We start from the raw sequence: 71802 nt of genomic DNA on the forward strand, positions 1-71802 counted from the left end.
GACACTCTTAGCAAGTTGTCAATGCTTCCAGCCCGGATTGAGGAGCTGAAAAAATCCGCTGCCCGAACCGGAGCCATCAATGCCTTAATCCGGGCAAAGGCATGGGTGCCTGACTTTGATCCTGTGGAAGCAGCTCAAGGCTATCCCAGTCTGAAAGAAGATGGTTCTGAATTCAACGAAGAAGATTTAAGGGCCATAAACCGTGCAGTGCACCCTCTGGCTTGCCAGCTAGCTGAAGAAGCAGATTTGACGCATTATCAAGCACAATATAATAATAAAAACAAGCGAGTGCCTGCCCCAACTGTTGAAGCGGGGAATCTGATTCCTCCAATCCGTAAGCACACTTACGCCCCTGATATTGAACCGTCTTCCCTGATCCATGAAGAGGCTGTTTTCCAAGCTTTAATGGGAATCGACTGGACCACTGTTGATTTCCAGCCAATGGGTAGAGACGAGGAAGCTGAAGCGGCGGAGGATGAGGAGCAGGCTTGAACCGGAAGCCGGTTTGAAGAGCTGTTTGCAACATCCTTCCACAAAAACAATGATTTTGTTTGAGCACCATGCTGCCTTGTAATAGGATAGTAAAAACTTCTGCCTGGAATATGCCTTCGTGCATAAGTACTGAAGCTTTTGCTTGAAAAACTTTAATTCATATTTCCTGCAATCAGAAAAATTTGAACTTCGGTGGCGGTTATACCGTCAGCCGGGTTATGATCTTGATATGTGTATCAGTAATACAACAAATAGATGATACATAAATACCTGCCATGTTTGATCATAAAGCTGGCTTTAGCCAAGCCTGAAGCGGTGGTTTTATAAACCATTACCGTCAAAAAGGGAGAAAGTAGCTCCCGTATAGACCGTACTGACTTAATACGAGCCCCCTGGTTACTCCATGACGTTAACAGGGAAAAGGTAAACCAGGCAAACTCCTCCGGATTTAAAGGGGGATCAAAAATCATTGGCTGAACCGGAAAAAATATGCTTGTTGACATAAAAGAAATCCAACAAAAGCAAGAACGAACAAACCATGAAAACAACATGGAAGCAAAGGCAATGATAAAAACCATTTGCAAAAAATATGCTATACTGAGCTGTTCAGATGGTATTACCATGGTCGGACAGGATCAAGGCCCCCAATAGGAGTGACAATGATTCAAGTCAGCCAGGTCCCCAAATGACTCGTGGCATATATGCCAGATCAAGAGGCGTGACAATGGTTCGGGTTCGACCATGCCCCCAAGTGATTTTGTGGCCTTAGGCCGACCAAGAGGCGTGACTGGTTCAGACTTGACCATGTCCCCAAATGATCTGGTGGCTGTCGCCTATCAAAGGGTGTTCGTTGGTTCGGACACGACCAAGGCCCCCAGTGATATATAAAAAACAAATGTCAAGGGGTAAACCGGAGGCCACTTTAAACAGAACCACTCCGTGTAACCTCGCATGATGAGAAAGACAGAGACCCCGCTTTAGCTGAGGCTCCGGTTTGATATATCGAAGATAATATATACATTGTCATGATATGTACATAGATAGAGCCGATGGCTCAAGTATAGTAAGGCCGAAGATGAGCTATATTCCATGGCCTGTTGGTCTCCTCCTCTGATGTACGTGAGTCTTGATGCTCTCGAATATCAATCAGATAATACGACCTGTTGTGCAGATTCTTGCTGACCACGAAAGGTCCTTCCCAAAGCGGGGATAACTTGTGCATATCCGTCTGGTCCTGGATTAGTCGAAGCACTAAATCTCCTTCTTGAAAAGTTCTGGTTCTAACCCGGCGACTGTGATAGCGACGAAGATCTTGCTGGTAAATCGCTGAACGGGCAGCCGCTATATCACGCTCCTCGTCCAATAGGTCCAAAGCGTCTTGCCGTGCTGTCTCATTATCTGCTTCAACATAAGCTGCCACACGAGGCGAATCGTGCCGGATATCACTAGGGAGAACTGCCTCTGCTCCATAGACCATGAAAAATGGCGTGTATCCTGTGGACCGGTTTGGCGTAGTATTGATACTCCATAACACAGATGGTAGCTCTTCAACCCAACATCCTGGTGTTCTTTGCAATGGGACCAAAAGCCGGGGTTTGATGCCTCGTAAGATTTCCTGATTAGCTCGTTCTGCCTGTCCATTGGACTGGGGGTGTGCCACTGATGACACGTCAAGTCGGATGTGCTCACGTTCACAGAACTCCTTCATAGCACCTTTGGATAAATTGGTACCATTGTCAGTAATGATACTGTGTGGAAAACCAAACCGGAAAATCACCTTCTTGATGAACTGCACCGCTGTTGCTGCATCACACTTGCTGACAGGCTCCGCTTCAACCCACTTGGTAAATTTGTCAACTGCCACCAAAAGGTGGGTTTTCTTATCCTTGGATCTTTTAAAAGGCCCAACCATATCCAGCCCCCAAGTTGCAAACGGCCATGTTATTGGGATCATCCTCAATTCTTGAGCCGGCACATGAGCACGCCTTGAAAATTTCTGACATCCATCACACCGTTTAACCAAGTCCTCCGCATCAGCATGCGCTATCAACCAGTAGAACCCGTGACGAAACGCCTTTGCCACCAGAGACTTTGAACCGGCGTGGTGTCCACAATCCCCTTCATGGATTTCTCTTAAGATTTCACAGCCTTCCTCAGGAGAAACACAACGTTGAAACGCCCCTGATACACTGCAATGATGTAATTCACCATTGACAATCGTCATAGACTTGGATCACCGGACTATCTGCCTGGCCAGAATCTCATCCTCTGGTAACTCCCCCCGGTTCATGTACGCAAGATAAGGAACTGTCCAATCCGGAATAACATGCAGGGCTGCCACCAATTGAGCCTCCGGATCAGGGATAGCTAAATCCACCTCACCTGGGAGCTTGACTGACGGGTTGTGCAACACGTCCAAAAAGACGTTAGGCGGGACCGGTTTACGCTGAGAGCCCAACCGGCTTAAAGCATCCGCCGCTTCATTCTTCCGACGGTCCACATGATCCACTTGATAACCCTTGAAACAACCTGCAATATTATCCACTTCCCGACGATATGCAGCCATGAGCGGGTCCTTAGAATCCCAAGTGCTAGACACCTGTTGAGCCACTAGGTCCGAGTCACCAAAGCACTTAACCCTGCTTAAATTCATCTCTTTAGCCATCCAGAGGCCATGGAGCAAGGCTTCGTACTCAGCTGCATTATTAGTACAAGGGAACATTAAGCGGAGAACATAACAAAACTTATCACCTCGTGGGGAAGTTAATACGACTCCAGCCCCCGAGCCTTCCAATTGCCTGGATCCGTCAAAATGAATAGTCCAATATGTGTGATCCGGCTTCTCCTCTGGTGCTTGTAACTCCGTCCAATCATTGATGAAATCAATAAGTGCTTGAGACTTCACTGCCGTCCGAGGCACGTACTTCAGTCCGTGTGGCCCAAGCTCTATAGCCCACTTCAGGTCCTCAAATGCCTCATCAGCAGCTGGACTCCAGACGAAATTGTCTGTCTTCCTCAGCATTTGGTACAAAGGGATAGCCTTCTCCCCGAGGCGGCTGACAAACCGGCTCAGCGCAGCGATTCGGCCCGCCAAACGCTGAACATCGTTGATACACTTCGGTTTAGCTAGGGATGTAATAGCCGTAATCTTCTCCGGATTAGCCTCAATTCCTCTGTTAGACACCAGGAAACCCAGTAACTTGCCTGCCGGAACACCAAAAACACACTTGGCCGGATTAAGCATCATCCTGTAAGCTCGCAGGTTGTCAAAGGTCTCCTTCAAATCATCCACCAGCGTCTCCTTCTGTCTTGATTTTACTACAATGTCATCCACATAGGCGTGCACATTGCGGCCGATCTGCTCATGCAGGCAATTCTGTACACACTGTTGATAGGTGGCTTGGGCACTCTTGAGCCCGAAGGGCATAGATACATAGCAGAAGGCTCCAAAGGGAGTAATAAATGATGTTTTCTCCTGGTCCTTAACCGCCATCTTGATCTGATGATATCCAGAGTATGCATCCAAAAAACTCAAATGCTCACAACCCGCCGTGGCATCAATGATCTGGTCAATACGGGGGAGGGCAAAAGGATCTGCCGGACAGGCTTTGTTAAGATCTGTGTAATCCACACATATACGCCAAGTGCCGTTTTTCTTAAGAACCAGCACCGGATTAGCAGCCACTCTGGATGGAACACCTCAATAATAAAACTAGCTGCTAAAAGCCTGGCCACTTCCTCTCCAATGGCTTTGCGTCTTTCTTCGTTAAACCGGCGGAGGAACTGTTTCACCGGTTTATACTTAGGATCCACATTAAGAGTGTGCTCAGCGAGTTCCCTCAGTACACCTGGCATGTCAGACGGCTTCCATGCAAAAATGTCCCGATTCTCACGGATGAACTCGATGAGCGCGCTTTCCTATTTGGGATCCAGGTTGGCACTGATAGTGAACTTCTTGGACAAATCGCCGGGCACGAAGTCAACAAGCTTGGTCTCAGCTGCCGATTTGAACTTCAGATCTGAATCATGCTCTATAGTTGGCTTCTTTAAAGGGGTCATATCCGCCGGATCAACATTGTCCTTATAATACTTCAACTCCTCCGTGGCACAGACTGACTCCGCATAAGCCGCATCACCTTCCTCACATTCCAAAGCGACCCTACGGCTCCCATGAACCGTTATGGTCCCCTTGTAACCCGGCATCTTGAGCTGCAAGTAGATATAACAAGGCCGCGCCATGAACTTGGCATAAGCCGGCCAGCCAAATAAGGCGTGATACGGGCTCCGGATCTTCACCACCTCAAATGTTAGCTTTTCCGACCGGGAGTCGTGCTCGTCCCCAAAGGCCACATCCAGGGCTATCTTACCAACAGGATATGCAAATTTGCCAGGCACCACACCATGGAACACCGTATTCGACGGTCTGAGATCTTTGTCTGTTAAACCCATGCGGCGAAATGTCTCATAGTACAATATGTTAATACTGCTTCCTCCATCCATGAGTACTTTGGTGAATTTATAACCCCCCACCTGATGGTCTACCACTAATTCTAGCTGGCCCGGATTATCAATCCGGGGCGGGTGATCCTCTCTGCTCCACACGATAGGCTGCTCCGACCAGCGCAAGTAACGTGGTAAGGCCGGTTCAACAGAATTCACCGCTCGCCTGTGGAGCTTTCGGTCGCGTTTATCCAAACTAGTTGTGAAAACATGATATTACCCATTGCTCAACTGCTTTGGCTGGCTCTGATAACCTGACTGCTGCTGCTGCTGCTGCTGGCCGTTCTGATTATTCTGGCTATTGTGACCGCCCTGATTGAAACCTGAACCGGAAGCTCCATCGTGACCCGGACCATGTAAACCGGATCCTGAACCGCCCTCTGACCCATGGTCATACCGGAAGGCATTATAGTTTTTAAACTCCTGCATGATATAACAATCTTTCCAAAGATGGTTAGCCGACGCCTCCTTCGTCTCGTGCTTCGGGCAAGGCTGATTCAACAAATAGTTCAAACGGCTTGCGTTAGGATTGGGAGCCCCATTACGATTTGCCGCTTTACCTCTGCGCCGCTGCCCCCTGTCCTGTGCATTAGTGTTGGCCACAAAGTCCACGCTGCCATCCGCCTTGCGCTTGCCTCCGTTTCCATGACCCGCTAGTTTGTACTGCTGCTGTTTGGAGTTGCTATTCTTCTTTCCCTTCCCTGCTTCATCATCATCAGGCTCGGGATCCTTGGTACTGTCCGAATCAGCATACTTCACTAAAGCGGCCATGAGGGTTCCCATGTCATTACAGAACCGCTTCATGCGTCCCAACTTCAGTTTTAGAGGCTCAAACCGGCAGTTGCCTTCCAGAGTTAAGACCGCAGAGTCAGCATTAATCCTGTCAGATGAGTGCAAAATTTCCGAAACGCGGCGCACCCAACGGGTCGTTGATTCTCCTTCCTCCTGGACACAAGCCGCCAGGTCTACTATGGACTTGGGCTGCTTACATGTATCCTTAAAATTCTGTATAAACCGGGCCCGCAACTGGGCCCATGAGCTGGTAGAATTGGGTGGTAGGCTCTTTAACCAGGTACGAGCCGTGCTCTCAAGCATCATGGTGAAGTATTTTGCACATGCGGCCTCATCCACGTCCAGCATTTCCATGGCCATCTCGTAACTCTCTACCCATGCTTCAGGGGGTAAATCAGCGGTGTAATTCGGCACCTTGCGTGGACCCTTGAAATCTTTGGGCAGGCGTACATTGCGTAAAGCGGGGATTAAACAAGGCACTCCCAAAGCGGATGCAACTCCTGGTCCGGCAAAGGTGGCAGGGCGAACCGGTGTAAGTTGATCCGCATCATCCTGCGCTGCTAACCCGGCTTCCCTCTGTGCCCGGGCCCGGTCCACCACATCCTGAGCCTCGCGAACATCGCCTGCCGGGCTATTGCCATGTGCTGCTTCACGGCCTCGCGCATTGCTCGATATAGCCGGTTCATCCATGCGCCTGCTATAGCTCCGGCTTGGACGGGGCATAGAGTGAATTCGATCACGGCTGTACGAGTATGCTTCCTGCTGAATCAGCGCGGTCCGGAGAAGCTCCTTAACCCGGCGTGTCTCTATCGCCTGCGGAGAGTCCCCTTCAACTGGGATAGCCTCTAATCGCGCGGCAGCTGCAACAAGGTTGTCCATAGGATTAGAATAATGACCTGGGGGCGTCTGGACCGGTGGAGGAACCACAATGTTTTGGTAATGAGGTTCCATCAGGCGAGGTTGGACCGGCGCCCCTGGTCCTGGTGCCTCAATCCGGTTTGTCTTCGGGTACTGCGGCAGATTACTGGGTCCAGCTCCTGGAGTGTGAAAGATATTTCGGGGGTCAAACCCTAACGGCAGGCGTGATCTGTGCTTCCGCTTCAAAACCTCCTGTGACGCGTTCTGGTCAAGCATGAGTTTATAGGCCTGGGCGTCCAGAGCGGCCCGCTCTGCAGCCATCCTATCTTTTTCTGCTGCCAGATCCGCTTTGGCTTGCACGATCTGCTCTCTCACCTTCGCAATTTCTGCATTATGGGCCTCCTGATCCGCCGGATTGTCCTCTGCCATAAGCACGGCTAGTGTATCAAACAGATCAGATAGAACTTGAACCGGCGGGCGCACAAGGCCTCCTGCCCCTGCTGCCACCGCCGCTGCTGATCCGGAGAGCATTGCTGCGGCGGTCGAAGAGTGATTCACCGCCTGTGTACCGGCCATGAATATTCCAACCCGGTTGACCTAGCCCGGGGGGTCCAGAATACTGTCGCCATCGGAACAGCCCCTAATCTGGTCGTCTTGCAACTGGTATAGCGATTCGGTCTCTCCGGTCGAGGACTCGTCATCGGAATAGACGACGGTCTCACTACCGTGCTCTGATTCGTCCTCACGCTCTCCTTCGTGGATGACTCCAACGAAGACACGCTTCACGGCCGGTTTAGCCCAGGCAGATCTCGCACGCTGAGCCGTCTCGAAGAGGTTGGTGCAGATGTCCGGCTCAGGCCCAGGCTCACCGATTTTGCCAATGAAAACGTGTATGCCACCAAAGGGGACCCGGTACCCATACTCGATAGAATCGGCCTCGGGACCCCATCCTGCGTCGTCGATGTAGATTCTGCCCCGACGACTCTTGGTCATCCGGCCCATAACATAGCCTTCGAGTCCCTTGAGCTTGCCCTCCAAGATCGTCAAACCATCATGCGATAGCCCCATGGTGGGCGCCAACTGTCGTGGATTTGTCACGGCAGATGCCCTAGCGAAAGGACTTAGTCGTGGAGCCATCGCTATGAGTTTACTTGAAGGGGTTAAAGCGGACACAAAGACACGAGGGTTTTATACTAGTTCGGCCCCTTCGAGGAAGGTAAAAGCCTACGTCTAGTTGTGATGGAATTGATATGATGTCGATGGCTAGGGAGCAAACAAGCTTCGCCTAGGCTCGAGTTGTGGTTGTCTATCCTGAACCGCCACCGGGTCGTCCCCTTATATACACGGGTGACGCCCGTCGGTCCATAGAGTCCTAACCGGTTCATACTCGTATTCCGGTTGGTATCTCTCTATTCCTTACTTACAATACAAGTCATACATCAGGCCGGTTTACGGCTACATGTTCTAACCGACTACAGGCCTTGGGCCTTCATCTGTTTACGCCACTAATGAAGTTAACCCGGCCCAAGTAGGCCGGTTTGCGCCTAGTGGTAATGTCCCCAACAGGGCCCACGAGGGTGGAGGGCGCGCCTGGGGGGGTAGGCGCACCCCCCTACCTCGTGGCCTCCTCTTTTGTGTCTTGACGTAGGGTCCAAGTCTCCTGGGTCTTGTCCGTTGAGAAAATCATGTTCCCAAAGGTTTCATCCGTTTGGACTCCGTTTGATATTCCTTTTCTTTGAAACCCTAAAACAGGAAAAAAAATAGCAATTCTGGGTTGGGCCTCCGGTTAATAGATTAGTCCCAAAAATAATATAAAAGTTGATAATAAAGCCCAATAATGTCCAAAACAGTAGATAATATAGCATGGAGCAATCAAAAATTATAGATACGTTGGAGACGTATCAAGCATCCCCAAGCTTAATTCTTGCTCGTCCTCGAGTAGGTAAATGATAAAAACAGAATTTTTGATGCGGAGTGCTACTTGGCATAATTTTAATGTAATTCTTCTTAATTGTGGTATGAATATTCAGATCCGAAAGATTCAAGACTAAAGTTCATATTGACATAAAAATAATAATACTTCAAGCATACTAACAAAGCAATTATGTCTTCTCAAAATAACATGGCCAAAGAAAGTTCATCCCTACAAAATCATATAGTTTAGTCATGCTCCATTTTCGTCACACAAGAATGCTCTCATCATGCACAACCCCGATGACAAGCCAAGCAATTGTTTCATACTTTAGTAATCTCAAACCTATAAACTTTCACGCAATATATGAGCGCGAGCGATGGACATAACACTATGGGTGGAATAGAATATAATGTGAGGGGGTTTATGTGGAGAAGACAAAAAGGAGAAAGTCTCACATCAACGAGGCTAATCAATGGGCTATGGAGGTGCCCACCGATTGATGTTAATGCAAGGAGTAGGGATTGCCATGCAACGGATGCACTAGAGCTATAAATGTATGAAAGCTCAACAAAAGAAACTAAGTGGGTGTGCATCCAACTTGCTTGCTCACAAAGACCTAGGGCACTTGAGGAGGCACATTTTTGGAATATACAAGCCAAGTTCTATAATGAAAATTCCCACTAGTATATGAAAGTGACAAAACAAGAGACTCTCTATCATGAAGATTACGGTGCTACTTTGAAGCACAAGTGTGGCAAAGGATGGTAACATTGTCCCTTCTCTCTTTTTCTCTCATTTTTTATTTGGCCTTTTCTCTTTTTTTATATGGCCTTTCTCTCTTTTTTTATAATTCCTCACTTGGGACAATGTTCTAGAAAATGATGATCATCACACTTCTATTTATTTTACAACTCAATACTAGAACAAAAGATGGCTCTATATGAATGCCTCCGGCGGTGTACCGGGATATGCAATGGACCAAGAGTGACATGTATGAAAGAATTATGAATGGTGGCTTTGCCACAAATACTATGTCAACTACATGATCATGCTAAGCAATATGACAATAATGAATGTGTCATGATAAATGGAATGGTGGAAAGTTGCATGGAAATATATCTTGGATGGCTATGGAAATGCCATAATAGGTAGGTATGGTGGCTGTTTTGAGGAAGATATAAGGAGGTTTATGTGTGAAAAAGCGTATCATATCACGGGGTTTGGATGCACCGGCGAAGTTTGCGCCAACTCTCAATGTGAGAAAGGGCAATGCACGGTACCGAAGAGGCTAGCAAGTATGGAAGGGTGAGAGTGCGTATAATCCATGGACTCAACATTAGTCATAAAGAACTCAGATACTTATTGCAAAAATCTACAAGTCATCAAAAACCTCGGCACTACGCGCATGCTCCTAGGGGGATAGATTGGTAGGAAAAGACCATCACTCATCCCCGACCGCCACTCATAAGAAGGACAATCAAATAACACCTCATGTTTCAAATTTGTTACATAACTTTACCATATGTGCATGCTACGGGACTTGCAAACTTCAACACAAGAATTTCTCAATTTCACAACTACTCAACTAGCACAACTTTGATATTATTACCTCCATATCTCAAAACAATCATCAAGCATCAAACTTCTCTTAGTATTCAAAACACTCATAAGAAAATTTTACTAATCTTGAATACCTAGCATATTTGGATTTTAAGAAAATTACCATGCTATTTAAGACTCTCAAAATAATCTAAGTGAAGCATGAGATATCAATAGTTTCTATAAAACAAATCCACCACCGTGATCCAAAAGATATAAGTGAAGTACTAGAGCAAAACTATATAACTCAAAAGATATAAGCGAAGCACATAGAGTATTCTAACAAATTCCAAATCATGTATGGCTCTCTCAAAAGGTGTGTACAGCAAGGATGATTGTGGTAAACTAAAAAGTAAAGACTCAAATCGTACAAGACGCTCCAAGCAAAACACATATCATGTGGTGAATAAAAATATAGCTCCAAGTAAAGTTACCGATAGAAGTAGACGAAAGAGGGGATGCCTTCCGGGGCATCCCCAAGCTTTGGCTTTTAGGTGTCCTTAGATTATCTTGGGGGTGCCATGGTCATCCCCAAGCTTAGGCTCTTTCCCCTCCTTGTTCCATAATCCATCAAATCTTTACCCAAAACTTGAAAACTTCACAACACAAAACTCAAAGTAGAAAATCTCGTGAGCTCCGTTAGCGAAAGAAAACAAAAGACCACTTCAAGGTACTGTAATTAACTCATTATTTATTTATATTGGTGTTAAACCTACTGTATTACAACTTCTCTATGGTTTATAAACTATTTTACTAGCCATAGATTCATCAAAATAAGCAAACAACACACGAAAAACAGAATCTGTCAAAAACAGAACAGTCTGTAGTAATCTGTAGCTACCGCAAGATCTGGAACCCCAAAAATTCTAAAATAAATTTCTGGACGGGAGGAATTTATCTATTAATCATCTTCAAAAATAATTAACTAAATATCACTTCCCAAATAAAAATGGGAGCAGTTCTCGTGAGCGCTAAAGTTTCTGTTTTTTACAGCAAGTTTAACAAGACTTTCCCCAAGTCTTCCCAACGGTTCTACTTGGCACAAACACTAATTAAACACAAAAAACACAACCTAAACATAGGTTATATAAATAATTTATTACTAAACAGGAGCAAAAAGCAAGGAATAAAAATAAAATTGGGTTGCCTCCCAACAAGCGCTATCGTTTAACGCCCCTAGCTAGGCATAACAAGCAAGGATAGATCTAGGTATTGCCATAATAATAAGATAGATCATTAAAACTCATTTTATATTCTCTACGTTCGGCAGAAAGTTTTCTTTGAGGCAAGCAAAAGTAATCAAAAGGGCTAAATTTAATGAGGCAAAAGTCCCCAAGATCAACCTTAGGAGGTATAGGTTCCTCCTTTGGTCCTTTGTATTGCACAACCAATTCATCGTTGTAAGCATTCTTTTGACAGAACTTTGTGAGCCTATATTCAAGAGAATATCCTAGTTCATTATTTTGAATAGACAAATCATCATTAAGTTTAGAAATTCTATCAACTAAAACATTGGTAGGAACCTTTTTTCTAAGATTTTCATTGAAAGCAACATAGTCTAGAGATTGGAAACGCATTATTTCTTCTTGATCAAAAAGGATAGCCTCTATGGGAGGACGGCAAGCGTCCACCCTATAATGCGCAAAGATTTCTTTGGTCTCTTTTATTATGAATCTAAACTCATGATCCAAAAATATAGTAGCGGCACGCTTAACAGAAGAATGCTCAATATTAGAAAATTCTAGGAAAATCCTTTGTATGCAAGGATGCATGTGCATGAATTGTCTTTCAAGTTCAACTACAAGCATGGCAATAGCGTCCGCAAGACTACTAGTTCTGTGAAGGATAGAACTACCCATAGAAGGTAAAGCACCGGCACAAGTAAAGAAATCTTGAATAACTCCTTTTCCAATAATATTACCACTACCAACACGGAATTTTTTGTATTAAGATGGGTGGTTCTTTAGTAGGAGCATCAGAATTTTCATGATATTATTATTTTCCATATCGACAATAATTTCCCCAATTTCAGACATAACGTCAGAAGGTAAGGGACTAGCCATTACGACAAGCAAACGAACTAACGCACAAGCAAACAAAAAGCAAGCGGGCAAAAAGAGGCAAACGGGAAAGAGAAGGAGGATAGAGAGAGAGGGTGAATAAACGGCTAGGGTGAAGTGGGGGAGAGGAAAATGAGAGGCAAATGGCAAATAATGTAATGCGGGAGATAAGGTTATGTGATGGGTACTTGGTATATTGACTTTTGCGTAGACTCCCCGGCAACGGCGCCAGAAATCCTTCTTGCTACCTCTTGAGCACTGCGTTGGTTTTCCCCGAAGAGGAAGGGATGATGCAGCAAAGTAGCGTAAGTATTTCCCTTAGTTTTTGAGAACCAAGGTATCAATCCAGTAGGAGGCTATGCGCCAGTCGCTCGTACCTACACAAAACAAATAAATCCTCGCAACCAATGCGATAAGGGGTTGTCAATCCCTACACGGCCACTTACGAGAGTGAGATCTGATAGATATGATAAGATAATATATATTTTTTTATTTTTGTGATAAAGATGCAAAGTAAAATAAAATCAAAGTAAAAGCAAAGGAAATAACTAAGTATTGGGAGATTAATATGATGAAGATAGACCCGGGGGCCATAGGTTTCACTAGTGGCTTCTCTCGAGAGCATAAATATACTACGGTGGGTGAACAAATTACTGTTGAGCAATTGACAGAATTGAGCATAGTTATGAGAATATCTAGGTATGATCACGTATATAGGCATCACGTCCGAGAAAAGTAGACTGACTCCTGCCGCGTCTACTACTATTACTCCACTCATCGACCGCTATCCAGCGTGCATCTAGAGTATTAAGTTAATGAAAACAGAGTAACGCCTTAAGCAAGATGACATGATGTAGAGGGATAAACTCATGCAATATGATGAACACCCCATCTTGTTATCCTCGATGGAAACAATACAATACGTGCCTTGTTGCCCCTACTGTCACTGGGAAAGGACACCGCAAGATTGAACCCAAAGCTAAGCACTTCTCCCATTGCAAGAAAGATCAATCTAGTAGGCCAAACCAAACTGATATTTCGAAGAGACTTGCAAAGATAACCAATCATACATAAAAGAATTCAGAGAAGATTCAAATATTGTTCATACATAGACTTGATCATAAACCCACAATTCATCGCTCTCAACAAACACACCGCAAAAAGAAGATTACATCGAATAGATCTCCACAAGAGAGGGGGAGAACATTGTATTGAGATCCAAAAAGAGAGAAGAAGCTATCTAGCTACTAACTATGGACCCATAGGTCTGAGGTGAACTACTCACACTTCATCGGAGGGGCTATGGTGTTGATGTAGAAGCCCTCCGTGATCGATGCCCCCTCCGGCAAAGCTCCGGAATAGGCCCCAAGATGGGATCTCGTGGATACAGAAAGTTGCGGCGGTGGAATTAGGGTTTTGGCTCCATATCTGATCGTTTGGGGGTACGTAGGTATATATAGGAGGAAGGAGTACGTCGGTGGAGCAACAGGGGGCCCACGAGGGTGGAGGGCGTGCCTGGGGGGTAGGTGCGCCCCCCTACCTCATGGCCTCCTCTTTTGTGTCTTGACGTAGGGTCCAAGTCTCCTGGGTCTTGTTCGTTGAGAAAATCATGGTCCCGAAGGTTTCATTCCGTTTGGACTCCGTTTGATATTCCTTTTCTTCGAAACCCTAAAACAGGCAAAAAACAACAATTCTGGGCTGGGCCTCTGGTTAATAGGTTAGTCCCAAAAATAATATAAAAGTGGATAATAAAGCCCAATAATGTCCAAAGCAGTAGATAATATAGCATGGAGCAATCAAAAATTATAGATACGTTGGAGACGTATCACCTTCCCATTTAGAGAGAAGTTTTCCTGCAAAAAATCTTAAACGAGAGTTGTATAGAAATACATAATCACCTACATTAAACTCACGCTTTTGTATCCTTTTATCATGCCATCTTTTAACTTTTTCTTTAAACAACTTGGCATTTTCGTCGGCTTGGGTTCTCCATTCATCGAGTGAGCTAATATCAAATAACCTCTTCTCACCGGCAAGTTTAAAATCATAATTGAGCTCTTTAATAGCCCAATATGCCTTGTGTTCTAGTTCGAGAGGTAAGTGACATGCTTTTCCATAAACCATTTTATACGGAGACATACCCATAGGATATTTATATGCAGTTCTATAGGCCCATAATGCATCATCAAGTTTCTTGGACCAATTCTTTCTAGATCTATTAACAGTCTTTTGCAAAATTAATTTGAGCTCTTTATTACTCAATTCTACTTGACCACTAGACTGAGGGTGATAAGGGGATGCAATTCTATGATTAATATCATACTTAGCAAGCATTTTACGAAAAGCACCATGAATAAAATGTGAACCACCATCAGTCATTAAATATCTTGGGACTCCAAATCTTGGAAAATTAACTTCTTTAAGCATTTTAATAGAAGTGTTATGATCAGCACTACTAGTTGGAATAGCTTCTACACACTTAGTAACGTAATCAACAGCAACTAAAATACGTGTATATCCATTAGAGGAAGGAAAAGGTCCCATATAGTCAAAGCCCCAAACATCAAATGGTTCAATAACAAGTGAATAATTCATAGGCATTTCTTGATGTCTACTAATATTACCAATTCTTTGACATTCATCACAAGATAAGACAAACTTACGGGCATCCTTGAAGAGAGTAGGCCAATAAAAACCAGATTGCAATACCTTATGTGTAGTCCTACCTCCAGCATGGTGTCCTCCATAAGCTTCAGAGTGACACTTGCGTAGGATCTGTTCCTGTTCATGCTCAGGTACACAACGTCTAATAACACCATCTACTCCTTCTTTATAAAGATGTGGGTCATCCCAAAAGTAATGCCTCAAATCATAGAAGAACTTTTTCTTTTGCTGGTATGTGAAACTAGGTGGTATAAACTTAGCAACAATGTAATTATCATAATCAGCATACCATGGAGTAGTATGAGAAGCATTTATGACATTTAATTGCTCATCGGGAAAGCTATCATCAATAGGTAGTGGGTCATCAAGCACATTTTCTAACCTAGACAAGTTGTCTGCAACGGGGTTCTCAGCTCCCTTTCTATCAACAATATGTAAGTCAAATTCTTGTAGCAAGAGAACCCATCTAATAAGTCTAGGTTTAGCATCTTTCTTTTCCATAAGATATTTAATAGCAACATGATCAGTGAAAATAGTTACTTTAGAATCAACAATATAAGGTTTGAACTTATCACAAGCAAATACAACTGCTAAGAATTCTTTTTCAGTAGTAGCAAAATTTCTTTGAGCATTGTCTAGGGTTTTACTAGCATATTGAATAACATTTAATTTCTTATCAAGTCTTTGTCCTAGAACAACACCTATAGCATAATCACTAGCATCACACATAATTTCAAAGGGTAAATTCCAATCGGGTGGCTGAACAATAGGTGCAGAGATTAATGCTTTCTTAAGTATTTAAAATGCTTCTACACAATCATCATCAAAGACAAATGGTATATCTTTTTCTAATAAATTGGTCAGAGGCCGAGAAATTTTTGAGAAGTCCTTAATGAACCTCCTATAAAATCCAGCATGACCAAGGAAACTTCTTATACCTTTGATGTCCTTGGGACATGGCATCTTTTCAATAGCATCAACCTTGGCTTTATCAACCTCAATACCTCTTTCATAAACTTTGTGCCCCAAGACAATACCTTCATTAACCATAAAGTGGCACTTTTCCCAATTCAAGACAAGATTAGTTTCTTTACATCTCTGTAAAACTCGATCAAGGTTGCTCAAGCAATCATCAAAAGAAGATCCATAGACGGAGAAATCGTCCATGAAAACCTCACAAATCTTTTCACAAAAGTCAGAGAATATAGCCATCATGCATCTCTGAAAGGTAGCAGGTGCATTACATAAAACAAAAGGCATACGCCTATAAGCAAAAGTACCAAAAGGACAAGTAAAAGTAGTCTTTGATTGATCTTTGGCTGACACAGGTATTTGAGAGAAACCAGAATAACCATCTAGAAAGCAAAAATGTGTATGTTTGGATAATCTTTCTAGCATTTGATCGATAAAAGGTAAGGGGTAATGATCCTTTTTAGTGGCCTTATTTAATTTGCGAAAATCAATTACCATACTATAACGTGTAATAATTCTTTGAGGAATCAATTCATCTTTATCATTAGGAACGACAGTGATACCTCCCTTCTTAGGGACACAATGGACAGGACTTGCCCACTGACTATCAGCAACGGGATAGATTATACCTGCCTCAAGGAGCTTTAGTATTTCCTTTCTTACCACTTCTTTCATTTTAGGATTTAGCCGTCGTTGATGATCACGAAGTGGTTTAGCATCTTCTTCCAAATTTATTTTATGTTGACATAGAGTGGGACTAATGCCCTTAAGATCATCAAGAGTATACCCAATAGAAGCACGGTGCTTCTTCAGAGTTTTCAATAATCTCTCTTCCTCATGCTCTCAAAGGTTAGCACTAATAATAACATGATATATCTTTTTCTCATCAAGATAAGAATATTTAAGAGTATCAGGTAACGGTTTAAGCTCAAACACGGGATCACCCTTGGGTGGAGGAGGATCCCCTAGGATTTCAACAGGCAAATTGTGTTTCAGAATAGGTTCCTGTTTAAAGAATACTTCATCTATTTCCCTTCTTTCATTCATAAACATATCATTTTCATGGTCTAGCAAATATTGTTCTAAAGGATCACTAGGAGGTACGGCAATAGAAGCAAGACCAATAATTTCATCCTTACTAGGTAATTCTTCTTCATGGTGTTGTCTACTAAATTTAGAGAAATTAAATTCATGAGACATATCATCTAAACCGATAGTAACAACATCCCTTTTGCAATCTATGGTAGCATTAACAGTGTTTAAGAAGGGTCTACCAAATATAATGGGACAAAAGCTATCTTGTGGGGAATGAAGAACAAGAAAATCAACAGGATATTTAGTTTTCCCACACAAGACTTCAACATCTCTAACAATTCCCATTGGTGAAATAGTATCTCTATTGGCAAGTTTAATTGTGACATCAATATCTTCTAACTCAACAGGTGCACTATCATGCATAATTTCTCTATATAGGCTAATAGGTATTGCACTAGCACTGGCGACCATATCACATAAGCCATGATAACAATGGTCTCCTATTTTAACAGAAATAACATGCATGCCTACCACAGGTCTAGGTTTATCTTTAGCACAAGGTTTAGCAATTCTAGCAGTTTCATCACAGAAATAAATAACATGCCCATCAATATTATTAGACAAGAGATCTTTAACAATAGCAGTATTAGTTTCAACTTTAATTTGCTCAGGAGGTGTATAAGTTTTAATATTGCGTTTACGAACCACGGTTGAAGCTTTAGCATGATCCTTTATCCTGACAGGGAAAGGTGGTTTCTCAACATAAGAAGTAGGAACAATTGGATCATTATAAGTGACAATCTTTTCTTCAACTTTGATAGGTGCAGCTACTTTTACTTCTATGGGAGGATGATATTTAAACCACTTCTCCTTCGGGAGATCAACATGAGTAGCAAAAGATTCACAAAAAGAAGCTACTATCTCAGAGTCAAGTCCATATTTAGTGCTAAATTTATGGAAAACATCGGTATCCATAAAAGATTTAACACAATCAAACCTAGGTGTCATACCTGACTCCTTACCTTTGTCGAGGTCCCAATCTTCAGAGTTGCGTTTAATTCTTTCCAATAAATCCCATTTGAATTCAATAGTCTTCATCATAAAAGAGCCAGCACAAGAAGTATCAAGCATGGTGCGATTGCTATCAGAAAGCCGAGCATAAAAATTTTGAATAATCATTTCTCTTGAGAGCTCATGATTGGGGCATGAATATAACATTGATTTAAGCCTCCCCCAAGCTTGAGCGATGCTTTCTCCTTCGCAAGGCCAAAAATTATATATATAATTGCGATCATGATGAACAAGATGCATAGGATAAAACTTCTGATGAAATTCCAATTTCAATCGTTTGTAGTTCCATGACCCCATATCATCATATAGCCTATACCATGTCGATGCATCTCCCTTCAAAGATAAAGGGAAGACCTTCTTCTTAACAACATCTTCGGGTACACTTGCAAGCTTAAATAATCCACAAACTTCATCCACATATATTAGATGCTCATCAGGATGCTTTGTTCCATCTCCTACAAAAGGGTTAGCTAGCAGTTTTTCTATCATACCCGAAGGAATTTCAAAGCAGACATTTTCATTTTCAGTAGGTTCAGTAGGTTGAGGAGCAACTCTTTGCTCTACTGGTCGGGGTGAAGATACCCCGAACAAGCCCCTTAGAGGATTACTTTCCATAGTAACAAGTGATAGTAAATTGCAGCACACTATATAAATTTTTTCCTTACCAAATTCCACCTACCAAAGGCGCTTCACTCCCCGGCAACGGCGCCAGAAAAAAGTCTTGATGACCCACAAGTATAGGGGATTTACCGTAGTCCTTTCGATAAGTAAGAGTGTTGAACCCAACGAGGAGCACAAGGAAATGATAAGCGGTTTCCAGCAAGGTATTCTCTGCAAGTACTGAAATAAGTGGTAACAGATAGTTTTGTGATAGGATAATTTGTAACGAGCAACAAGTAACAAAAGTAAATAAAGTGCAGCAAGATGGCCCAATCCTTTTTGTAGCAAAGGACAAGCCTGGACAAACTCTTATATAGAGAAAAGCGCTCCCGAGGACACATGGGAATGTCGTCAAGCTAGCTTTCATCATGATCAAATGATTCGCATTCGGTACTTTGATAATTTTGTATGTGGGTGGACCGGTGCTTGGGTACTGTCCTTACTTGGACAAGCATCACACTTATATTTAACCTCTATTGCAAGCATCCGCAACTATAACAAAAGTATTAAGGTAAACCTAACCATAACATGAAACATATAGATCCAAATCAGGCCCTTACGAAGCAACGCATAAACTAGGGTTTAAGTTTCTGTCACTCTAGCAACCCATCATCTACTTATTACTTCCCAATGCCTTCCTCTAGGCCCAAATAATGGTGAAGTGTCATGTAGTCGACGTTCACATAACACCACTAGAGGAAAGACAACATACATCTCATCAAAATATCGAACGAATACCAAATTCACATGACTACTAATAGCAAGACTTCTCCCATGTCCTCAGGAACAAACGTAACTACTCACAAAGCATATTCATGTTCATAATCAGAGGGGTATTAATATGCATATAGGATCTGAACATATGATCTTCCACCAAATAAACCAACTAGCATCAACTACAAGGAGTAATTAAAACTACTAGCACCAATACCAGACTTGAAGACAAGAATTGGATACAAGAGATGAACTAGGGTTTTGAGAGGAGATGGTGCCGATGAATATGTTGATGGAGATTGCCCTCTCCCGATGAGAGGAGCGTTGGTGATGACGATGGCGATGATTTCCCTCTCCTGGAGGGAAGTTTCCCCGGCATAACAGCTCCGCCAAAGCCCTAGATTGGTTCCGCCAAGATTCCGCCTCATGGCGGCGGAGTTTCGTCCAAGAAGATGGCTTATGATTTTTTTCTCATCGAAAGACTTCATATAGCAGAAGATGGCCACCGGAGGGCCACCAGGGGGCCCACGAGGTAGGGGCGCGCCTAGGGGGTAGGGTGCGCCCCCCACCCTCATGGGCAGGGTGTGCCCCCCTGGTGAATTTCTTCCGCTGAGTATTTTTTATATATTCTGAAAACGTCTTCCGTGAAGTTTCAGGACTTTTGGAGTTGTGCATAATAGGTCTCTAATATTTGCTCTTTTTCCAGACCAGAATCCCAGCTGCTGGCATTCTCCCTCTTTATGTAAACCTTGTAAAATAAGAGAAAATAGGCATAAGTATTGTGACATAATGTGTCATAACAGCCCATAATGCAATAAATTTCGATATAAAAGCATGATGCAAAATGGACGTATCAGCTACATGCCTCCCCCTCCAACACCCTCGTCGCCCTCCCCCTGCGCGCTGCATCCCCAACGATCGTCTACACACGTCGCAGCGCGCGCATCTCCAAGGTGGAGCCTCCCAACCGCATGACCATGCTGGAAAAGGCTACCATCCGTAAGAAGCTCAAGCTCGAGGGCAAGCTCGTGCCATCTAAGTCCAAGCTTCTGCTGCCGGCCGCAGAGCTCATGGAACTCGCTGCTGAGGGCGCTCCACCGTTGCCTCGCAAAGATGTTGTTCAGCTGGCTTCTACGTGTGGTGTAGTCTCCGAGATCGACCTCAACCTGGTGCCCGCAGGTGACGATGTGTGACGGCCTCCTCAACCTTGCACCACGGCGGTGCTCGATCCTACTGGCCTTGTATTGCACCTGCGGCTCCACCACCATTTTTAGCTGTAGTTTAGTTTTCAGGGTGCGTCGACCTTGCCTCCCCTATGTATCTGTCCTTTTTCTGCACTTGTACCGCCGCCTCTGTTATGTTTTCGACTACCCCATCATCATGTGTGTGTAACCCAGGCTATGTTGCCTCTGTTGTCCCTTATGTTTCCAATGATTAAGAACCTTTCGATTATCTCGTGGAACGTCCGTGGTCTTGGACGTCACAAAAAATGCACCGACGTCAAATCTGCCATCTCCTCCTCCCCCTGCTCGGTTCTTTGTCTCCAAGAAACCAAGCTGCAGGAAATTCCTCATTTCAAAGCCATTTCCTTTCTGCCGCCACACCTTAGAAATTTCCACTCTATTCCCTCCATCGGTGCTTTCGGAGGTATAGATATTTCTTGGGACGATGATCCCCTACTATGCTCACGAACCCTTCGCGGCCCCTACTCCTTAACTTGCTGGTTCGAAGCAAGGGCGGATGAACTCATTTTTGCTATCACAAATGTTTACGGTCCATGCGATGCTTCTGCCAAACCCTCCTTCTTGCAGTCCTTGATGGACTTGTTACCAGATATCTCTTGTCCTTGGGCCATCATTGGCGACTTCAATCTCACCCTAAGGCCGGCGGATAAATCGTCTCCAAATTTTAACATACATGAGGCAAACCTTTTTGCCTCCACAATCAACTCTCTCCAGCTTCAGGATCTTCCGCTCCTAGACAGGAGATTCACTTGGTCAAATCAGCAGGACGCGCCCGTCCTTGTGCGTCTCGATCGGGCACCTGCTAACGTGGCTTGGGCGTCAAAATTTCCGGACACCTCGCTCTCCTCGGTGACCAGAACCACCTCCGACCACATCCCCATTCTTTTAACGGCGGCAACCTCTATCCCTAAATCCTCTGTGTTTCGCCTAGATCGCTCCCTGCTAGACATTCCCCAATTCAAAGACAAGGTTGCTGTTAACTGGAACAGCGTGGGTACCAGGCACCTGCACCTTGGATCTGCTGGTCTCATCTCCCTTAAGATCAAGCGCACGAGAAATATGGCCAAAAATGGGTTTCCAGTCGTAGATCGCCCAAGATTCTAGCACTAAACTGCCATACTACTATTAATCTCATGGATGAGCTAGAAGAAGCTAGGCCGCTTTCCTCGATCGAAGCTCAACTTAGGACGGCAGTCAAACTATCCCTCCACCGTCACAATGCGGTCATCGCTGCCTACTGGAGGCAGTGGGCAAAGATCAAAGACTGTGTCCTTGGGGACGAAAACTCAGCATACTTACATATTTGCGCTTCGGTACGCCACCGCAAAAACCAGATTAGGACCCTCTCTAGCAATGGCTCAACCTTTACTGCTCATTCCGACAAAGAGGTTGTCCTCCTCAATTTGTTCAAAAATCTCGTGGGGATTCAACCTGCCGTATCCACATCTATTGACCTCTCCAATCTCTTGCTGCCAAACTCTCTTACCACAACCCAGGCCTTAGATATCTCACGGCCGTTCACCATGGACGAGCCCAAGGACGCCCTCTGGGCCATGAATGATAACGCTAGCTCGGGTCTAGACGGGCTTGGCCCGGCTTTTTATAAGGCTAACTGGGACCTCGTTAAGTCAGATCTATTCAATTTGCTCACCGATTTCCATTCGGGCAGGGTAGCTCTTAAGCGTATTAATCAAGCTCACATTGTGCTGCTTCCCAAAAAGGCCGATGCGGTTGGCCCTGAGAACTACCGTCTGGTCTCTCTGCAAAATTGCTCCATCAAACTTGCGTCTAAATGTCTATCTATTTGGGCCCAGCCCCTGATCGATCACCTCATTCACTATGACCAGACTGGGTTTATCAAGGGCCGCGGGATTGCCTCCAATTTCCTCCATGCTGCAGATATCGTTCAAACTTGTTTCAAACGGAAATGTCCGGCTATTATCCTCAAATTAGACTTCCACAAAGCTTTTGATTCAGTTTCATGGACAGCCTTGTCCCTGATTATGCGCGCCAAAGGGTTCCCACCTCTCTGGTGCTCCTGGATTGAAAACTTGAACCGTACGACCAGCTCTTCTGTGCTTTTAAATGGGAAACCTGGACCCTGGTTTCAATGCCGCTGAGGTTTTAGACAGGGGGACTCCCTTTCCCCTTATCTCTTTATCATTGTCACAGATGTCCTTAAGAGACTTATCATCCAGGCTGCTGCCAACGAGCAACTCTCTCACCCTCTCAACGCTTCTCTCCCTTGCACGGTCCTTCAATATGCCGACGACACTCTTATCGTCCTCCCGCCAGACGCGGCTCAGCTTCACACCCTCAAACATATCCTGACACAGTTCTCTGAGGCAACGGGGCTCACCATTAATTTTCAAAAAAGCACCTTTGCCCCCATTCACGTAGATCACGACCTTTCCACGGAACTCGCAGCAATTTTTGGCTGTCCGGTAGCCTCCTTCCCCCAATCTTACTTGGGACTGCCACTCTCGACCCATAAACTAAACTTTGCAAACTTCTTCTTCATCACCGACAAGGTTGACCGACGTTTGGCTGGGTGGAGAGGCCTCTTGCTGGCAGGGTTGTTCTTCTCCGGGCGGTCCTTCGCGCTCTCCCGATCTATGCTATGAGCGTTCTTCGACTTCCAGTGGGCACCCTGCAAGAGATTGACAAACGGTGTCGTGCTTTCTTCTGGGCCGGGCAAGATTCTGTTACGGGTGGCCAATGCAAAGTTGCTTGGGACCTGGTCTGCGCCCCCTTCTCTCATGGAGGACTGGGCTTCACGAACTTAGACCATATGAACCAATGTCTCCTCCTCCACCACTTATCAAAAATTCATACCTCCGAGTCAACCCAGGACTCTCCTTACCTCCGCTCCAAATATGGCTGGTCTCCCTCCAATGATCTTGGGATATCCCATTCTTCGCACTCCCCAATTTGGCGTGATATTTTAAAAGGGCTCGATTTCTTCTGCTCCATTACTAAGGTTCACCTTGGGAACGGTTCAACGACGTCTTTCTGGTTCGACCTTTGGATTCCCCACTCCACCACCACCCTCGCCCAGCAATTCCCTGCCCTCTTCTCCCACTCCACCAGACCGCACACCTCGGTGGCTAGGGTTTTGGCTTCGAACGACCTAACCTTAGACCTCGCTCCTCGATTGTCGCATGCGGCAACTTGCGATCTGATTACCTTGCATGCTACCTTGGCTAATGTTAACTTGAATTTGCAGGCTGCTGACAGAAGAATTATGAGAGACGGAGGGAAACCTTTCACCAATAAGCTTGCATACAAAGCAGTGTGGAAGGAACGTCCTAGGGACCAGCTGGCACCGGCGATTTGGAGGAATTATGCCCCGAACAAGTGCCGCATCTTCATTTGGCTTGCTCACAAGGACCGCCTTTTCACCAATGAACGCCGCTTCCACCGGGGCATTGCTACTATCGACACATGCCCATTCTGTAACCACTGTGAATTTATCACTCACCTGCTGTTCCAATGCCACCTGCTAGCACCCATTTGGGAAGAACTAAACAGTCTATGTCAAGGTACTCCTCAAGATCTACTTCACGCCTGGGAGGGGGATATAAACAACAAGTGTCAGTCAACTGTCCTGATAGCCGTGCTTTGGAATATCTTGAAAAGACGGAATGCCAAGGTCTTCAGGAATGACCATCAAAGTCTGCACCTGGTAGCTCGCTCAGCCGCAGAAGACCTTCACCTCTGGTCTCATCGCTGCTCCAACCCGGCCAACCAGATTTTGCTTCGCGACTGGGGCTCCATGTTGTTTCACCTAGCTGCGAGATTATAGTTTAAGCTCTCACTGTAACCTTCCCCCGTTTCCCCTCCCACCCGCCTGTATCTCTGGTTCTCTATGTAATTTTGTCTGATCATTTTGGTAATAAAGGTTCAGGCAGGCGTAAGCCCGCCGTTGACGCGTCAAAAAAAATACAAGGGGAAATCAGATTAGATTACAAGGTAACTGTTGTGCAAGGTGATGATTTTATTCCGGCCGTATGTTTTTCCCAAGCTGCCAAACGTATGATTTAGGTCCGCAGTTTAATCAGGTAGAGAAATACACAGATAGAGGATAGAATTGAAACAATGGCTTGAACTAGGAAGAATGTTAGCATTGCTATGCTAAAATGAAATCACACCGAAATCCTCCCCTGGGACTGGGAGTACCCAAAAGGCCAGGTCATGCAGCTCTGTAGGCTCTCCCGGACGGCCGCAGCTCGCCGCCGTTGAGGAAGCCGGAGTACCAGCGGGCAGAGCTCCTCACGTATCTTGGCCTCTCCTTGATGTTCATGTCGACGCCGCACAGACCAAAGCGTGAACGGTAGCCAAACAGCAACTCAAACACGTCGAGGAAAGACCACACGAAGTATCCCCGCGCGTCCGATCCGTTCCTGCAACCGGTACACAGCCCTCTCTCCATATCAGAAGCTACTGGCGTCCAGAACTCCAGATTAGCTAGGAATCACTTGATTGTAATTGAATTCCTTGTCTTGGACCCCAAAAGTTCCGAATGAATTTGTGCTAGTACATTATTTTTCTGAAACAGGATAAATAAACACGATAATATATGTAGGAAGATGAACCGAACCTTATGGACAGATAGAGAACTTCCAGATAATCTTGCAGGAACTCTGATCTGTTGTCGTCCTCGTATACGATCTTTCCTGAGATTCTGGGCGCGTCTGCGTAGCCTGAATCATTAAAAAAAATCCGTGTCGTTGATTTTGTTTTCCAGAGGTCAATATGTTTTGCTTAATATTTACAGTGTCAGCATCAGTGAGTAGGTTTTTTTTAGCTTACCGTTTTCATGGATCAAGATTGGAGGATTTCCGTACTTGAGTTTCAGGTGGTCCAGTAGCTTCCCTAGAGCCCAAGGAGCATACTCAAGACGTCCCTGCATGTTATATCAATAAAAATTTACACACCTTATGATTCAGAAAAAAAAAGGAAGAAAACTTCACAGATGTATATATACATACCGCTTGCATATCTTCGAATGGATCTGAATCCAGGCAAGAAAATGTTGCATGTTAGTTGCATTAATGATGATGCTAGGCTCAAGTTCATTTGTGGAACATAGTTAGATCGGAACGGCTAACAATCAATTTACTTACTTGCAATGGCAGATGCGTCAGCATAGTAGTCTCTCTGCTCCAGATTGAAAGTGCTGTCGTGGGCTCGCGTGCGAACAACGAGGTAGTGATTGATGCCGATGAAGTCGAATGCTCCACGCAAATTCTTAGACTGCTCCACTGTTAAATACGGCAGCCGTGCTCCTGCCCTGCTCCTCATCAGAGTAGGGTAGTCCCCATACACCAAAGGATGCATAAACCTGTCCAGAGAAGGCCTGAGTTGGTGCTGCTTGCATCCACATAGTTATCAGCTAAATTCAATCGAAACAAAAGCCAAGTACTCACCATCCAATGTGGAAGTCGTTCATCCTCGTTGCAGCCGCTGCATCCTGCGATGAGTTGGTAGCAGGCTCATGCCACCAGCCCAAGAGAGTGATCCCTATCTGTCCTCTTTGAGTTGCCTATACAGTGAGCATTGCATTGCATGGTCAGGTTAGGAAGATATTGATAAATGATGGTTTTGATACGGGACTTACCTGGTAGTTGTCTCTATACAGGCGCACTGCCGAGGCATGTGCGAGCAGGAGGTGGTGGGCGGCTACATACGGCTCCGTCGTAGAATCCCCTCTGGTGCAGTTCTCGCCGAAGGGATGGGAGCAGCGCTGCGGTGGAAGCCGGCCGTTGTCGAAGCCTCCGATGGTCTCTATGTTGGGCTCGTTGACGGTGACCCAGTGCTTCACCCTGTCACCGAAGCTCTTGAAGCAGGCTTCAGCATACGCTGTGTAATCGTCTCTGCAACAAGGCACATTCAGTTTTATGCAGAGCATCTGAAAACTCACATGAATCTTTTTTGCAGGTGTCGGAGATGGTGGCACAAAGGTTGCGGCACTCACATGAATCTGGGGCTGAGCAGTCCATTGTATTCGTCCTGAAGGGACTGAGGGAGGTCTAAATGGTAGATTGTGACATGAGGTTGTATGCCTGCAACACATGAACCAACATGTTGGCTGGTCTAGATCAGAAAGGAGGACATGTCCATGCATGTGTGATCTCTTATGCCACTACTACAGCATGTTTTATGCCATGTTCAGGTAGAGAAACCAATCTTTACCGTGACGTATCAATTCATCTATTAAGTTACTGTAGTACTCCAGGCCCTTCAGATTGATCTCTCCTCTTCCATCTATACACAGGTGGCATTCAGTATAAAAAAGTCAGAGATGTGCTAAGAGACACTGACTACAGAACTACTATATGGTTACCTGGTATAAGCCGGGGCCATGCAATGGAGAACCTGTACGCGTCTAAACCCATCTCATGCATAAGTCTTACATCATCCTAATGTCAAAAATGGATTGAAATAGTTTGATTGGTTAGCATCTGTCCCATTTGTGTTTTGCAGCTATTGAATTGTTAATGAATGATTGGGGCTGGTGATGATGAGTACTCCCTCCGCCCCATAATATAATAGTGTCAAAAAAACATCTTACATTATGAGACAGAGGAAGTAGTTTTTTTTCCCCAAAAAAGGGGGGAATACCCCGGCCTCTTACTTACTCAGTTACTCGTCATCACAGATGGCTGTGTGCATCACGTGATGCACACAACCATCTGTGATGACGAGTAACTGAGTAAGTAAATACATATGGTAATCTGAATTGACCTTGATGGGTGAAGGTGTCCCAGATGCTGGGCTTCCTTCCATCCTCTGCGGCCGCGCCTTCCACCTGACGTCGTCAAGGGTTTCAGCTCCTCACACGGCGCAGAACCAGGCGTACGTGTGATACGGATGAATATACAGTTCACCGCAAGACAGTACCTGGTAGGCCGAGGTGCCTGCGCCCAAGACGAACCCCTCAGGGAAGTCATGGCGGGTGAGCGCCGAGGCGTGTCTCGGCGCCAAGGCTGCGGCGGCGAAGAGGACGACGGCGACAACAACGGAGAAGGGAAAGACCATCGGCGTGAGCACCGCCATGGCTTTGGCGCCTCTGCACCGCCGTGTTGTTGACGCGGCCTTGTTGGGCGAGCTGCCGAGTGAGCTGGAGTGATACTGTCTACTACTCGGGCCACTCCTTTCTCTCCCCGCTTTCACGCAGACCACGCGGTTGGTGCATGCGGCGCTTTCGCGAGCCCTGTTCCTGCACGACCTGACGGCCCAACCTGAGGTGCCATGCCAGGGAGCAGATGATTCTCAAAATTGCCTCAAAAGAAAACAGATGATTCTCAAAAAACAAATGCCAGGGAGCAGACTCAAGGTGGCACTGCTGCAGATGTTACACCAATGAAATTTACACACCTTTTTTTCTTTAATTAATTTACACCCCTTATGATTCATCATAAATGAAGGAACTGTACCACTCTACTAGTGCCTGCTGAAACTGCTACCTCTTGCAATTGCATGGGCACCTTTGAATGGATCCGATGAATCCAGGCAGCAAAACATTGCATTTTATTTTATTTTTTGCGAGAAAAAGCAAAACATTGCATGTTAGCGAGGCTGAATTGCATTAATGATGACGCATGTTGACAACTGCAAATCACTGTTCTTTTTTTTAGATCAAATCTCTGTTCATTCATAATGAGCACTCGCCCCTTTGCAGTTTACAAGGCTGCGCGTTCGAATACATGTTGACAGCTAAACGTTTCACGTAGAAATATACAGATAGAGCAGAGAATAAGAACAACAAAGCGGCACTAGCGCCATAGCCTGAACAACAACGAAAACCTGCGCAGGCCATGCTAAAAATGGAACAACACCGAATCCTCCTCCGGCAGTGTCCAGGAAGCCCACAGGTCATGCGGCGGCGTAGGCTTTCCCCGGCGATGACGCCGGCCGCAGCTCGCCGCCTTTGAGAAAGCCAGAGTACCAGTGGGCAGAGTTCCTCACGTATCTTGTCCTCCCCTCGCTGTTCATGTCGACGCCGCACAGACCGTAACGCGAACGGTAGCCGAAGAGGAACTCAAACACGTCGAGGAAAGACCACACAAAGTATCCCCGCACGTCCGATCCGTTCCTGCAGCCAGTACACAGCCCCTCTCTCTGTCAGAAGCTACTCCAGATCACAGTTGAACTCCATGTATATTTCAAAGAACCCATGAGTTTGACATTTCGTTCAGGAAATCTAAAAACACGATAATATCTGTAGGAAGATGAAGTGAGCTCACCTTATGGACAGATAGAGAACTTCCAGATAATCTTGCAGGAACTCTGATCTGCTGTCGTCCTCGTACTCGACCTTCCGCGGGAGTTCGGAGGCGTCTGCGTATCCTGCAACATCAAACAAAAGATTTTTCCATGCTGTTGATTTTGATTTTACAGAGGTCAGTATGTTTTGCATTTCAGTTCAAACCACCCTAACAGGTATTCATGGTGTCTGCTTATCTTCTGAAAGAAGGATAGCATATGCAGCGAGCAGTTTTTTTCTTTTTCTTTTCAGCTTACCGTTTTCATGGATCATGACTGGTGGATTCCCGTACTTGATTTTCAGGTGGTCCAGTAACTTCCCTAGAGCCCAAGGAGCATACTCAAGGCGGCCCTGCATGTTTTATCAATATACAAATTACACACCTTATGGTTCAGAAGGAAAGGAAGAAAACTTCACTCATTTATGTATAAATACCTCTTGGATATCATCGAATGGATCTGACACAGGCAAGAAAATGGTGCATGTTAGTGAGGTTGAATTGCATCAGTGATGACGCATTTCTCAAACAAAGATAGATGGGAACATCTAATAGTTATTAATCTACTTACTTGCGATGGCGTATGCGTCAGCATAGTAGTCTCTCTGCTCCAGATTGAAAGTGCTGCCGTCGGCTCGCGCCCGAACAACGAGGTAGTGATTGAGGCCGATGAAGTCGAATGCTCCGCGCAATTTATTAGACTGCTCCACTGTTAAATCCGGCAGCTGTGCTCCTGCCCTGCTCCTCATCACAGCAGGGTAGTCCCCATACACCAAAGGATGCATAAACCTGTCCAGAGATGGCATGAGTTCTTGCTGCTTGTACCCACAAAATTAGCATTTAAAATTCAATTATGATGCATTTCAACATAACCTAAGTACAAACCATCCAATGTGGAAGTCATTCATCCTCGTTGCAGCAGCTGCGTCCTGTGATGAATTGGTAGCCGGCTCATGCCACCAGCCCAAGAGAGTAATTCCTATCTGTCCTCTTTGAGTTGCCTATAGAGTGAGGATTGCATTGCATGGTCATGCTAATTACTAGTATCAGTCAACTACTGCATCTACTGATATGAGAGCTAGTACCTGGTACTTGGCTCTATAGAGGGACACTGCTGAGGCATGTGCAAGCAGGAGGTGGTGGGCGGCTATGTACGGCTCTGTCGTGGAATTCCCTCCAGTGCAGTTCACACCGAAGGGATGGGAGCAGCGCTGCGGTGGCAACACGCCACCGTCGAAGCCTCCAATGGTCTCTATGTTGGGCTCGTTGACGGTGACCCAGTGTTTCACCCTGTCCCCGAAGCTCTTGAAGCAGGCTTCAGCATACGCGGTGTAATCGTCTCTGCAACATAACACATTCAGTTTTATGCAGAGCGTCTGAAAACTCTGGATCTTCGTCTTAATTCAGCCGACTTGATTTGCGGGTGTCCGAGATGGTGCCCCAAAGGTTGTTGCACTCACATGAATCTGGGGCTGAGCAGTCCGTTGTATTCGTCCTGAAGGGATTGAGGGAGATCGAAATGGTAGATTGTGACATGAGGTTGTATGCCTGCAACACATGCCAGGAAATGTTGGTTGATCGAGATCAGACATCAGACTGAATTTCTCAAGCTTGCAACAAGGAAAAGAAAGGTTGCTGCTACTGCAACATGGTTACGTCAGTTTTAGATAGAGAAATCAATCTTTACCATGCCGTATCAATTCATCTATTAAGTTGTTGTAGTACTCCAAGCCCTTCGGATTGATCTCTCCTCTTCCATCTACATAAAGGTGGCTTCAGTATCAACAAAATACAGAGGTGCACTACTCAAGTACTCCCTCTGTAAACTAATATAAGAGTGTTTAGATTACTACTTTAGTATTCTAAACGCTCTTATATTAGTTTACGGAGGTAGTACTATATGGTTATCCCCTTTTCCATCTACACAAGTGGCATTCAGTATAAAAAAATTCAGAGATGTACTACTCAACTACTACAAGGTTACCTGGTATAAGCCGGGGCCATGCGATGGAGAATCTGTACGCGTCTAAACCCATCTCATACATAAGTTTTACATCATCCTAATGTCAAAAAAGAAATTTAAATTGTTTGATTAGTCAGCATTCGCCCGCGTCCCATTTGCGTTTTATTTTCAAGTAAGTGGTGCTAGATCTTGACAATGACCTTATAATGGTGATACTGATTTGCTGAAATATCTGCGGTAGATTTATCATAGGAGTAACCTGCCATGCTCATCAGCACAATAATTCCAGAAATTAGATCCTGGAGGCCCCATCGCAAGATATATTTTGCAGGTGTTGAGTGAATTGCAAATGAATGAGCGATACTGGTATGATGAGTAATAGCACAAATCATATTTTGAAAATTGACCTTGATGGGTGAAGGTGTCCCAGATGCTGGGCTTCCTCCCATCTTCTGCAGCAGCCCCTTCCACCTAAAGCGTCAAAAATGTTACACACTTCCTTGTCCACACCGTTATTTATGTTTTGAACCATGAAACTTTGCTCAACTTGCAACATAGAGACAGAGTGAAAGGTGGAAGCACGAGTACCTGGAAGGCCGAGGTGCCCGCGCCGAAGATGAACCCGTCAGGGAAGTCACGGCGGGTTAGCGCAGCGGTGTCTCTCGGCAAGGCAGCAATGCAGAGGAGGAGGAGAACGAATAGCGGCGGCGCCATGATCACGGCGTGGAGCTGCAATGCCAGCCGCAGGTCGGCGCGCCATTTAAAAGGGGCGAGAGGGAGATGCAAAGGGAGGAAGAAGACTTGTGCGCCCAATTTAAAAGAGCTGCACCGCCGCACGAGTTGCTTGCAGGGATTTATCTAAGTTGTGGATGCCGCTTGGGTCGTTGAACTTCTTCAGGGACGTGGGTGCCTGATCCAGATTGTGCATAGTATATAAAATACAAAAACAATTAAGCAGCGAGATATTCAGAGTTGACGAAAGTATGATCGCATATATATTCACATGGATCATCGTCATTTTAAAATATACTACTGCGTAGTAATGAGCACGACAACTCCGCCTATGTTGTCTCAACATAGCCGGTCCCAAGCCCGGGTAAAGGAGGAGGGTTGTGATAGGCTTGGCGAGCCAACGTAAAAACTCAGCCACTCTTATGGAGATGAAACCCAAAAGATAGTATGGCGCTGAGTGTTGGCCGACTAAAAGGCGACATGTTCAACAGTTAGGTGTGGCGGAGATGCGTATGTTGAGATGGATGTGTGGCCACACGAGGAAGGATCGAGTCCGGAATGATGATATACGAGATAGAGTTGGGGTAGCACCAATTGAAGAGAAGCTTGTCCAACATCGTCTGAGATGGTTTGGGCATATCCAGCGCAGGCCTCCAGAAGCTCCAGTGCATAGCGGATGGCTAAAGCGTGCGGAGAATGTCAAGAGAGGGCGGGGTAGACCGAATTTGACATGGGAGGAGTCAGTTAAGAGAGACCTGAAGGATTGGGGTATCACCAAAGAGCTAGCTATGGACAGGGGTGCATGGAAGCTTGCTATCCATGTGCCAGAGCCATGAGTTGGTTGCGAGATCTTATGGGTTTCACCTCTAGCCTACCCCAACTTGCTTGGGACTAAAGGCTTTGTTGTTGTTGTTGTTGTTGTTGTAGTAATGAGCACGACACTATCAATTCCTATTCATTTTCAAATGCTCGCATGAAACGAGGGAGATGGATGCTAATGGTTGGTTAGTAGTACTTGGTAGTACGGGGGATTTGTTTAAGTTATTATCAATGTCAAATGTCAATTACCATGTGAAACAACATGGATCTTGCTGTATGCTGGTTGTAACCCCTGGAAACCAGCTCCAAAACCCTCTGATCTGGCCTAACTGTAGCTCTAATGCACTTTGTATTCCTCTCTCTGATCTATCAATGAAATATGGCCCTAGGGCTATCTTTTCGTCAACAAAAAAAACCACCTGTGCGCCAGTGGGATCGGCGGCGACCCTGACCTTGCGAATAGATCTACGGCGGCGGCGGCCATCACCGCGACCGCGGCGACGACGCCCGGCGGGCGGCGGAGGTAGACCCCAGTACTCCTGTGGATCACTGATCGAGCCCGATCGCGGCGACTCGGTTCTGCCGGAGCTCGCCGTCGGCTCGGTGATTTGGGGGTTGAGGAGGATGTTGGGGGTTCGGGAGGGGAAAACTGGGATGGGCATGTTTGCCACTCGCGAGTTCCCGCCAGCCACGGCCGTGAGCTAATTCACCAGCGCTAGCTGGTTGCCACATTGCTCGCCGTAGAAGAATTAGAATTTCTCGAGGAAAGAGGGAGAGGGGATTATGTTAAGTACTGTATGATAAAGCCGGTTTATAGGAATTTCACATGTATTTTGTAGGTCAATTCATAGAAACTTTTTCTGTGAAAACCCTTTGGATCCTAGTAATGGGTTCAGAAAAGTTATCAAAATGTCTAGACGAGTAATTACTAATTAGTGTTATTTCTACTCACTTCGTCCCACAATACAATATGTGTTTGCAAGTTGTTTTACCTTGCAAAAACGACTTATATTATGGGATGGAGGGTCATTGCTGGTAGCCCTGTGTCATTTTTTTATAAATTCTTAGACCGATGGTTTCTACAAATCTAGCCTTTAATGTGGTGATTTTCTGCAATTAGCTCTCCATGTGTAGATGTTTTTAGTCGGAAATCAACTACCGTTGGTCTTTCTATTCTCCAAGTTGAGCTGGCAAACTATATGTGAGTGAGTGTCATCACTCATGACTAGTTTCTGCACCTAATGGCAACTCCAACGCACAGGGCAGGCGACACAAGGCGGAGGCAGCCGATCAGTTGCGCTGCGAGCATGTTGCGACGACTGGATAACAATGTCGTGATGCTGGTAGGCCTTTTGCCATTGTAAGGAAGACGACTTCGACGACTACGACGACGACAAAGAGTGTGGCTGGAAGATTGAGCGAACGATGACTCAGATTCCTGTGGTCAAGGAGGCCATGCCTACGAGGTCACCATCTGGTACCTCGTTTAATTTAGTTAGGTTAAAAATGTTGGAGAACGTAGCATGCAATTTAAAAAAAATTCCTACGACCACGCAAGATCTATCTAGTAGATGCATAGCAACGAGAGGGGGAGAGTGTGATCACGTACCTTCATAGACCGAAAGCAGAAGCGTTAGGTTAACGCGGTTGATGTAGTTGAACGTCTTCACGATCCAATCGATCTAGTACCGAACGTACGGCACCTCCGTGTTCAGCACACGTTCAGCTCGATGACATCCCTCGAACTCTTCATCCAGCAGAGGGTCGAGGGAGAGTTCCGTCAGCACGACGGCGTGGTGACGGTAATGGTCATGTGATCCACACAGGGCTTCGCCTAAGCACTACGACGCTATGACCGGAGAAGTAAACTGTGAAGGGGGGCACCGCACACGGCTAAGAAAACAATTGATATGTCTTTGGGATGCCCCCGCCCCTGTATATAAAGGAGGGGAGGAGGGGGTGGCCGGCCAAGAGAGGCGCGCCATATGGGGGGAGTCCTACTAGGACTCCTAGTCCTAGTAGGATTCGCCTCCCCCCTTCTTCCTTTCTTCACCGGAGGGAAAAGGAATGAGAGGGAGTAGGAGAAGGAAAGGGGGGTGCGCCCCTCCCTTGTGGGGGGCGCACCAGCCCCTTGTAGGCTGGTTAGCCTCCCTCCTATGGCCCATATGGCCCATATCTTCCACCGGGGGTTTCGGTAACCCCTCCGGTACTCCGGTATGTACCCGATACACTTCGAAACTTTTTCGATGTCCGAATACTAACTTTCAATATATCAATCTTTACCTCTCGACCATTTCGAGACTCCTCATCATGTCTGTGATCTTATCTGGGACTCCGAACAAACTCCAGTCACCAAATCACATAACTCATAAATATAAATCGTCATCGAATGTTAAGCGTGCAGATCCTACGGGTTCGAGAACTATGTAGACATGACCGAGACACATCTCCGGTCAATAACCAATAGCGGAACCTGGATGCTTATATTGGTTCCTACATATTCTATGAAGATCTTTATCGGTCAAACCGCAATAACATCATACGTTATTCTCTTTGTCATCGGTATGTTACTTGCCCGAGATTCGATCGTCGTTATCATCATACCTAGTTCAATCTCGGTACCAACAAGTCTCTTTACTCGTTCCGTAATACACCATCCCGCAACTAACTCATTAATCACATTGCTTGCAAGGCTTATAGTGATGTGCATTACCGAGAGGGCCCAGAGATACCTCTCCGATACTCGGAGTGACAAATCCTAATCTCGATCTATGCCAACCCAACAAACACCTTCGGAGACACCTGTAGAGCATCTTTATAATCACCAAGTTACATTGTGACATTTGATAGCACACAAGGTGTTCCTCCGGTATTCGGGAGTTGCATAATCTCATAGTCAAAGGAATATGTATAAGTCATGAAGAAAGCAATAGCAATAAAACTGAACGATCAACATGCTAACTAACAGATGGGTCTTGTCCATCACATCATTCTCCTAATGATGTGATCCCGTTCATCATATGACAACACATTTCTATGGTCAGGAGACTTAACCATCTTTGATTAACGAGCTAGTCAAGTAGAGGCATACTAAGGACACTTTGTTTTGTCTATGTATTCACACATGTATCAAGTTTTCGGTTAATACAATTCTAATATGAATAATAATCATTTATCATGATATAAGGAAATATAAATAACATCTTTATTATTGCATTTAGGGCATATTTCCTTCAAAAATAGTATGAACTTGTTAAATATTTGTCTTTTTTATTATAAATATATCAACATTTGTTAATTTTCGTCTGTGTTTGCGTTTCAAACTTTTCAACAGAATCAGACATCTGGTGTCTACGATTAGATGACGTTCGCCCCCATCTCGATCGGCGAACAAGTTTCCGGATATATCCACAAACAAATTGGTGATGATGTTCGTTTTTGATGATCAATGTTGGACTCTCATTTCTTTTCTCCTCTTTCTCTCTCTTCCTCCTCCTCCCCATTGAGAATCCCCTTGGTTTCCTCGGCTCCTCTCTCTTTCTCCTCCGGCGGCGCCGTTGCTTGGAGTGGGGATGAGAGGGGAGCTTGGGATGCTCCTGTCTATAGTAGTAGCAGGTGTAGGTTTGCCGTTTTAGTGGTGTTTGCCCTTGTGCCGTGGAATGGCGTCATGCCGTCGGGGAGTTGGTCACCGGAACTTGCAAGCAGCTTCTGGTGATCGCCGCTGGAGCCTTCTGCTTTGCCTCCATGGTGGAGGCCTAAGGAAGGAGCCAGATCGGGCGAATCCCCCCATAATAAGCTTGTTGGGGCACTGGATCAAACCTCTTTGGTTATTCTCTCGTTTCCTACCGGCTGTCGCGGTGGCGGACGGGATTTAGGGAGAGGATCCCAGGGTAGTTTGCCCCCCTAGTGCCTTGCCTCGTCGGATCCTAGCTTCCGACGAGGGTGGTGTCGTTCCCTGATCGAGAGAAGGGCTTCCGGTGTGAATCCGGAGGCAGACGATGGGGATCCTGAGCACAATCAGCAGTGGATTCAGAGAAGCTACGGCGCCCTCCATGGCTGGCCGGCCTTCTCTAACGATCTGCTGAATCTTCAGGCTGAATGGCGGCCAGTTTTATTCCTCCAGGGCTTGATGCCAATAAGGGAGGCAGTGCTGCTTGAAGTGGAGTCTGTGGTGCAGCCGCAGAGGTCTTGCCGGACCAAGTGGTTCGTCCCCGGCGCCGGCGATGATTGGATCCACTGGAGAGCAGTTTGGACCCGATCGCTTTTTCCTTCCAGTTTTAGGGTTCTTTTCATAAGTATCAGGGACTTGCCTGTTATTTTCAGTTTCTTTGGAGTCCTGTTTGTAAGATGTGCTGCACACCGCTTTGAATAATGAAGTTCTGGGTCCTTCGGGGCCCTTCACTGTTCAAAAAAAAGACTTGCCCTAAGATCCCATGCCTCGAAACATGGTCCTTAGCTTTCAAGATCGCGAAGGGTGGCCGGCTTGTAGGAGTACGACTAGCGGCAACAAGGCTGGTCTCTCCAACTAATTGACCGACTGCATTCTCCTTTTAAAAAAAGACTAACTCCATTTTTGAGAACAACAACAATAATAAAGACCAACTGCTGAGAGATGGGAGGAGGCAACTCTCGATCAAATGGGCACCACCTCGCAGACGTTTTTTTATTTTCTTTTTTCATTTTCATCTTCATTTTTTTTTCCTTTCCATGTTTCTTTTTTTTCTTTTCATTTTGTGACCATTTTTCAAATTCATGAACATTTGATTGAAATCATGAACAATTTCAAATTTGCAAAGTTATTTGAATGTGTGAACATTTTTTATCTGTGAACATTTTTGAATTCATGCATAATTTTTAAAATCATGAACATTTTTACAAGTCAGGAACATTTTTTGAAATTTGCGAACAGTTTTAGAAATTTGTGAACATTTTTTCGAAATTCACGAATATTTTTTGAAATCCTGAACATTTGTTTTACAATTTTGCGACATTTTACGAAACCATAAACATTTTTTTAGAAATTTGTGAACATTTTTTTGAAATCATGAACATTTTTTAAATTCACGAATATTTTGACAAGGCATGAACATTTTACGAAATCATGATTTTTTTTTAAATCGTGAACATTTTTCAGAATCATGAACATTTTTCAAAACTCACGAATATTTTTTGATTTCACTGTCATTTTTTAAACCCAAGGACATTTTTTTGGAACTCATAATAATTTTTTGAATTATTTGAATTCAAGAATATTTTTGAATTTCGATTTTTGTTTAAATCCTGAATATTTTCTAATGAAGCAAAAAAAGGGCCTCCTATGGAAATATCCGCCCACAGTGATGATGGGCTAGACGGCCTGGTTCACGATAGGCTCATGCGATATCGAGGCCCAGTACGCTCGACCGTTATCGGTTTGCCAGTTTCAACTATTCACCCATTTGTTGCTCAAAAAAAAAATATTCACTCATTTCCTAGATCTGCCTCTCTTCCCTCCACACCCCCACCCTCGACAGCGAGCGACTCGAGCGCCGCCGTCCGCCGCGCCTCCGGCCTCCTCCCGCCCCACCGCCAGCCGCTCCCCCCTCCACCCCCTGCCCCGCCACCCTCGCCGCTCCCCAGTGCTTCCCCGTCGCCCCCGCCGCGCGCTCCTCTCCTTTTCGCCCATCCCTCCTCACCTACAATTCTTCGATCTGGCACTGCCCGAGTGGTGAAATGGACTAGAGACTGCTCGGAATTTTGTAGGTAAGAACTACTCGCCCCGCGGAATAGACCGGAAACGCGCAGATCATGCCTGCATATGTGTCCGTGTCCGTCATATTTGCCGGATTCCGATCCTCCGTGGACTGCTCCAGGAGCGATCCTGTACATGGCTAGGGCAAAATTGGCTTGTTTCTATTTTTCCTTTTCATTTTACTGCATCCATGCTCTGTTACTGTCGCCTGGATGTATATATCCAGCGGCAGAACAGGTGATGATGAATGTGGACATGGGAGTGCCTATGAGTTTGCTGCTAAGGTTTTGTTTCTAGCAAGCAGGCCGTCCAGCAGCAAACTGGATGGTGGAGCCAACAGTTGAACTACCAGGGCTGAATTCAGCATCCAAAACTACTCTGCCATCCGCAGATTTTTTTTCTCTCTTCTGAAATATAAAACCCCGAAACAGCACGCAGGAAAATATGCCGCATGGTTAAAAGCGCCATGAAAGACAGGCTGTACGCTGTGGAGCATGGTGCATCGGCGTTGTGTTTGCAGCGATCAGCTTCTGCGATACACTCGTCAAGCACTCAGTCATGTGGCTTGTGGCTCTACTAACCATATGGGGGTTTTGTTTCTCTTCATCATCCTGTTTTTTCTTAAACAATCGTTTGATGCCAAAGTAATTCTGAATACTGAATTACTTGGTATTTATTTTAGTGTTTGCTTCGGTTTGCTGCTCAACAGTCAGTTGGTTGAAAATTCCGTCTGCTTTTAGTTTCACACTCAAGCATTATCGGCACAAGTTTAGAGATTGTACATGCCATGTCTGGCCCCTAGGATAGCTGCATTTCCTCACTGCTGAAATCTGCACATTTTTATGCTGTTCTGACTTACTCGTTGGCCTATGTTGGAAGGATGGCTCAGATGTCAACTTGGTTACCAAGTTAAAATATTATGTGCAATTTGTCCTTTAATTTACAAGCTACTAACGGATGTGTCCATTCCTGTTTCAGATTGGAAGGAATCACTGGTTCAGGCATTTTGGTGGACAATCTTCATTTGATCCTGAGTGCTGACTCGCTCTTCTGTTGTCATCAATGTCTAGCTTGCTGAATGTACTTGCTTATCCTTGTAACTGTACTAGCATGCATTAAATATATATACTTTTCAATTCCTTCTGTTTACCATGTTTTGTTATTATTTGTCTTGATAACTTGATGTTTTCTTCCTTGGCAGTCAAATCTTAACAGTTCCGCATCAAATCTTCCAGACTCAACCGGACGACCATTTGCAACATCCTTTTCTGGTCAATCTGGATCAGTTCAAGGTCTCCATCACTCTGGTGAGCATATGGTACACTAGCTAGGTTAGCTCATTGACATAGTGCAATATCCATTGAGTACACACCTTTTTATCTCATCATTTTCTGCATTTTTCAGGTCTGCGCAACATTCATGGAAATTTCAGTCTTCCAAGTATGCCTGGATCACTTGCACAAAGGAATGCTGTGATGAGCGGCCTTCCATCCTCCGGGGTTCAACAACCTGGAGGGAGCATTTCTGGCAGATTTGCTTCAAACAACCTTCCAGTTGCCATGTCTCAGGTTCGAATGCCCACCTTTATGGAGGTTTGCAATATATTATTGTTTTTATACTTTAAACAGCATGAACATGCATGTTAATGCGCTTGCAATCTAAGGAACAATTCTGTTGGCTTAAAGTATAACATATTCTTGCTGTGGTTTCATGTGGAGGATGATGGTTTTTACTGTTTTGGTATTACGGTTTCTTTTGCAGATTCCTCATGCACATTCAGGTGTCAGTGGTAGAGGAATGAATGTTGGTGGAGGTCAAGCATTTAGTAGTGGCATGAATATGGGTGGTACCATTCAAGGTTTATACTCAAATTTGGGCACCAGTGGTAATCGAAATTCTGTTCCTGGCATGTCAGTGTCTCCAGCTTTAGGAAACTTGGGTCCACGTATTACAAGCTCCGCAGGAAACATCGTGGGTGGAAGTAACATTGGAAGAAGCATAAGCTCTGGTGGATTGTCGGTGCCGAGTATCTCATCACGCATCGATTTTAGTAGCAATGCTGGAAGTGGAAGACTAAATGTGCAAGGATCCAACAGGATAATGAACGGCCTTAATCCTCAAGGTAGTTTATTTAACCATCGGTTGATTTTTTTTCTTCATAGATTTATGTTCAGCTTTATGTTTTAGCTCGAAAAAAATATTTTAAGCATGTTTAACCATTGCTATGTTAATGCTCTATTCAGAGTTTACTTATCATATCCTTTGCTTTGAGCTGTGTCCTCACCCCTTGACTTTATCGTACCAAAAAAGGGTTGGGCATATGAAATAAGTGGTCGACATCCAATACGACATAGGTTTCGTTGGACCTTTTTTTGGAAAGCACAGTAGGTAGCATTGGTGTTCATGCTTCATAAATTATTAACCATGTGATGCTATAGTGTATTGCAGAATTCATTTTTGGAAGTGCGACACTATCTGGAAACAGGCATTTTGTTACCTCTGTACATTAGGAGCCAACTGTTAGAATTTAAGACCTTAAATAGTTAAGTCCATTAGTCCAACGTTGTTGGAATTCCTGTCATCGATATTCTTTCTTTTGCAGGCGTGTATGTTGGTTGTTGGAATATATCTGTTCTTGCTTTTCTTAGGGATGGTTACTGTACCTATTTCTTAATGTTGTTATATTTTGTGATACCAATTTAAATTTATGAAATTAGCTGGGCTATGATAAAAGCTTGTTTATATTTTATCAATCGTGATAGTCTCGTGAGGGTGAATGATAAAGAAGCATACAGTGTGTTATTTTCTTTTGTTGAACTCCATGTTCTCACTCAGCTTGTTGTTTGTTTTTATTTATCTCTAACACCAGGATCATCACAACTGATCAATATGATTGGTAATTCATACCCAACGTCTGGAGGTTCATTATCCCAGAACCAAATGCAACCAGGAAATAATTCTCTAGGTTCTATGGGGATGCTACATGACGCCAGTGACAGCACTCCATTCGACATCAATGATTTCCCCCAATTGACTGGTCGACCTAATTCAGCTGGTGGTCCGCAAGGACAATATGGTAAAATTGCTGGAAAACCATAAATATTTCTCCCTATTTTTGGAGGATTCGCTGCCAATCTCTCTAAATTGCAGGATCACTACGGAAGCAAGGAGTTGGTGTTAACTCCATTGTTCAACAAAACCAGGAGTTCAGTATTCAGAACGAAGATTTCCCGGCTTTGCCAGGATTTAAAGGTTGTTACAGTTGAATTAATTCTAGAACCTGTCTGTTGAGATTGTTCTCATTATACTTTCGGTTCAGTGGTGCATGATTATTTAATTGTGTTACTTTGTGATCTGGAAGTTCTAATATCGGCTGCATGCCTGTTATTATACAGCCCCGCTACTCTGTACTTATTGAACCACAGTATTTGAACAGCTTAGTTACCAACAAAATTGCCCTGCCAAAATCTTCTATCTGTTATAAAGCCCATTCTTTTTTAGTCGTGTAGTATGAATGCCGTGATCTTCTCCTCAAGTCAGCAAATGGTGCCGTGCTCGTTGTAGCGAAATTATAGCACACCATTTTTGGGAATACAATCATAGAGGTGAGAAGACAAGGATGCAGAAATTTCATGAGAGGGCCAGCGGGGCAAGACCTAATGTGGCCTTGTGGGAATGTAGAAAAATATCTTACAAATACTAATTTGGTATTGCTTTATAAGATATACATATGACAAATCGAGTATGCATATATGCACCTTCTATTATTATGTGATGCTCGAACTGGAATTACCATGAACTGTCATTAGAATATATATGGTGGCAACCTAGAAAAAATGCGCCAAACGACATTTAGATAAAAGGGTCTCACTGCAGCATGCTTACATGCGCCGCAATTCGGATGCCTATAAGTAACAAGTAAACCTAATTTTTGGCGAGAAATGGGAGTATGTATTATTTGTGACATATGCAGGACAATGTTAATAAATGAGATGGATATAGAGCTCTTAAGTTAGTTACTTTAGTGAAAGATAATCAATTTGTCTCCCCTAATGAAAACTATAGAGAATTTATTGTAAACTTCTCATATCATGACTTATGGTTATAGATGGAAGGGCATCTTAACCCTTCGTGTTTTCCATAGGTCCTATATACTCGTATTAACATTGTCCTACATATGTCATAAAGAATACATACTCCCATTAGGTATGATTTGAGGCATAGCAGCTAAGCCATTGGGAGGTGGTTAAGCCAATTTAGTTCTGGTGCTTACTATGGTTATAATTCATTTAAACTTACCATGTCAGTAAGTTAACTATGAGCCTCATGACCAACCGCGTGGACCAGTATGGATCAAAAGAACGTCCTGAAAATTAGCTCCAGCATTTAACAGAGATTACTGCTGAAGTTACAAATTTGGCCATCCACGCGCATACTTTCAGTCCTCAAGTTTATTAAGCATCTCAGACTGTTTGTTTTCTTGTGCCCGCTTCGCAGCATCAAGACACCCATACGGATGAATACAAATAGTTGCACTTATGCCTTTAGGCCCAAATGTAACTATAATGTATTTTCTTTTTAATATCTTAGTACTATTATTACAGTTTAGGCCGACGAACCATCTTCCCCAAAATGTAATTTGTCATTTGTTGGTCAACTCTGGTGCCAATCCCCTTTAATGGCGCCACATGTTTTGCATGGTTTTAATCTTTAGATTTTTGGACCTATTCTTTCCACGTGCGACATGCTCATGCTTTAATGCTCCATAAACGTGCACGGAACAAAATAAACGTGCATGGAGCAAAATAAACGTGCACGGAACAAAATAAGACCTTGGCAGTGTTTCTTGAGGCTTTAAAATTCTTTCCTGAAGTAGATCTTTTGGCTGATCATTGCACTACCTTAATACATTCCCTTTTCCCCCCTTTTGCCAAGTTATACTGAATATTGACATTTTGAATTATCAGGTAGCAGTTCAGATTATGCTATGGAGTTAAATCACACGGAACAACTTCACGAGAATGTACCTGTAATGCAAGGACAACAATATCCCGTGGGTTCATGTCTCTGAATTTTGAATCTTTGTTTCTCCGAGCATTTCTTTTGACATGTTATGAACACTTACACAGATGGCAAGGTCCGTTGGGTTTAATTTAGGAAATAGCTACCAACCAAATCGTCAGCAACATCTGCAGGGTGCTAATTCAGTAAGTTATATCAGAAATCCTTTGAAATAATCATCAAACAAAACATCTGTTGCATTGTCATGGTTCTGATAGGTTTCTATTTTGGCACGTCATATTCAGGTTTACTGCTCATATTTACCCATTAATACATAGAATAATCTTCATTATGTTTTGTCAGATTCAGAGCGCCGGACCTCAAAATATTGGACTAAGACCACTAAACTCTTCGAGTCAAACTTCTAATTTGGGATCATACGAGCAACTGCTCCAGCAATACCAGCAGCCGAAGGCTCAGAGTCCTTTCGGGTTGCAGCAGATGTCTTCAGCCACACAGCCATATGGGGATCATGGTCTAAAGCCCATTCTGGGAGGCCGAACACCACCTGATCCATACGGCTTGTTGGGATTGCTGGGAGTTATAAGGACGAATGATCCTGATTTGTCATCTCTTGCTTTGGGAATAGATTTGACAACGTTGGGTTTGAATTTGAACTCACCAGACAATCTGTACAAGACATTTGGCTCTCCATTTTCAAATGAGCCAGCAAAAGGAGATCCAGAATATCCTACTCCAGCTTGTTATGTGGCTGAGCAACCCCCAGCACTACAGGTAGCTGCCAATAACTGGCTATTTCTGTCTAATGAGATGTTCTAAACCCATTTTCAAGAAAGGCCGAGAATCTTTCTTTGATGCAGCCAGTTCATTTTATAATAAATATATTGTAACAAGTTCTGTCTTTGCAGCCTATGCATTTTCAGAAATTTCAGACACTCATACTGTTTTACATATTCTACAGGTACTTTCGCTACTTGAATGTATTAGGTTCGGCCATTAGTTTTGGTAAAATTTAAGGTTATGTTCTTTTGTCTTTGGTTTTCAGCATGCCGAAGGATGAAGCTCAAATATGTGCTGCCAATGAACTGTGAGTACATTGTTTCACTAGTTATCTCATTTAAATTTCTTGTTGTTAGATGTAATAATTGGATCGTCATGCATGCGCCTTGTTCATGTTCTGAATCTTTTACCAAAAAATGTGATCTTATTGCAGTAACATTTGATAAGGGGACATACTGCTATGTCCTGATCAAATGTACAACACTAAAAAAATATTAACTTATAACCTGTCAGATACTGGATCAGGCCCATTGACTGTCTTGGATCTATCACAAAAATTTAGTAACCTTTTGGGTTTATACATCTTCCTGGATGAATACTGTTTAGCTACCTGAAGCTGCGTGAATGTTTCCATTTCCATTTTCTTTGTTTTCTATATCAAATTATCAACATTTTCTATTATTTATTTTTGATGACTTTTTTTTGCTAAGTTGCACAAGTTATTTTTAGCATTGCTGCGCATCCTTCAAACTTCCTTGTAACCTATCCATTTTTAGCAGTACATCACAACTGAGCAGAGCTTCAGCCAGTTTATTTTTTGGTATATACTAATTCTTAGATATGTAATGCATGTGTATTGTTTTTGTCAGACATAATCGTGGATGGTTTTACCATAAAGAAGCGCAGCAATGGTTCACAAGAATTCCCAACATGGAGCCTATTGTCAAAACTCCTACATATGAACAGGGGTCTTTTGCCTTCTTTCATCAAGGCAATTGGGAAACAGTCCGTAAGGTACTTACATTGGCTGAATATCCAGCCTCTCTTGAGCACTTTTGCATATGATAGTTGAGCATGTGTGTTGCTGCAGGATAACTTTGTTCTCCATTATGAGCTAGTAGAGAAAAGGCCTAGTCTCCCTTCCGCGTCCCAAATTGTTAGGTGAAAATTTTCTGGGTAAGGACTTCCTGGCTACAAATATATTTTGGTTTTTGTTTCTGTGTATCGAGAAATCATCTCACTGTTGTATGCAATGCAATATAATTTTGTTTTTCAGGTACCTCCTGACTCTAGCTTTCTTGTACATGAATGGAGAGCCTTCTTTATAAACATAGTGAAGCGATATTGCCCTAACTTGTCAAGATAGGTACTGTCTTCTGCAGTGGAATACTTATATTGATGTCGGCAACTATTGGGTAGGAAGAAATGTTCCATGTGGCCATTTTAGGAAAGAAAATGTTTTTATTTAACTTAATAAAGGAAGCAAGCAGCTGCGGAGGGGGTCCTTGAACGCGTGTGGGTGAGCATGTGACACACACACATGCTGCTAGCCAACCGAGCAACTGCTGTGCTCGGTTCTCATTAGGAAAATAATATGTTAACGTTTTTCTATTAAACTTGCTACTGAAAAGTGAAACCTCCAGGGTTCCCTGTTGGCATGTACTTGACAATCCCTGATACCCATAGCTCATTAAATCAATTGGATGCATCTTAAGTTGACGTGCTAATTTGGCAGATCCAAATATTTCCGCTTCCGCTAAGAAAAAGTGGGTGCTGTCTTTTGCAATGAAATGTGTACATTCATGAAGGTTGAACATCAGTTTGATTTATTCATTTACTTATTGGCAACCTACTTTATTAGGTAGGAAGACACGTTCTGTCTGGCCATTTTAGGGGAGATTTATTTTTTCTCAAACACAAAAAACTTGACCCATGGACAATAGCACCAGCGCATTTATTAATTTGTTTCAAAAAGAAGTGAGCACCTGCCGAGCCGGGGCCTCGAACACAGGTGGACGAGTGCTCGACTCGTGCTGCCAGCCAGCCGAGCACTTCTGGTTTCCGTTTGGAAAAGATAGTATGTTATTACGTTGTAGTTTCTATTAAACTCATAGCTGAAAAGTGAGAAACCTCGAGGGTCCCTGTTGCATTTATGTACTTGACAATCCCTTATACCTGTGGCTCATTTCATCAGCATGTTGTTTCTTTCAAACATGGCATGTTAATTTGGCAAAACCATTTATTTCCACTTATGTTCTGAGTAATGTAATGATTAAATGAGCTGGCTTGTTATATTGAGGCAAAATTGTTGTTGTTTACTGTTGAGTTTGGGATGCGATTCGATTTATTGACTTGGTTGACAGTCTATGTAGTGAATCAGAGAGCACCATGTCATGTCAGAGACGCGGAGAGGAGGAGGCTGCAGAAGGAGGAGAAAATGCCTTTGTAATTACAGTATATAGTTAGAAAAAGGATGGCACTGTCGTTAAACATTACCTAGCTTCTTCGTACATCATGGGGAGTTTGTCTGTAATGCTCCTTGACAAACAGTTTCGGAGTAGCCAGTCAGTCTGCAACTTAAATAGACCACAACGGAACAAAACAAAACAAATTGGTTTATCTTCTCTGGCAGTGGTAGAATTTTGTTGCTCGTTCGCTGTGAAATTCTGCTTACTTTTGATCAGCACTGCCACCTTGCTCAGCCGTAATTCTACTGAAAGGAATTTTTGGAAAAAGGTAGGTTCCAGCGAGGGTCCATTGCTACGTTTGGTCAGCAGGGTCGATGGGGCTTGCTCTAGCGGATTTGCTGTACCACAGGTGCTTGTAGTTTCTGATCTCCAAAAAAGATTGCAGCACCCGAAATTTAACCCGGCAATTGTCTTAATTAATCAATGATGCAAATATTTTTGCCTCCGAGTTTGAAAAAGAAAAGATTGCAGCACTGGGGAACCATCAACCATGTCACCTGCAACGTAGCTCACCTTCTACCCGGAACCGGATCCTCTAACTCACTCTAACTCAGAGAAGGAATGTCACGGTGCTACAGTGCTAGTCTAATGTAAAATAAAGAAGAAATGTTAGAGCCTATTAACATGTTGTTTACTATTGGTATTCAATGTAGGTATAAATAATATAAGATTAATTTTATTTCACCATCGGTTTATTTGTATGTAATTACTATAGATGTACACGGTAGATATGTAATTTGCAAATTAATTTAAGTTATTTTAACCTTAACCATATGGATTGAAAGAGACAAGTTAGGGTATTGTAGCTTCTCTAACATTTCTTGTGTATGTTAGAGTATCAAGTTCCGATGTGGTGATGCTCGTGGGGTCAGGGTCAGGTGAGAGGAAACAAGAGAGACGGAGGTTGCGTGTTCCTGCTGAGGATAAAAAAAAGAGGGGACACGTTATCTCTTTTTTTTTAGGGTAGGGGAGGCATTATCTGATGTAGACGAGCGGCACAACCAATTCCTATGGCGCGGAAGATGGACCAATCGATCTAAATCTAAACAACCAACACCGCAGAGTCTAGTCTAGAAAGGAAAAGAAACAACCAACGCTGCCGAATCGGATCACGTGCTTTCTTCTCTCGTCTACTGCTCCACTCGTGCCATAACCCTCGGCGAAACCATAATCCTCGCGCCACTTGTACGTACGGAACGCGGTGGTGCATGATGGGAAAGCAACCCAACCGCTTCCCAGATCGGGCAAATGACCCACGTTTTCGTCTACCGCCAGGAGCAGTGCGCCCTCGTGGCCTGTACGCATGCATGCCCGATCGACCCACGAGCCGCGGTGCATGACAGTGGTGCGGCGCGAGAGGCGTTGCCGGAAAGCCTCTTCAAGCCGTAACCTTCCTCCCAATTCCCGTTCCTCCGGCTCAAGTACGGCCGATTCAGATATGCTGCTTCGTCAGGTGAGCGGGAGTTTCTCTCCACCTCCTCCCTTTTTTCTTCTACTTTTGTGAAGCATGGCAAGAGCCTCTCCACCTCCTCCATTTTCCCTATTTCCCCTCGTAATAAAATTTTGTAGTAGGAGTCTCTCCTGGTGTCTCTGCTAAAGAAAATTCGAGTCAGATTCGAGGTGGGTTCGCAGCGCCCAAACTTTGGATTCTGGTGCATTGGGGTTGGGGAGGGTAGCTCCCCTAATTCAAAAAGAAAAAAAAAACCAGCATTAGATTAGTTTGTCCAACAAATTCAGTATCACACACTTATGTTAGGCTTGAGGATAAAATCCTGGGATGGAAACAAAGACTAGGGCCATGGAAAAAGTCAAGCTCACACAAGAACCTCGCAGCATTGGAGAAGGCTTAATGATAAACTCGTAAACATTTTTTGCTCTGTTTTCTTATGCTTCCATTATCCCCAATTATGGAATGTTAACTCTATGTTTCCTCCTTTCACAGTCGAAAAAGGAACAAAAAATGGCGAAGATGGTAGCTCCTCTGAATGGCAAGCAAAACCATGGGAAGCATTACTACACGATGGACCAGACGATGTTTGAGATCGACACCAAGTACGTGCCGATCAAGCCCATCGGAAGTGGATCTTATGGGGTAGTTTTCTCATTCATGAACAAGGATACGAACGAGAAGGTCGCGATAAAAAAGATAAACAACGTATTTGATAGCCGTGAGGATGCACTGAGGACGCTGCGCGAGATGAAGCTCCTCCGGCACTTGACTCATGAGAATGTCATTGCTTTGAAGGATGTAATGATGCCAATACGGAGGAGGAGCTTCAAGGATGTCTACTTGGTGTCTGAACTCATGGACACCGATCTACAACATATCATCAACTCGTCTCAAACGCTTTCCAATGACCACTGCCAATATTTCCTTTTTCAGGTATGTGGCAGTCACCTTTGTTTTCATTCCTTCTTTTTGCTTGACACTTGTCCAGTAATATTTCATATGTTCCCCATTCTGTCATAAGTTAGTTTATTCACATAGTCCATACCATGAGTTATTTGGATGTAATGCCTATGGCTATGCCTTCATCTAACCGCTAATAAGCTATGCCTAATTATTTAATTGGACATATATCCCATTCCAGATGCCTAGGTGGCGGTGCTGTCGTTGGCGTGATCTTTTTTAGTCAAGCTATGATGTTTGATTGTTACAGAAAAGATTCTTGTATAACAATATAATGTTTTTATACTTCTATATATACTAATTTGTAGTTAGTTCATGGTGCATGTAAAGTTGTCAAGTTCCAACTTGTTAGGTTATGAGAGAATGATCAAATAATTTCTAGAAGAAGCAATTGTCAATTTCAATATCTGTAAGTGCTATTGTGAGCTCGAGCTCACAGGCACCCTTTGCTACAGTACAAACGAAAAAAATATTTAAAAAGTTTAAAAAAATCTGACTTTTTTTGGCAACAAACATTGATATATTTTTCACATGCGTGCAAATTTTCATGACAAAATGACATTCATGCAGGTCTCGGCAAAAAAAACAAAATCGATGCTCCAAAATGCTTCCAAAAACAGTTTTTTTGGAGCATGATTTTGTTTTTTTTGCTGACACCTCCACAAATGTCATTTCATCACGAAAATTGGCACGCATGTAGAAAAAACATCAAAGTTTCTTGACAACAAATGTCAGATTTTTTTGAATTTTTTTACTATTTTTTCGGATTTTACTGTTCATCCGGGATCACTGGTGCCCGGGATCAATTCCTCCGCGTCCGTACTATAGTAGCTTCTATAGCTGCTCGCGGATAGTGGTTGTGCGCTTAGGAATGATGTGTCTTAAAAACAAAACGACTTAATACAAATCTTATTTGCTCATGGGTATTTGCATGAACATATATGGTGTAAGCCTCTGTAAATAATTTAAGGAAAGCTAAATTTATACACCTAGACATGAGCATTTTAATCGATACCTACCTGCTCGACTTGTCTTACAAATTACATTACTTTGTAATTATTATGATATCTTTAGTTTATTGCCGACCATTTTACGATTTCTCTAATATTTGTCAATCAATTAATAGTCTAAGATGCCACCTTATATTGACTGTAGCTGCTTCGAGGGCTGAAGTATCTTCATTCAGCGAGAATACTGCATAGAGACCTGAAACCAGGAAACCTTCTGGTTAATGGAAACTGTGACTTGAAGATCTGTGACTTTGGTCTTGCTCGCACAAATAACACAAAAGGCCAGCTTATGACTGAATATGTTGGCACGCGCTGGTATAGAGCTCCTGAGCTGCTGCTCAGCTGCAACAACTATGGCAACTCCATAGATGTCTGGTCTGTTGGCTGCATCTTTGCTGAGCTACTTGGCCGCAAGTCGATCTTTCCAGGAACCGATTGCCTAAATCAGCTTAAGCTTATAGTCAATGTTCTTGGCACCATGAGCGGTGCTGACCTTAAGTTCATTGAGAACAAGAAAACTCGCAAGTACATCAAATCCCTTCCATACACCATCGGCATTCCCCTCACTGGAATGTACCCACAAGCACACCCTCTTGCCACGATCTATTGCAGAAGATGTTAGTCTTCGATCCTTCCAAAAGGATCAGTGTCACTGAGGCTCTGGAGCACCCCTATATGTCTACGCTATATGATCACAATGCAAACCATCCTGCTCAGGTGCCCATCGATATCGATATAGATGAAAAACTTAGCGTGGAGATGATCCGAGAAATGTTGTGGCGGGAGATGCTCCAGTACCCCTGAGGCTGCCAGGATGGTGAATATGTGTCAAGCTGGAATGAACACATGCCCACACCAGGATCTTCACATGTTCTTTTCTATATAAAGCTTACTGCGATTATTGCACCTATCAAGTTATCACAATGAACTTGGTAAACTACTATGTAAATAGGTGCACATATAAGGCCGCCTATGGATTCTTTTTGGTTGTGGATCACTAGTTGTAGTATATATGGATTGTTGTGTTGTAAAAGTGTTGTTTGATTAATAAGGATTCAATTATGAAGACGCTTGTAGAAGTGTTGCTTGATTAATAAGGATTCAATTATGAAGACACTTGTAAAAGTGTTGTTTGATTAATAAGGATTCAATTATGAAGACGCTTGTGTAAATTTTAGTCCTCATTTTTGTACATGATTTCAAGGTGAAATCTTAGAGGTTTCTCTATATATGGAGGTCTCAACTTTCAAGTGGCCTTGGTTTTTGTCTGTTTGCTTCAGAGTGATTACCTTCAAATCTGTCTTGTTTCTTCAAGAAATAGAAATTACAGTGTGTATGGTGCTTTCTGTTCGGTTAAAAATGTATATTCTATGAAGCTCTCTATAATTTGCAATTTAGAATCTTCATGTTGATGTAACACTGGTCCAAGTTATTAGTCATATTCCCCGAGAAAACAACTTCTGTAGAGAATTCCGATCTCTCATGCTCCCATTGGAGTAATAAATATGCCGTCACAACTTGTCGGAATAAAGAAACAGGCAATAAGCAAGCAAAAGCAGATCATGTAGTCCATTTAGTTAGACCACGGTACCATTTCACATATGTGTGAAACATTAGCTGACGAAAATATAAGATGTAGATGATACACAATGGACACTTGCAAGCATTGATTGAGGACATATTACCAACGAAAAGCACACCACTATCCCAGAAACATCTACCTTCCGACGGGCCCATGTTAAAGCAACTCTAGCAGATGCGTCATATGTGGCAGATCGCCATAATAACTGCTAGTATGGCGATCGACACACAAAATGTTGCCTCCTCCATAATACTAGCAAATAATTCATTTCAATAGGTTGAGAACATCGGTCGTGATCAGCATTTGTTGTAGCTAAGGTTCTTTTTGTCACTATTTTGATGCATATTTTATTCACAAAAACCATCTATCAGTTGTTGTAGCGCTTCCAATAACCATAGAGCAAATAATGAAAGATGCCCAATATGCTTGACTGAATCCAAGCAAGACTTTAGAGTTTAAACTTAGTTGCTTGCAACATTTAAGATTTTCAGCATATCAACGTAAGATGAGAACTATGCATACCTTCAGTTTAGATCCCTGTGTTTTTTTTATGCAACATTTAAGAATTGAGTTTAGATCCCTGTGTGCTAAGTTTATCAATAGGTATACCATCATCATATGCTTGTACCAATTTAAGAAGTTCCCCATTTTTTTTAACATGACACAGATGAAGAATCATCGTCCACCTGCATCCCTATTAGGATCAGGAGACGGTCCCCATTTAAAGACCTGGCGAATACGCCTATTCATGTGTATGCAAATCAAGCCGGTGAACAATAGCGAGAATAAAAACCAAAGAGTGATCAAATTTGGTTTGCCTAAACGTCCGATGAGAAGAAAGTGGAAATAGAAGCACACAACCCACGCAGAAAAGAAATTACGTCTCTGATTAGTATTCACCATGAGCAAGTTCTTTGAGCTCTGGCGCACGCACGGAAGGACCACACTATTCTGCTCCGGCGCGCCGGTCTCGCCAGCGAGCATGTGCCTAAACATGCGCAGGGCCAGGGACGCCGAGCCCCGCACGATGTGCGCCCACATCATCGAGCGAGGTCGAGGATGTAATGTCTTTTTTTTATCATAGTACAGACGCAGACCCTCATATATAAGCGTACGTTCACCCCTATGAGCATTTTCGAGAGACTGAGCCGACATATCATATTGAGATTGACGAAGTCACCGCAGATGCCTCGTAGTCGAAAAGAACGTCTCCTCCCACTAAACGTTGATACGTCTCCAATGTATCTATAATTTTTCATTGTTCCATGCTGTTATATTATCAATCTTGAATGTTTTATAATCATTTTATAGTCATGTTATATCATTTTTGGTATTAATCTATTGACATAGTGCCAAGTGCCAATTACTGTTCTTTTAATATTTTTTACATATCAGAAAACCAATATCAGACGGAGTCCAAATGCCACGAAACTTTACGAAGAATTTTTATGGGCTAGAAGGAACACAACGGGCCCTGGCTGCGCCTGGGGGTGCCCCGAGGGGGGCACAACCCACCAGGGCGCGCCAAGAGGCCCAGGCACGCCCTGGTGGGTTGTGCCCACCTCGGGTGCCCCCCGGACCGCCTCTTTGCTCTATATATACTCCAAAAATCCCAGAACCCTAGGGGAGTCGATGAAATATTCATCCAACCGCCGCAGAGTCCACAACCACCAGATCCAATCTAGACACCATCTCGGATGGGGTTCACCACCTCCATTGGTGCCTCTCCGATGATGCGTGAGTAGTTCTTTGTAGACCTTCGGGTCCGTAGTTAGTAGCTAGATGGCTTCATCTCTCTTTCTTGATTGTCAATGCAATGGTCTCTTGGAGATCCATATGATGTAACTCTTTTTGCGGTGTGTTTGTTGGGATCGATTAACTTTGAGTTTATGATCAGATCTATCTTTTCATATCCATGAAAGTATTTGAGTTTCTTTGATCTCTTTTATGCATGATCTCTTATAGCCTCGTATTTCTTCTTCGATATTTGGGTTTTGTTTGGTCAATTTGATCTATTTATCTTACAATGGGAAGAGGTGCTTTGTAGTGGGTTCGATCTTACGGGGCTTGATACTAGTGACAGAAAGGGAAACGACACGTATATATCGTTGCTACTAAGGATAAAACGATGGGGTCTATCTCTACATAGATAGATCTTGTCTACATCATGTCATCGTTCTTATTGCATTACTCCATTTCTCCATGAACTTAATACACTAGATGCATGCTGGATAGCAGTCAATGTGTGGAGTAATAGTAGTAGATGCATGCAGGAGTCGGTCTACTAATCTTGGACGTGATGCCTATATAACGATCGTTGCCTGGATATCGTCATAATTATTTAAAGTTTTATCAATTGCCCAACAGTAATTTGTTCACCCACCGTTTGCTATTTTTCTTGAGAGAAGCCACTAGTGAAACCTACGGCCCCCGGGTTTTTCTTTCTCATATATTAGCCTTTCCGATCTACTTTTCTCTTGCATTTATTTTCAGATCTATTAAACCAAAAATACAAAAAATACCTTGCTGCACTTTTTTTATTTGCGATCTATTTATTCAATCTATTACAACTTTCTCCCGTCCACGCACCAATTTCTGGCGCCGTTACCCGAAAGGGATTGCCAACCCCTTTAACACGTTGGGTTGTGAGTGGTTGTTATTTGTGTGCAGGGGATGTTTACATTGTGTTGCTTGGTTCTCCTACTGGTTCGATAACCTTGGTTTCATATCTAAGGGATATACCTACCGCCACTATGCTGCATCATCCCTTCCTCTTTGGGGAAATACCGACGTAGCTTCAAGCGACATCAAAAGGAATTTCCTGCGTGTTGCCGGGGAGGATCTTCAACATATACCAGGTTTCTAATCACAAATCTCGTCTCCTCACAATTTACATTATTTTCCATTTGCCTCTTGTTTCCTCTCCCCCACTTCACAAAAATTTGCCGTTTTATTCGCCCTCTTTTTCATTTGCCTTTTTCTCGTCAGATCTCTTGTTTGCTATGTTTGCTTGTGTTGCCATGTGTCTTCTATTTGCTTGCATCTTCGCTTGCTAAAGATCTATTGATATGGATCCACATCCACTTGCTAATCTTTTTAAGAGATTCAATTATGATGAACCAATTGCTTGTGAGTTGAGTGCACTAGATTTTTTTTGAAGTTTTGCTTGAGATTCGTGAATCTAAAAATTATGATAAAGAAATTTATGAAGTGATTCATGATAGCTTATTGAATGAAAAGTATGATTGCAATGATTTTACTATAAATTCTATTAATGTCAATTGTGCTAATAATATGCAAAACCCCAAGCTTGGGGATGCTATTTTTCTATGACCACTATTTGTTGCAATGATCATGATTGGGGTGATTCTTATGATCTTGAAAATTTATTTAAGCCTCATGATGACTATGTTATTTGCAATAATTTTGAAAGTGGGTTTGGAAGAGTGTCAACTTTAGGTAAAAATAATCCCATATATTTGGTGAGTGTTCAATCTTATGAAATTTTTCATGAAAGTGGGTTTGGAGAGGTCATGACTTTAGTTGATGTTAATCCCACTATCTTGGAAGATCATAAAACTTTTATGCATGGATCGTGAAGATAAAATTTTATATGATAGCTATATTATTGAATTTTATCATGATCCTACATATAATTATTATGAGAGAGGAAAATGTGGTTGTAGAAATTTTTATGTTATTAAATTTCCTCTCGTTATATTGAGACTGTCAATGTTTTATTCCTCTCCTTTGCATATGCTAGATATTTCTTGTCTTGACAATTTGTTTTCCTATAAAATTCCTATGCATAGAAAGTATGTTAGACTTAAATGTGGTTGTCATATGTTTCATGATGCTCTCTTTGTGTTTCAATTATTATCTTTCGTGTGAGCATCGTTGAAATCTTATGCCTAGCTAGGGGCATAAAACAATATCGCTTGTTGGGAGGCAACCCAATGAATAAAATTAATTTTTGCTTTTTGCTTCCCGTTTTTGAGTGTTAACACAATTATGCTAATGTTATGATTGTGTTTTTTATGTTTTAATTAGTGTTTGTGCCAAGTAAAGCCTTTAGGATCTTTTTGGGTGATAGTTGTTTGATCTTGCTGAAAAAACAAAAACCTTTACGCTCATGAAATTAATTTTCATTTTTTACCAGAGAGCGATAAAATACCCATTCCGCTTGCATTAGATCAATATAAGAATTTCTCAGGTCTTCCTAATTTTTCAGATTTTTTGGAGTTATAGAAGTATTTTAAATAGTCAAATTGCTACAGACTGTTCTGCTTTGACATATTCTGTTTTCTTTGTGATGTGTGCTTATTTTGATGGCTCTATGGTTTTCTTTGATGAGTTTTTGCCATAGAAAAGTTGGAATATAGTAGATATAATACAAAAACAAAAAATTAATTGGTTTAATACAATACTTATAGTAGTGGTTTGCTTTCTTATACTAACGGATCTCACGAGGGTTTTGTTGAGTTTTGTGTGATTGAAGTTTTCAAGTTTTGGGTTATCCTACGATGGATGAAGGAAGGATGGAAGAGCCTAAACTTGGGGATGCCCCGACATCCCAAGCTATTATCCAAAAATGGGCAACCAACTAAGCTTGGGGATGCCCCCGCGTGGCATCCCCGCTTTCTTCAAACGATCATCGGTGTTTTACTCGAAACTATATTTTTATTCGTCACATGATATGTGTTTTACTTGGAGCGTCTTGTATGATATGAGTCTTTGCTTGTTTTATTTTGTGTTTTAAGTCATCAATCCTTGTTGGACACACATATTTGGGAGAGCCAAAATTATGTCATGACTTGTTAAATTTTCTCTCTATGATTCACTTAAATTTTTATAAGCAATGGACTTGCTCTAGTGCTTCACTTATATCTTTTGAGCACGGTGTGCTTAGTATTTTTGAAGAAATGATCTCTTGCTTCACTTAGATTTATTTGAGAGTTAGTAAAATTTTCAAGAAATTCTCTCTTGCTTCACTTAAATTATTTTGAGAGAAAGAAGAAAAATTATGCTCATGATCTTCACTTATATCTGTTTGAGCTTATGAAAAGCAACACCTGGAAATTAGTCCCAAAGTGATAGATATCCAAAAAGGATATAATAAAAACTTTCATGAAGATCATTGGACAAAATAAACTTGATTCTTAGTAATAGTTTTGAGATATGATGATGTGATATGTGAGTTATGTTGATGAGTAATTATGCTTTAGTAAGAATATTGGTGTTAAGGTTTGTGATTCCCTATGCAAGTACGAAAGTCAATAGTCATGCAATCAAATTATATCCTACTTGTGGTGCATTATTCGGTGTTAATTGTGCTTAATGCTTGCTTATGAGATCATCCGTTTCTTGGTTGGTCGCTTCTCAATCTTTTGCTACCCTTCATTTTGCACCAAGTATGATCACTACTTGTGCATCCAAAATCCTTTAAACCAGTTTTACCACATGAGTCCACTATATCTACCTATATGCGGTATTATTTTGCCGTTCTAAGCAAATTTGCATGTGCCATCTCCAATTTTCAAAATAAACTTCTGTTTTGTGTGTTTGTTTCGCTCGCGGCGCGGTGAGGGGTGGCTAATATTTTCTATGCTAGATGTGTTATTCTCACGATGAATGTTTATTCACTTGTCATTGCACGAGAGTAAGGCAAAGAAATTAGGGATGCCCAGTCCCCGAATGCAAAAAAATGAATTTACTTTATGTTGTCAAATAATAAATTCTTTGGAAAGTGTTGGTATGGAGGGCACCCGTGGAGATGGTTAACCATGGAAAGTGAAAGTATGGTGGAAAAAGGAATAAACTTTATTTTCTGTTTAGGAACCGCCTATGATATATCTAAGCATGGAAAGTATTGGGAACTCTAAGTCATTTTCATTGGTGGGATGGATACACCTCCCAAAATGTTTTTATCTCTAAGTTTTTCGCTTTGAGCTCTGGCACCTCTACAAATCCCTACTTCCCTCTGCGAAGGGCCTTTATTTTACTTTATGCAATTTTTATTTTTGAATTTGAGTCTCCATCTTCTCTTATAAAAGCACCAACTAGGAGGCAATATGATCGTACTTATGTATTGGGTGTAGCTAATATTCGAGTGTGTTTCATGAATGGATCAAATGTTTGAGCATGATGGGCTAGGGATAACTCATTTTAGCATTGATATTTTAAAAGACATGGTTGCTTGTTGATATGCTTGAATATCTAAATTATTATGTCAAAACTAGACTATTGCTTTGAACAATATACAAGTCCAAATGTCCATGCTATAAAGAAAATAAATATGATATGACATGTTAGGCAGCATTCCACATCGAAAATTTGGTTTTTATTACTTACCTACTCGAGGACGAGCAGGAGTTAAGCTTGGGGATGCTGATACGTCTCCAACGTATCTATTTTTGATTGTTCCATGCTATTATATTATCAATCTTGGATGTTTTATAATCATTTTTTGGAACTAACCTATTGATATAGTGCCAGTTGCTGTTTTTTCCATGTTTTTTACATCGCAGAAAATCAATATCAAATGGAGTCCAAATGCCACGAAACTTTTTATGGAGAATTTTTGTGGGCCAGAAGGAACACAACGGGCACTAGCTGAGCCTGGGGGGGGGGGTGCCCCGAGGGGGGCACAACCCAACAGAGCGCGCCAGGAGGAGTTGGCGAATTTTTTGTTGCCATGGCCTTGGTTGCGCTCTTGCAGAATTTGCATGATCAGCTGCGTGTTTGCATTGGTAGCGGCCATCACATCTTGCCATGCCTCCGGAGGTGGAGGTGGTGGTGGCAGATCCTGATTCTGATTGTTGCCCTTAGAAGGAGCCATCCTGAAGAGGGTGACATCCATTAGCATATTGACAGAAAAAAATTATTCAAGCTGAATCAAACGGGTTGAAATTGCAACATAAAGTCTTCACATCCGAACAAAATGAATGAATGCATTCCAATTGAAATGGTCACATTTCCATAAATTGAGAAGCCACTTAGAATTGAGGTAGAAGAATAAAACAACAAGGTACGGACAAGAGCAAATACTTGGTGAGGATTACCCAATCCCAAACCAAATATCCGCGAAAGAAGAACTAGAGCTACATGAATTCCCACATGTGAAACTCCCGAACCGTTCCGGTTATGCAATCAGGTGTTGGGGATACAGGGGAAGCATAATATCTCACCCAAAGCTAGCAAATCCTACATCCAGTTGTGTCCATCCTTCAACACATAACCAAGAAAAACTTCGGAAATCATTTACCTCAACCTTCGAAAAGCATCTGTTATACAAGTTATGGCAATACTCCCGAACTCCCACCCCAGTACTGGGTGGCATCGAGGTTATCTCACCAACAACTGCATAAAAGAGATTTTCGATGATGGTGAAACTCAGGTATTCCAGAATCTCAACGATAAAATTGTGACGACAGCACCTCGGAGCTCAACTTCCCGGGACACTGCCACAACCCCTAAATGTCAGGAGGCACCAAGAACAATGTTCTCGTCACAAAACCATCGAAACGATTCCAAGATACCCGCGTGATCCTAAATTTTTTTTAGTGAAATTTGAGAAGCGAAGAGTCAAAGCTCCACGTCAGGATGCCTCACCAGAGCGACAAAGGGACTGGGGAGTAAAAATAATTCCTAACTCTCCGATATATAATTCCTAAATGACTCAAAACATTTTTCTAGACTCAACAACGCCAATGATTCGATGAAGCAGGGGGCTCCTAAGGCCGGGGAAGGCTCTGATTACCAACTTGTAACACCCTCGATGCGGCTATATCTCCTACGTGTCGAAGCACGACTTAGAGGCATAACCGCATTGAAAGCAATGTCGCAAGTGAGGTAATCTTCGCAAACAACCCATGTACATAATTAAAGGGAAAGGATACATAGTTGGCTTACACTCGCCACATCACACAAATATCATAAATAGCATTACATTCATCCAATACAATCAGGGTCCGACTACGGTACCAAAATAAAGATCAACCCCCAAATGCGACAAAGTCTCCGATCGCCCCAACTGGGCACCACTACTGATCATCTGGGAAAGACACATAGTAACAGCGAGAGTCTTCATCGAACTCCCACTTGAGCTCGGTCATATCATCTGGAACGGTATCATCGGTCCCTGCATCTGGTTTTGGAAGGAATCTGTGAGTCACGGGGACTCAGCAATCTCACACCCTCGCGATCAAGACTATTTAAGCTTATAGGTAAGGTAAATGTATGATGTGGAGCTGCAGTAAGCGACTATCATTTATGGTGGCTAACATATTCGCAAAAGAGAGCGAGAAGAGGAGGCAAAAGCACGGTCGAACAACTATGATCAAGAAGTGATCCTAGAACAACCTACGTCAAGCATTACTCCAACACCGTGTTCACTTCCCGGACTCCGCCGAGAAGATACCATCACGGTAACACACGCGGTTGGTGCATTTTAATTAAGTTAAGTTTCATGTTATCTACAACCGGACATTAACAAATTCCCATCTGCCCATAACCGCGGGTACGGCTTTCGAAAGTTCAAATCCCTGTAGGGGTGTCCCAACTTAGCCCATCACAAGCTCTCACGGTCAACGAAGGATATTCCTTCTCCCAAGACAATCCGACCAGACTCGGCATCCCGGTTACAAGACATCCTCGACAATGGTAAAACAAGTCCAGCAACACCGCCCGAACGTGCTGACAAATCCCGATAGGAGCTGCACATATCTCGTTCTCAGGGCACACTCAAATAGGTCAAGCTACGAGTAAAAACCAGCCCTCGAGTTTCCACGAGGTGGCCCCGCAGGCTGCCCATTTCGGACCAACACTCAGAGGAGCACTGGCCCAGGGGGGTTTAAATAAAGATGACCCTTGGGCTCCGGAAACCCAAGGGAAAAATACGCTAGGTGGCAAATGGTAAAACCAAGGTTGGGCATTGCTGGAGCAGTTTTATTCAAGGCGAACTGTCAAGGGGTTCCCATTATAACCCAACTGTGTAAGGAACGCAAATATCCGGGAACATAACACCGATATGACGGAAAACTAGGGCGGCAAGAGTGGAACAAAACACCAGGCATAAGGCCGAGCCTTCCATCATTTACCAAGTATATAGGTGCATTAAGATAAACAAGATAATATTGTAATATCCCAACAATAAACATATTCCAACAAGGAACGATCTCCAATCTTCACCTGCAACTAGCTACTCTATAAGAGAGGCTGAGCAAAGCGGTAACATAGCCAAACAACGGTTTGCTAGGACATGGTGGGTTAGAGGTTTGACATGGCAATTGGGAGGCATGATAAGCAAGTGGTAGGTATCGTAGCATAGGCATAGCAAAAGAGCGAGCATCTAGCAAGCAAAGATAGAAGTGATTTCGAGGGTATGATCATCTTGCCTGCAAAGTTCTCAGAGTTTCCTTGATCCTTGTAAGCGAACTCAACGGGCTCCTCATTCACGAACTCGTCTCCCGGCTCTACCCAAACAAAACAACAAGCAAAAGGAACACAATCAACCACGTGCAATGCTCAAGCAACATGATGCAAACATGGTATGATATGCGGGATGCGGTATGTGATGCATATGCAAGATTTGCAAAGGAATGATTGAACCTGGCCTCAACTTGGAAATCCAAGAGTGTCACTGGAAAGGTGAGTTTATTTCGGTTGAAATCGATATAAAGATCGCCGGAATCGGATGCACGATTTGGAAATGGCAAGCAAAACAAATATGGCACCGGTCTGCGATAATCAGCAAGTGACCATCTAAATGCAACAAGATAAATATGCTACAACACTCAAATATGACAACAAAATACATGGCAAGGATCCACTCATGAAGCTTGACAAAAGATGAACACTGAGCTACGGCTAATTCACTCATTAACAGGTTCAAACAAGCATGGCAAAAGTGCAAAAGATAACAGGTTTCAGACTTGGTGAAATTAACACAAGTCTGGAATTTATCATCAGGAAGCAAACGTTAGAGCATCGAAACTACATGCTAAAGGAACATATCATGGCAAAGCAAGGCATGGAATGAAGCTACTCTAAGCACATAACAAAAGTCCCTTAGTGACATTGAGCTAAAAGGGATCAGAAAATACAATTGCAAACATGTGAACATAGCAAAAACATAAACAGATTCAGACTTAGTGAAAAACTGTAGCATGTAAAACAGTTAACGAGTAGGCATGTTTACGAGCTCGATGCACTCACTACAGAGCATGGCATGACAAAATAAGCATACACCCATCAAGAATACATGGCATAGAAGCTAGACATGGCAAGAACAACAACATAGCATGCACGGATCAATAGTAACATCCTCGGCAAAATCGCTAAACATGTCAACAATCTGCCAGGATAATTTTATAGCAAAAGTTGAGCTCGATTGACTCAAGCTAGGGTGCTCCATAAATGCAAACAAAGACATGTATGGATAGAGCACCACAATATTAACAAAACATCCTTACTGATCATCCTCAAAAGAAGCACGGATCACTAGGGAACAACATGAACATATGGCATAAAAACAAACACAGAACAAGGACTTGGTGAGATTCTAAGTCCTTGAAATCAGCATCAACGATTACGCTACTTTGCAAGCTTGTGCTAGTCACCACAAAGATCACAAAAATACATGGCAAGCACCTCTGTAAAGATGACATGGCATTCTACAAAACACATGTAGAGTTCAGGATCATAGCATGCACACATTAATCATGGCAAAAATGACAAAATGCCATTTGCTGAAACAGATCTGACAAATTCCTCACATAGCCCTCTTCCAACAGCATTTAGGGCATCAAGATGAGATCAAATGAAAATGATGAAATGAGATGAAATGATGTACTCGTCGAGATGAACATTTTGATATGCTACACGCACGAATCGGAGCTATGGATGCAGAGTTATGGCATGTCAAAGTATGCATAAAATTATTGAGCGAGAGGAAAAGTCAACCCCGGATTAGGGTTTACTGTAGCGGCGGATCTGGATCTGACGCCGCATGATCTTCGAGGCGGCGGTGCTCTCGCCAGACTTGACAAAGACGACGGCGGCCGGCAGATCCGGGCGAGGAGGTGAGGAGGAGGCCGGCCGGAGTGAGGTGGGGCGGCGTCGGAGAAGGGTGACGGCGCCCGGGGCGGCGAGGTCGCCGGCGATGGTGACCGCGGCGGCGCGGCGGCGGGGAACCGGGTCGGCGGGCGGCCGGCGCGGTGGTCGGAAGAGGCGGGCACGGCGGCCCGACGAGGTTCGTCGATGGCGGCGGGCGGTGGAGCGAAGGAGGCGGCAATGCGGGGCGCGTGGGGGCCGGGAGGGCCGCGCACGGTTGATGGAGGCGGCGGCGACACGTGGTGCTAAGCCACTAGTGCGGGGCGGCGGCGCGATTTTGTCCGCCCAGGACGGACATGTCCGGCGGCGGCGCGATGAGATTTTTAGGGTTAGGGGTTGGAGAGACCCGAAATTTCGGAGGGGCTAGTTTTATAGGTAGAGGGAGCTAGGAAGCTTCAAATGGAGTGCGGTTTTCGGCCACGCGATCATGATCGAACGCTCTAGACGATGGAGGGGTTTTTGGTGGGTTTTGGGCCAAATTGGAAGGGTGTTGGGCTGCAACACACACGAGGCCTTTTCGGAAACTCGGTTAACCGTTGGAGTATCAAACGAAGTCCAAATGGCACGAAACTTGACAGGCGGTCTACCGGTAGTAAACCAAGGCCGCATGACAAGTCTCGGTCCAATCCGAAAACGTTTAATCCCCACACACGAAAAGAGGTAGAAAGGACCACCGGAGGACATAGGAGCGCCGGAATGCAAAACGGACAACGGGGAAATGCTCGGATGCATGAGACGAACACGTATGCAAATGCAATGCGCATGATGACATGATATGAGATGCATGAAAAAGACAAAACACACGGAGACAAAAAAAACCCGACAACAAGGAAATAAAATAACTTAGGCCAGAAACGGCAAGAGTTGGAGTACAGATAACGTAAATTACATCCGGTGTGTTACAACACTCCACCACTATGAAATAATCTCATCCCAAGATCTAGGACTGGAAAAACTCCGGGTACTCAGAACGGAGGTGATCCTCGCGTTCCCAGGTGGCTTCATGGTCGGAATGATGTGACCACTTGACTTTGAGGAATTTGATTGACTTGTTGCGAGTCTTGTGCTCAGTTTCTTCACGGATAGCAACGGGGTGCTCACGATAAGAAAGGTCTTCTTGGAGACCAATGTCTTCGAAGTTGATGGTGCAGTCAGGGGTCTTGAAGCACTTGCGGAGCTGAGAGACATGGAACACGTCGTAACATTCGTAAAGTTGGAGGGAAGCTCAAGTTGATAGGCGAGATCGCCTCTCTTGCCGACGATCTTGAAAGGACCCACGTATCTAGGGGCAAGCTTCCCTTTGATACCGAAGCGACGAGTACCTTTCATTGGAGAGACGCGGAGGTATACATGGTCTCCGATCTCGAAGGCCAAATCACGATGCTTACTATCATAGTAGCTCTTCTGGTGCGATTGCGCGGCTTTGAGGTTATCACGAATGACTTTGCACATCTCTTCTGCCTCTGTGATCAAGTCATTTCCAAGAAGTTGACGTTCACCAGTCTCTGACCAGTTAAGAGGAGTACGACACTTCCTGCCATAGAGAATTTCAAATGGGGCCTTGCCCGAACTCGCTTGGAAGTTGTTGTTGTAGGAGAACTCGACATATGGAAGACAATCGTCCCACTTCATACCGAAAGAGATAACGCAAGCCCTGAGCATATCTTCGAGAATCTGATTGACACGCTCGACTGGGCCACTAGTTTGAGGATGAAAAGCTGTGCTGAAACGGATGTTGGTGCCCATGGCCTTCTGAAAAGAATCCCAAAACTTGGAGGTGAAGATGCTGCCACGATCTGAAGATATCAACTGCGGAATGCCGTGCAGAGAGACAATTCGAGAGGTATAAAGCTCTGCCAATTGAGCTGTTATGATGGATTCTTTGATAGGCAGAAAGTGAGCCACTTTAGTGAGTTTGTCGATGACAACGAAGATAGCATCATTGCCACGCTTGGACTTTGGAAATCCAGTCACGAAGTCCATCTCAATGTGGTCAAACTTCCATTCTGGAATGGCAAGAGGTTGGAGGAGACCCGCTGGTCGTTGGTGTTCTGCCTTCACTCTTCTGCAGACATCACATTCATTCACGAACTGAGCAATCTCGCGCTTCATTCGAGTCCACCAATACGACTGCTTGAGGTCATGGTACATCTTTGTACTCCTAGGGTGGATGGAGAGGAGTGAATTGTGAGCCTCGTTCATAATGACTTTACGAAGGTCACCTTTAGGCACCACAATGCGATCCTCGAAGAATAGAGTATCCTTGTCATCAAGGCGATAGCACTTATACTTGGGTTGGCTCTTGGCAATCCCAATCTTCACCTTCTTCACCATAGCATCAAGAAGTTGAGCCTCATGGATCTGATCTTCCAAAGTAGGAGAGACTTGAAGGTTGGCCAGAAAACCTCAAGGAACAACTTGCAGATTGAGTTTGCGGAAAGCTTCACAAAGCTTGGGTTGGTAAGGCTTGAGAATCAAACTGTTGCAGTAAGCCTTCCTACTCAATGCGTCAGCAATTACATTGGCCTTGCCTGGAGTATATTCGATGCTCGGATTATACTCTTGAATCATCTCGACCCAACGAGTCTGTCTGAGGTTGAGATTAGGCTGAGTGAAGATGTACTTGAGACTCTTGTGGTCAGTGAAGATGTCCACTTTTCTTCCCAATAAGAGATGTATCCAACTCAAAAGAGCATGCACAACTGCCGCCAACTCGAGGTCATGAGTGGGGTAGTTCTTTTCATTGGGCTTCAACTGGCGAGAAGTATAGGCCACAACTTTCTTATCTTGCATCAACACTGCACCAAGACCTTGAAGAGAGGCATCACAGAAGACCTCGAACGGTTTGGATTCATCAGGAGGAGTCAGAACTGGAGCAGTGACTAATTTCTCTTTCAGGGTGTTGAAAGCGATGTCACATTCAGGAGACCAAACGTACTTGACGTGCTTCTGGAGAAGGTTGGAAAGAGGCTTCACGATCATTGAAAAGTTCTCAACGAACCTTCGATAATAGCTTGCGAGACCAAGGAAGCTGCGGAGTTGCTTCACGTTCTGAGGTGGTTCCCAATTCACAATTGCAGACACCTTCTTAGGATTCACCGCTATGCCCTTGGCAGAGATGATATGTCCAAGGTAGAGAACCTCATCGAGCCAAAACTCGCACTTTGAAAACTTGGCATAGAACTGATGTTCTCTGAGCTTATCCAGCACCAAACGAAAGTGCTTGGCATGATCTTCCTTGTTCTTGGAAAAGACCAAAATGTCATCGAGGTAGACCAAGACGAAGTCATTTGTGTAGGGTTGAAGATGAAGTTCATCATGCGAGAGAATGTTGGCGGAGCGTTGACGTGGTCAAAAGACATGACAGTGTATTCATATGAACCATAGCTTGTTCTGAACGCTGTCTTGGGGATATCCTCTTCACGAATGCGAATCTGGTGATAGCCCATATGGAGATCAAGCTTGGAGAATACTTGAGCACCTTTGAGTTGTTCAAACAGCTCATTGATGTTGGGAAGTGGGTACTTGTTCTTTATAGTCTTCTTGTTCAATGGACGGTAGTCGACACAGAGTCGGTCCATTCCATCCTTCTTCTTCACAAAAAGAACTCCACATCCCCATCGAGAAGAACTAGGTCGGATGAGACCCATACGCTCTTGTTCATCGAGTTGCTTCTTCAGCTTCTTCAACTCTTTAGGTCCAAGTTTGTAAGGACGTTTCCAAACAGGTTCCGTGCCAGGCTCAAGATCGATGACAAATTCAACTGGCCGGTGCGGAGGCATTCCTAGAAGCTCTTCTGGAAAGACGTCTTGATATTCGCAAACGACCGGAATTTGAGAGATGGCATCCAGTTCACCCTTCTCATTGAGAGAAAACAGACGGATGGTATCGTCATTAGCGGCAAAGACAATTACATCCTCAGACAATGAGTCAATTGAATCTGCCTGCCAGCACAATCAAGCTGAGACTTGTGCTTAGAAATCCAGTCCATTCCAAGAATAAGATCAATATCCGAGTTACCAAGGACCATTGGAGAAGAAAGAAAGTTGTAGTCGCCCAACGTGATAGTAACATCTGGAACCTCAAAACTGGCACTCAAACGTTTACTAGGAGAAACAATATCTGTAGGATCGAATGCTGGGAGTCAGAAGGGGGGTTGAATGACGACCTTGAAACATTTAACCTCTTAAATTTTTTGCACGATAGTTACGGAAAAACTATGATGCTCGGAATAGAGGAATACGCAACGGAAATAAAATATGTCTGTCAAAACAGACTGAAACTAGTCCAACAATTCTCAAATCTTGACTTGAGAGCTCAAAGAATAATAAGCACCGGAAAAGCGTACTGGAAAAATTAGTGCTTAATTAAACCAAGAGGTTACACGTCAAGGTTATAGGCTAATCAAATGGGAGCTACTTAACCCAAAAGACTAACACGCACTAGCACAAGACACTAGTACTTAACTTGCACGTACTAGCATAATACTTTTTCAATGGAGAAGAACTACACTGCCTGGAGCTGATTTCACTAGACGAGAATCTGTAGCACATACAGCAGCTAGACTAGCAACTAACTGAAATCCACGATTTTAGTTCTACCGATTTGGACTGACCAACTCTGCTAGCCTAAAGACGAACGACAGATAGCTGAAGATGAACTAAAACCTGAGAAAATTACGCCAAGCATAAAAATAGAAGGGAGCGAGCCAGTAGCATCAGCGGATGCTCTTCCGTTCGACAGAGAACGCCAAGAAAATTGCTAGAAATACAGCAACCCCAAATCGAAACAAGAACAGAGGACGAACTCAGTATGAACTCGCACAAAATAAATCACCAAAGATAAAATCTTGTGCCATCCTCAGGAACCCATGAATAAATTGAACAACAACCGGATTTAAGGCTAGGGATGGATGCATATGAATTTAGACATGATTTTCCATCACAGAAAACCCATTATAGCCAAGGAATCGTAGGGACAAAATTAGTACAGCAGAAAAATGAGATTTGCAAGGACAAACATCAGACCTCAACAATAGCAAGGCTGCGAATAATTTGAGGATTTATTTCTCAGATTTCTGGAGTTACAAGCCTCTCTCACATTAAATCCCACACAGGAAGCTCTCTCTCAAATGTGCGGCGGCTGCTCTGTTTTTCTCCTCCTAGCGGCGGCAACTCTATCTTATGCCAAGAGAAAACCTAGCAGCTTACATATAAGGCTGGATCAGCCTTCCACCGCCATTGAATGGGCCATGGTTCCCACCGAATGGGCCAAGCCCAAAACACTAAAACAAATAGCCCTTTTTACTTAGCCACTTGTAAATAACACTTTCCACTCTTAAGCAACACCACAATCACTCTCTTGGTTTGCTTCTTAGTGGATTTTGGTAAACATACCAAAATAACCTTCACTTGACATGATCTTCTCGTTTGCCTCCATATAGTCCTTGTCCAAAACTTGTGCGTTGCTTTGAGCCGCACGATCCCGCACAACGTCCATGGTCACATCTTAGCTCTTCAAGCCTCATGCCAACCATCCTCGTTGTCGACTACCATCGCACTCATTGGAACCTGCACACAATGGAAACAAGCAACTATTGCGAGCACAAACTTCCTGAGCTTGACCCAAGTCAATCCAAATTAACAGTTTAATACGATCAACGCCATCCAGATAAGTCACATAAAATAGATCAGGTCCTTGATCCAACAAACTGGGATTTGCAACCCCACTAAAATAACTCTCAAAGCGAGCAAAAACATTGGTAATATAATCATCACAAAATTAAGGGTATCACCACATAGACTCACAATCTCCCCCCTTGATGTTTATATTGCCAACTCAGCTCTCAGGAAGAAAAATTAGAGTTTTAGTTTTAACAGAGAGAAGGAAAGTTGAAAAATCACACTTGGTCCTAAAGAAAAAAATGTAGACATGACCAAGTGGACAAGGTGGAGAGTGAAGCTAACACCCGGATCCAAAGCTTCACTTCCAACTAAAACTCATCAGAGAGAAATCAACCTTGTTTTCACAAGTTCACAAGGGAAAGAACCAAGATTTTTTTAAGTATGAACGGCTCCCCCTAACTCCCCTCAACTTGTGTACATACTGAGACTCATACAGTGCTCAATTTGCAACATATGCACTGTCCTATTTCTCCCCCTTTGGCATTATAAGCATCAAGGGAGATGCCTCCCCCTCAATTTATGCATATGAGAAAACATCAAGATCGAGCATGTATGCATGAAGTGGAATTTATGCAATTGTACGAGCATTGAAGATTATTCAGTTGAAGCACATGAGATAGAAATGCTACTAGGCCATGATAAGTAAGAGCTCATCTAGTCATACTAAGACATATAGAGAAAATCCTTGAGCTAGATGCAACAAGACATTCAATTTCTTAGTAACTTTAGTTTTCACACATGATGAGTTATTATGTAGGCAAACACATGGAAAAGAGACTAAACATTGCAGGGCATTACAACCTAGCGCTAAGCAATGACTAGGAGGCACACCCGATCAAAAATGGAACATTCTCGCTATGCTGATCATCTCACAAGCAAAGTGCCACCTCTTGCACGAGCAGGCACCTTGAGTGATTAAGTCAACACAAAATGATACACTTAGAAATTCTATGAAAAGGCACAAGCAAGGTACCACCTCCTGCACGAGCAGGTACCTTGAGTGATTTTATTTTGATTTTATGAAAAGGCACAAGCAAAGTACCACCTCCTACACGAGCAGGTACCTTGAGTGATTTTATTTTGATTTTATGTTAAGTCACAAGCAAAGCACCACCTCCTGCACAAGCAGGTACCTTGAGTGGTTTGATTAAGAAAGTATGGAATATGCACAAGCAAAATACCACCACCTGCATGAGGAGGTATCTTGAGTGATTCTTCACAAAAAAATGCAGATAAAAAGTAACTCATGAAAGCAAGACTAGGGACTTGACAAGACAGTAGACCATATCCGACCTAAGTGACATAGGTCTAAGCAAAACAAGTCTCTAGTGGTTCCAGGTGTGATATCAAATGGAGTCCAAACTAGCTAGCCACAACATAGATCAGAGTTGCAATACAAAGCACAAGTAGATTCTCAAGTCAAGGTGATCAACTAGCATAGAACTCATCATATGGTCAACATGTTTATTTAGTTCAACTTCATTTCTAATTAAAAGTAGCATGCAAAGGGTTATCCATATATGGCAAACCATGACAGGATGAGCTAGACAATAAGCATAACATGGCCAAGAGCAACTTCATTATGAAGATTTCTTCAACAAAAGAATCATAAAAGCTCAAAGGTATCTTACATATGATGCAAGGTGCAATATGATACATATGAACAAAGAAAAAACACAAACTCCCCCTTCACAAGATCCCATAAGGGCCGACGACCCCCAAATCTCCCCGCAAAGAAGCAAAACGACTAACATCCAAAGGTTTGGTAAAAATATCGGCAAGCTAATGCTCAGTATCAACATACATGAGCTCTATATCACCTTTCTCCACGTGGTCTCTTATGAAGTGGTAGCACAGCTCAATGTGTTTAGTTCTAGAGTGTTGGACTGGATTCTTAGGAATACTTATCGCACTAGTGTTATCGCAGAAAAGTGGAATAGAAGAAATGAAAATCCCCAAATCCTGTAAAGTAGAAGAGATCCAAAGAATCTGACTACAACTGCTCGCAGCTGCTACATACTCTGCCTCGGCTGTGCTCTGTGCTGCACTAGATTGCTTCCTAGAAGACTAAGAAATAAGGGAAGTACCTAGAAAGTGACAAGTACCGGAAGTGCTCTTGCGGTCTATCCTACACCCACCAAAGTCTGAATCTGCAAACCCCCTAACTCCTAAACTAGAAGAACTAGAAAACCATAGGCCAAAATCAGGTGTTCCTTGGAGGTACCTTAAAATGCGTTTGATGGCTTGCTTATGGGAGTCTCTTGGGGAAGCCTAAAAACGAGCACACAGGCATACCGCAAATTGTATGTCTGGCCTCATTGCAGTCAAGTACAGTAGTGAGCCAATCATGCTTCTGTATTCTCGCTGGTCCACCACCTCACCATTTTCGTCTACATCAAGTATTGTGGCAGTGGACATTGGGGTATGGAGTGGCTTGGAATCGCTCATCCCAAACTTCTTTAACATGTCCTTCGTGTACTTGCCTTGATATACAAAGGTGCCCTGCTTTGTTTGCTTGATTTGCAGTCCAAGAAAGAAGGACAACTCACCCATCATGGACATCTCAAATTCATCACTCATGTCTTTGGAAAACTTAGCACAAAGAGCATTAGACGAGCCACCAAATATGATATCATCTACGTAAATTTGCACTATAAGTAGTTCATTATGATGCCTAAGAGTGAACAAGGTCTTATCAGCTTCACCCATTTTAAAACCTTTCTTGATTAAAAACCCTTTGAGCCAATCGTACCAAGCTCTAGGGGCTTGCTTAAGACCATAAAGAGCTTTCTGCAATTTATAGACATGGTTTGGGAGCTTGTCATTTTCAAAACCAGGGGGTTCTTTTACATAAACTTCTTCATCAATGAAACCATTTAGAAAAGCACTTTTGACATCCATTTGAAATAACTTAAAACCCTTGGAAGCAGAGTAAGCAAGTAAAATACGTATCGCCTCCAACCGTGCAACAGGTGCAAAGGTCTCATCAAAATCAAAAACCTGAATTTGAGAATAACCTGGAGCAACTAGGCGAGCCCTGTTGTGAACAACTTGGCCGTCCTCTCCCTGTTTATTTTTGAAAACCCACTTGGTTCCAATAACATTTATACTCTGGTCAAATGGGGTTTTTACAAGTTGCCATACCTTGTTTCTCTCAAAGTTCTCTAACTCCTCATGCATTTCCCTAATCCAATTTTCATCTTCTAATGCATGGCTAACATCTCGGGGCTCAAAAGATGCAACAAATGCAGTATGTGCAAAGTCTGAGAAATGAGTGGACCTGGAGCGCAAAGTACGCTCAGAGATGTTGCCGATGATCAGATCTGGTGGGTGAGCATGATGAAGACGTAGAGATCCCTGAAGGACCTCAGAAGCAGGTGAGGAAATAGTTGTGGTAGCCTCTGCCTCAGCATCTTCCATTGGAACAGAAGTGGTAGTAGGTTCTGCGGCAGGTGCAAGGGGTATGGGGTTTTCCCCACACCATCCTCATTATCTTCTTCAACAAATAAGGTTTCAAAAACTTATGGTGTACCTGAAAACTCGTGTCTAGCTGGGCTAGCCTCATCAAAAGTTACATCGCAAGTCTCTACCACAAGGTTAGATTCTAAATTTAAAACACGATAGCCCTTCATGTGAGCAGGGTAAC

General features: G+C 43.5%; 3 protein-coding genes, 1 non-coding gene and 1 pseudogene across 5 annotated transcripts; 2 read left to right on the forward strand and 3 right to left on the reverse strand.

Moving 5' to 3' along the window:
* Positions 1 to 24553: 24553 nt before the first annotated feature.
* On the reverse strand, positions 24554 to 27689 carry LOC123107403 (beta-glucosidase 32-like). Its single transcript, XM_044529389.1, has 12 exons — positions 27480 to 27689; positions 27324 to 27387; positions 26923 to 26998; positions 26772 to 26843; positions 26554 to 26641; positions 26197 to 26452; positions 26006 to 26121; positions 25703 to 25920; positions 25568 to 25590; positions 25389 to 25482; positions 25177 to 25279; positions 24554 to 24979 (listed from the first exon to the last, which is right to left on the reverse strand). The coding sequence occupies exons 1-12, from the start codon at positions 27527 to 27529 to the stop codon at positions 24769 to 24771; spliced, it is 1371 nt and encodes a 456-aa protein (XP_044385324.1). The 5' UTR covers positions 27530 to 27689; the 3' UTR covers positions 24554 to 24768.
* Positions 27690 to 28257: 568 nt separating this feature from the next.
* Positions 28258 to 33081, reverse strand: LOC123104367 (beta-glucosidase 32). Its single transcript, XM_044526197.1, has 14 exons — positions 32777 to 33081; positions 31395 to 31716; positions 31214 to 31277; positions 31007 to 31065; positions 30828 to 30903; positions 30531 to 30602; positions 30304 to 30391; positions 29929 to 30184; positions 29729 to 29844; positions 29415 to 29632; positions 29281 to 29303; positions 29103 to 29196; positions 28826 to 28928; positions 28258 to 28674 (listed from the first exon to the last, which is right to left on the reverse strand). Exons 2-14 carry the CDS (start codon positions 31518 to 31520, stop codon positions 28455 to 28457), a joined length of 1515 nt encoding a protein of 504 aa, XP_044382132.1. The 5' UTR covers positions 31521 to 31716; positions 32777 to 33081; the 3' UTR covers positions 28258 to 28454.
* Positions 33082 to 37905: 4824 nt separating this feature from the next.
* Positions 37906 to 46515, forward strand: LOC123104366 (probable NOT transcription complex subunit VIP2). Of its 2 annotated transcripts, XM_044526195.1 has the most exons (16): positions 37906 to 38099; positions 39067 to 39168; positions 39290 to 39395; positions 39493 to 39656; positions 39850 to 40210; positions 40958 to 41164; positions 41239 to 41340; positions 43056 to 43141; positions 43218 to 43295; positions 43453 to 43884; positions 44019 to 44071; positions 44156 to 44197; positions 44760 to 44904; positions 44981 to 45066; positions 45167 to 45256; positions 46254 to 46515. In XM_044526195.1, the coding sequence occupies exons 2-14, from the start codon at positions 39151 to 39153 to the stop codon at positions 45053 to 45055; spliced, it is 1869 nt and encodes a 622-aa protein (XP_044382130.1). In that variant the 5' UTR covers positions 37906 to 38099; positions 39067 to 39150; the 3' UTR covers positions 45056 to 45066; positions 45167 to 45256; positions 46254 to 46515. The 2 variants fall into 2 exon arrangements, with proteins under 2 accessions (XP_044382130.1, XP_044382131.1); XM_044526196.1 differs by lacking the exon at positions 37906 to 38099 and having other exon boundaries at positions 39135 to 39168; positions 39290 to 39419.
* Positions 39318 to 39395, reverse strand: LOC123109379 (small nucleolar RNA snoR35). Its single transcript, XR_006452613.1, has one exon. It is a non-coding gene; the product is annotated as a small nucleolar RNA snoR35 (small nucleolar RNA).
* A 1102-nt stretch (positions 46516 to 47617) lies between the features above and the next one.
* Positions 47618 to 50784, forward strand: LOC123107404 (mitogen-activated protein kinase 4-like; annotated as a pseudogene).
* Positions 50785 to 71802: the final 21018 nt, after the last annotated feature.

The sequence above is a fragment of the Triticum aestivum genome, chromosome 5A (assembly GCF_018294505.1).
Source record: "Triticum aestivum cultivar Chinese Spring chromosome 5A, IWGSC CS RefSeq v2.1, whole genome shotgun sequence".
NCBI lineage: Eukaryota > Viridiplantae > Streptophyta > Magnoliopsida > Poales > Poaceae > Triticum > Triticum aestivum.

Coding starts and splice junctions, on each gene's coding strand:
- LOC123107403 (XM_044529389.1), bottom strand. CDS start 27,529: ATGACTTCCCTGAGGGGTTCGTCTTGGGCGCAGGCACCTCGGCCTACC. Junction 26,844..26,922: donor ATGGCCCCGGCTTATACCAG/GTAACCATATAG, acceptor ACCTGTGTATAG/ATGGAAGAGGAGAGATCAAT. Junction 25,591..25,702: donor TGACGCATCTGCCATTGCAA/GTAAGTAAATTG, acceptor GCCTGGATTCAG/ATCCATTCGAAGATATGCAA.
- LOC123104367 (XM_044526197.1), bottom strand. CDS start 31,520: ATGGCGCCGCCGCTATTCGTTCTCCTCCTCCTCTGCATTGCTGCCTTG. Junction 29,304..29,414: donor TGACGCATACGCCATCGCAA/GTAAGTAGATTA, acceptor TGCCTGTGTCAG/ATCCATTCGATGATATCCAA. Junction 29,197..29,280: donor CATTCGATGATATCCAAGAG/GTATTTATACAT, acceptor TAAAACATGCAG/GGCCGCCTTGAGTATGCTCC.
- LOC123104366 (XM_044526195.1), top strand. Junction 43,885..44,018: donor AGCAACCCCCAGCACTACAG/GTAGCTGCCAAT, acceptor CTGTCTTTGCAG/CCTATGCATTTTCAGAAATT. Junction 44,198..44,759: donor ATATGTGCTGCCAATGAACT/GTGAGTACATTG, acceptor TGTTTTTGTCAG/ACATAATCGTGGATGGTTTT.